This window comes from Geospiza fortis, unplaced genomic scaffold (genome assembly GCF_000277835.1).
Source record: "Geospiza fortis unplaced genomic scaffold, GeoFor_1.0 scaffold240, whole genome shotgun sequence".
Classification (NCBI taxonomy): domain Eukaryota; kingdom Metazoa; phylum Chordata; class Aves; order Passeriformes; family Thraupidae; genus Geospiza; species Geospiza fortis.
Window position 1 is genome coordinate 1,942,181 of NW_005054379.1, and position 72,089 is coordinate 2,014,269.

Below are 72,089 nucleotides of genomic sequence, written 5' to 3' on the forward strand. Positions count from 1 at the left end.
AACAATCTCACTGATATTTTTTCTGACCTGTCCTGTTGCTTCTGCCTTGACACCTCAAAATTAGACTCTCCCCTTTGTCAGTGGTCAGCCCCCTGCTCTTGCTGTCTTTAGCAAATGGGACACATACTTTCTTTTGAACCCAACCTGTTTCCCATTTGTGCAGTGCAATGCACAGTACCCCTGGCTCTGCCTGTGCAGCTCCTCAGATCCTTCCTTGGTAAAAGACACCTACACAACTTCCAGCCCCCTCACTCCAGTGCTGAGCAAGTCTTTACCAAAACACACACCTCCCTTTCAACACTCTGACTTCACACCTCTTTTCTTCCCTTTTGTGCAGCATTAAGTTTGATCAATACTTCCACTCTTCCCTATCTGCTGTGGGGGTTCCCTAAAAATATTGGGTTGTTTTTGCCTGACCCACTTATGGTACTTGTATTAGCTGCCTTTAATCACTCCATCTTACACAAATTAGTAACAACACTAAAGGCCAGTAGTAGTCACTAATTTCTGGTGCTTCCATTCCCTGGCATTCAAAATAAAACCTCCTAGCCTTTCTATATGCAGGGGGATGCCTCCAGACCCAAATCAGCACAGACATGTCTACAAACCATCACAGAACCACTAAGATTAGAAAAGACCTCCAAGATTGTTCAGTCCAACCTTTGACCAACACCACCTGTGCACTGAACCACACTGCAAAGTGCCATGAGCACTTCCAGGGATGGTGACTCTACCACTGCCCTGGGCAGCCTGTTCCAATGCTTAACCACTGTCACAGTGAAGAAATTCTTCCTAATATCCAGCCTGAACCTCCCTTGGTGCAATTTGAGGCCATTTCCCTTTGTCCTATTCCCAGCTGCCTGAGAGAAGGGGCTGACCCCCACCTTACCACAAACCCCTTAGGAAAACAAGACTCAGAGGCAAAGCTCACACAGCTCAGCCCAAGTGCTTGGATACCATACAGGGCCACTGGCAGCAGAACAGAAATTATTTTAAAGCAGAGGGAATAATAGGTTTTTGTCCTTTCCCACAGGGACTTGTAATCAGTGTGTAGAATGATGCAGTGTAATGTTCCCCAGCAGAGGAAAGGAAATAAAGAGGAATATTGTTACAGTAAAGTTTATTTCAACCATCAAGGTGAACATTTATTGCAGAGATAGCACTGGAGAAGGAAAGATTCCCTCTCCTGTAGCTTGCTTTTCTGCCTGGCCTTGCAGCAGCATTTCTTGTACTCTGCATATAAAAGATGATCTAGGCCTATTAAAGAATTAATGTTCAATTCTCCTTAACAGGATAATTCTGGTCATTTCAATGTCAAGGCTTAAGTTTTTTTGGCAGTGATTTGATCTGGAACATCCAGATAATGTTTATCTACTGCAAATGGATTTTTTTTTTTTGAAAGAATAAGTTTTCAACAGGCATATAAGTGAGAGGCCAATCAGCTTAAGTAGGTATCTCTGTATGTGTATTTAAATGCTCTTGTCCTTTTTTTGTCTGTTCTCTCTGTCAGGTGTGGGGACAGAAAGCTTTCTGCCTGAAGAAGAAATATATGTGAAAAAAGGGATCTGTGACGTTTGGAAAATCCTTTGGCAGCCAATGTCATTAGGCCTAAAAAAGGCCAGGTTTAGATGTATTTATAAAGATAAAATTGGCTGACATCAGCTCCATTGGCCTCACTTCAAGCTCTTCAGGCAAATTTCTCTTAGCATGAAGCCCCTTAGAGAGCCCTGGAATTTTGCTCAGTGACTTTTTTGATATCTCTATTTTCAGACTCTAAATGTTGTGATCTGTTTGGGTAGGGCTGGTCCATCAGGCAATCACTGCAGGGAACTCTTGTGATTTTTGTTGTGTTGAGAAGTTGCTGCTTCAGTTGGAAAACAGCATGTCCTCCACCAGCCTAGTAAGAAGCAGGGTGCAAATATCCCAGGTAATTCAAAGGCAGCTCAGGCATTTCCAGTGCTGTGCTGTTGTCTCTTCTATCACTTAGTGTGGACTTTCCCTTGCTGTTCCTGTGTTTAGTCAAGCCCATGCTGGGTATAGTGGAAAAATAAGAAACCTTATGTATCTAGAGGTACTGGCATGGTGAAAAGCTCATTTCTGATGCTAGAATTCCTAGAGAGCTTTCAAAAGCTTGAAGAATGTTTCATTTTTAGGGACTCAGAGTCTAAATCATTGCTGCTGTAAAAGTGATACATGTTTAAGCTCTACAGTGTTCATGCATTTTTAAATATTTCTATTTAATTATTTGCTTGCTTCCCTGGACCAATTTCTTTTCTCTTAATAAGAACAAAATGAAGTTAAAGTGTATGCATTATTAAATTTAATAGGAAGTTACAATTGAATTACAAAATAGTAGATATTTCTCTTATTTATTATGATGTACTGGTCTCTTTCACTCACAATGGCTCTTCTTTTTCTGCTTGTAAGATACGGGGGAAATGGCCTAATAAGCTGTCTTTTACAGCTGAGATTTTCAGAGCAAACTTCAGATGTCTGAATGCCCTCATCCCATTCAATTTAATGATGACTGAGAATCAAATCCCTTAAGTGACTACAAAAACTTCAGAAGGGAGGGAGGATATTCCAGCAGCCAGGCCCTTGTGTGCTGAGGCTGCCTGGTCCATGGGGAGCTCCCTCTGGGACTCCAGACTTCCCCTTCCAAAGTGACAATGCACTTGGTCACCTCTTGTAGGGACAGAAGGGCTGTGTGGGGATGGAGACATCACAGACAGTGAATATTTGGACTGCACAGAGGCAGGGGTGTGTACCTAACACACAAAACCACCATCTTTCAGAACTATTTCCCTGCATTGACACGGCAGCCCTGGCATTTCATAAATGACAACGTGATGGAACCTGCATTGTTTGATATGAGAAACCATCAACCTCCCTGAACAAGGGAGATGAAAACAATGATTCAGGTAGAAACAATGATAAGCAAAAGAAGCTGTTTGGGGTAAGAGATTATCCTCTCCAAATGACTGAAATAAAAAAAAAGTAAATTTTGGCCATGAAAACTTTAGGCTACAGAATAGCTAACAATGATATGGCAGCAGCTTTCACACAGTCTTACAAAAGGGGTGATGGAGAAAAAAACATAGGGCATGCCTATGATTTGGAGTCCAAGAAGTACAGAATCAAATTATTTTATATAAAAAAACAAGGTCTCTTTCAGTCCCATTGTACTGAAACTCCTTCTTTCAGAGTAAAGGACATTTTATAACCATAGTTACATCTCTTATGTAACTGCAATGTGATTGAGAGATGTGACGGGGAGTAAATGTGCATTGGTTTCCAAGGCATAGTGGAACTAACTGAGGGCAGAAAGAGAGAAAGAGAGAAAGAGAGAAAGAAAGAAAGAAAGAAAGAAAGAAAGAAAGAAAGAAAGAAAGAAAGAAAGAAAGAAAGAAAGAAAGAAAGAAAGAAAGAAAGAAAGAAAGAAAGAAAGAAAGAAAGAAAGAAAGAAAGAAAGAAAGAAAGAAAGAAAGAAAGAAAGAAAGAAAGAAAGAAAGAAAGAAAGAAAGAAAGAAAGAAAGAAAGAAAGAAAGAAAGAAAGAAAGAAAGAAAGAAAGAAAGAAAGAAAGAAAGAAAGAAAGAAAGAAAGAAAGAAAGAAAGAAAGAAAGAAAGAAAGAAAGAAAGAAAGAAAGAAAGAAAGAAAGAAAGAAAGAAAGAAAGAAAGAAAGAAAGAAAGAAAGAAAGAAAGAAAGAAAGAAAGAAAGAAAGAAAGAGAAAGAAAGAAAGAAAAAGAAAGAAAATCTAATTAATTATCCTTGCAAGTTAGGTATTTTAAGAATTCCTCTAATTTTCTAATTTCTAAGAATTGCTCCAATTTTTTTTATGTTTATCATCTCTAATTTTAGTGATATTTGATGGATTGTATTTTAAATGAAAGTTCAAATTACCAACGTGCTAATTTTTTTTTTCCAAAAGAAGAAATGTCCAGAAACATACAAAATAATCCAAAATGAGAAAAGATTGATTAAATGGCACCTAAAAACACCTGCTCAATTGTTTTTACTTGGTCAAATTGTAAATATTAATTAAAAATCAGTTTAAAGTTTGCTGTAATTCAAGAAAACACTCTTCTGTTTTAGTTTTTAACTTCATGATGTACTATGAAGTTCAGCTTCCAACTGGTTCAATTTCGGGGAAAAAGCAAGCATACTTTGATGCTTTTCCAGTGGTAATGAGAGTATATCCTCCATAATGTGAGTTCATAATTGTACCATTTGAAAAATGCCTTCCAGATATCGTGCTTATGTGATATTTTGCTTTGTATCAAAATGGCACATTAAGATCACCTGACACCTAAGAAAAGGGAGACCTGAGTAATCCCTGGCTTTTTTTCCCTTTTTATTATATTTTTTAAATTTCTGTAGGTTTTTTTTCTTTGAGGTTTTTTTTTGCTTTCAATGTAATGTAGATCTGTTTGAAATAAGTTACATATTTCCAAGCTTAATTGGAAACACACATCATAGCAGGAATTGTTGAACTTTCTGAGAAACTGTATAATAATTGTATACATGTATTTTTCATTATGGAAATCTTTTTTAAAGACTTGACTGCAAAACTACTGGATGGAAGAAATAATACTCAATTAAATATAGCGGAATGAGTTTAATTTTTTTAAGATTTATTTCCATTTTTGCTCAATTTTGATGAAAAATAACTTCTTGTTCCTGAAAGATCATGCACTAGATAAATGGAGAGCTAAAATTCAGAGTTGCACAGAGAAAGATCACTGTCTGCTACCTTGCCAATACCCAGCCAATTTAGGTCTTCATCCTGTGAGATCAGAGGGATAATTTAGTTCTTTGAAAAATGCAATTAAGGACTCAGAGGCTAAAATATATATTCTTCTGAACTATGTCTTTAAAGACTCATTTTAATGAAAGGATAGAATAAAAGTAGATTTAGTAGGAAATACCCTATTTCACTATGTTTACCAAGAAAGTGAAGTATATTAGAGGCTTGGTTTAGAAATAACTCAGTTCTAATGTCAGTACATACTCAGTTCACTACTAAAATGTGAGAGGCAAACACGGCTAGGATGATTTTTTTTCCTGGAAACCTCTCTTTGTCTCTGAGATGAGTAATGTGTATCACAGAGACTCATGACTCTTCATTCTTGTCTCCTGGAAATTTCTCCCAAAGACCTCTATGTGAAAAATTAAGAAATAATGGGGGAATGAAGGACTAAGATTCAAAATTTAGCTTAAAGATTTTGTAGATAAGGCTAGGAAACGCAGATTAAAAATGTAATGAAGTAAGCCTGGCTTTTCATTTGAGAATATGTAAATATCCTATAAATATGATTGACAATTAAGCTTCAGTTTCTGCTTTAAAAAGTGGCAGGGAATTTAAAATTATTAAAATTTTCTCACCACATTTTCAGAAGCAATCCCAAAGCAAGTGTCTTGTTATTTCTTGATGACTGCCAGTTTGACATTTTGTTAAACCCAGCATATGTCATGTAGTGGTTCTCTCTTAAGAAAACATTTCAGCACTGGTCATAAAAATTATGACTCCTGGAATGTAATAGGAAGAGTCTAACATAACAGCTTTGTGATATAAAAATATTTCTTTGTGCGCCACTGTAGTTTTTGAGGTGTCTGGAGTCTGATTGTATAAGCAGAAGCAATTTTGCCAGACAGTAGAGAGAACACCTTACAGTAACATTTCTTCCCACTGTCTCTTTCAGGGCAAACTATTCCTCCAATTCCTTTTTACTTCATTCCCACAGATGCAAATACACCTATCATATCTGATTGCTCTTTCTGACTTGAAAACATGTGAACAGTTCAGAAGGGCACAGATGCCGTGATGGACCAGAAAATGGGTCATGATTCCACAATTAATTGAGTCAAGAATTACTTCTGTATATGTTCTTATATAACATATCCTTCAATTTTTCTGTTTTAAAAAGATACCTTGAAAAGCTCAGTCTTTTAGAATACTAGACTGGTCTGAATTGGTAGGGAATCACAAAGGCCATGTAGTTGTGACCTCCCTCCTGTGGGCAGGGTCACCTTCCACTAATCCAAGTTGCTCAGAGCCCCTTCCAGCCTGGCCTTGAACACTTCCAGAGATGGGGCATTCACAACTTCTCTGGAAAATCTCTTGCAATGTCTTAAGGTAATTTTTTTTCCTTGTTTAAACCTCCCTTTTTTCTGTTTATAAAACCTGCATGGCTTTTAAAAAGTCCCTCTCCAGCTTTTCTGGAAGCCCTGTTTAGGTATGGGAAGATGCTATAAATTCTCCCTGGAGCCTTCACTTTTTGAGGCTGAATCAGTTTGTCTTCGTAGATGTGCTCCAGCCCCCAGGAAAGCACCCATAACATGGAGGTTAGTATTTGTTACTTCTTTCTTGTTTCAACTTAGTATATTCATCAACAGCTTTTAGCTCTTCTATCAATAATAATCTCTCTTTACTACTAGGACTCTTTGTCAATAGAAGAGTAATGCACAGAGACAACTTCTTTCTCCAAAATTAACTGACCACTGACCACCCAAGCCACTCACTGAACACTTAGCTATTTTCTATAAAGTAGAACAAATTTGAGAGAAAGTGGGATCTCAGTCCTCTCCTTCTCATTTCCCAGGGAAAGACGCAAGAAGACACTGATTAGAAATGGTGTAAATTAAGGGACTTGATTATCCTTTAATGTGTGCATGTTTGAAACTAGTATAATTTTTTATTTGAAAGAAGGTACTGAATTTATAATAGCGTAACTCTAGACCTGAAGTAACTGTAGTAAATCGCTATATCTACATTTGTTGTGATGGAATTACAATGATTTACTACCACTTGAACATCCATCTCTGAAAACTCTGGTACTAAAAGCATTTGACTGGCACTAAAGAAAATTTGTAAAGCTGAAATTCATGCATATATATACAGTGTTAATTTTATGCACATTGTTGATCAGAATGCCTAAGAGAGGACATGTAGAAGCTTAATATAAAAACCTTAAAATAAATAGCTGAAATACTAAAGCTGTGGTTTGAAATAAAGGATTTTTATCATGTGAATCAATCCCTGTTAGAGATAAAGCTGGAAAATTTTTGGGTAATTATAATTGATTATTTAGAAACCATCTGAGAGATACTTTTCAAATGAAAAGTATCTATAAAAGTCTATTTTACAGAATCACAGAATATGCTGAGTTGGAAGGGACCCACAAGCATCATGGAACCCAGCTCTTGGCATGGAACATTCCCAAGAGTCACACCAGGTGCCTGAGAGTATTGTTCAAAAGCTTCTCAAGCTCTGTCAGGCTCGGTGCTGTGACCACTTCCCTGGGGAGCATGTTCCAGGGCCCAAACACCCTCTGAGAGAGAAGAACCTTCTCCTGATATCCAACCCAAACCTCCTGTGACAAAAATTCAAGCTATTCCCTTGGGTCCTGTCGCTGGTCAGCAGAGAGAAGAGGTCAGTGCCTGCCCATCCTCTTCTCCTCATGAGGAAGTTGTAACTGCAATGAGGTCTATCCTCAGTCTCCTCTTCTCCAGGCTGAAAAGACCAAGTGACCTCAGCTGCTTCTCATACAGCTTCATCTCAAGGCCCATCAAAGCCCTATTTGTGTAGGCAGAGGAAAGATAGCATTGATACCTATGAGCAGGTTGAGTCTTCTTTAAAATAAAAGAGAGAGCTGTAAGAACTGCATAATTTGGGTGTTATAAACTTTAAACACTGGGTGCCTTCATGTAAAATATGAAGCTGAATAACATTGAATATGATGCTGAATAACATTTTGTGATAGGACAAGGCAGGGTCCAGAATGGAGCATGAAATGAAAACTGAATATTTGTCAGGAGTCTGTGTTCCTGAACAGTTAGTAGGCAAATACATGTATGAAATATTGTAAGATAATATTGTCCAGTATTTCAGGTCACCTAAGTAATTTTGTTCTTGTTCCATTACTTTAAGTAAGTACTGGAGAGTGACCATAATTCAATATGATTTTGTACAGCACCATGGAAAATTCTCTTCCCCAACCAGCAAAAGACATGCTTCCAACGGAGAAGTTGATGACCTTTGGCTTACCAGACATTTGAAGTAGATCCGTTATTGCCAGCTTGTGCATACCTTTCCTCTAACAAACATCGGTGCTGCCCTCTCTGCTAATGGGAGAGCTCTGGGACCAGGAAACAGATTCACTGAATCCATTTTGTCTCACTCTCCTTCAGGAGAAAGACTATATCCACTGAACACTTGCACTTCAACTTTGCCCTTGTATTTTAATTGACTTCCACAAAATTTATCTGTAATGTGATATTGTACATTTTAAAAAAACACAGAAGAGTGTGTTCATGCAAATTTAAAGGCTATTTTTGGCTTCTAGGGATTTGATTGAAAATATTGGAAGTAACATTTGATTTATGAAAGATAAAAGACTCTACTGTTCTGCAGAATATGATGTGGTTCTGTGTGGAGAACCACAATAAAATAAGTCATTGGATTTTCATTTATTTATGTTATAACATGAGAGATTAGTGGGCTTGAGAAAATTATATTAAAGTTGGTGAACTGAAATATTTAAAAGCAGCTCATTAGAGTAAAGTTCACTAAATACATTCTCTGGGTTTTGTTTCAGATCATAGTTTTGAAAGAAATTTCTTTTTTTTCCCTCAGTCTGTTAGTTGAGTTGATAAATGGTACATTGGCATTGGAACAACCCTAAAGAGAATAATGGTTTTTACTTCATAAACTTTTTTAAAAAGACTGAGGACACAGAATGGAAAGAAGATAATAATCTAATCTTGTAATTTCCATCGTTTATTTGTTCTAGGGTACACAAGAGAAGCAAAAAACATGATGGTAAGAAGTAAAAAATATTGTAAAGATTGTTCTTGTTATTCTAATTCTGTTGTCATTGATGTTAGCTGTGGCATAGACTTCAGGGAAAAAGATTAAAATAACATGAAAATATTTTGTAATCCTATTAATAAGATTTTTTTTTTCTGAAAGACACTTTTCATTAACTGGGGGTGAGGTTATATATGAGTAATCCTACCTGTGTGTTAACTAAAGAGTACAAAGATGTTATTTTTAAAGATTTTCTCTGTCCTATGGATTTGTATACCTAGATTTGACAGTATTGACTATTTTAAAAGCTCTCCACAACCAAGTAATTGTTTGAAAAGTTTAAAGTATACTAAAATAATTTATTCTCATTCAAATTTTTTCCTCTTGTAAAGTTCAGTGCCTCTACAGAAAATATTAAAAAAATTAAAGTCCATCTGCTGTTTCAGCTGAGGAAGAGGATCAAGTTAGAGAACACATGAGCATCTGGAGATTCACAAGCCCATGAGGGTGGACAAGTTGCTCTCCCAAGTGCTGAAGGACCTGGTTTTTGTCATTACCAGGCCACTCTGAATTGCCGGTGAAAGTTCATGGAGACAGGGGGAGGTGTCTCAAGATTGACAGACAGTAAAAGTCACCTCTATGTTTAAAAAGGTCAAGAAGCACTCGGGGAATTATAAATCCATAAGTTTGCATTGATACAATCCCACCTGGCTTCTAGAGTACAACACAACCACTCGTTCACTCCACAAGTCCCCATCAGTGGGATGGGGAAGAGAATAGGAAAAAGGTAACACTTTTGACTTGAGATAAAAAACAGTTTAATAATTTCAATTAAGTTGTAGTAGCTGTTGCTATTATTAATATTATTACTACTTTGAAAAGGAAAAGAAGGAAAGAAATAAAACTTGAGAGAAAAAGATGATGCATAATATAATATCTCACCATCCATTGACCAATGTCCTGGACAACTCCCTCCTGGATGTGACTTTCTGTGTTGTGGAATAACACTTTGGCCAGTTTGAGTCCATCCTCCTGGCTGTGCTCCCTCCTGGCTTTGCGTGCACCTGCTCACTGGCAGAGCATGGGGAACTGAAGAGTCATTGACTCAGAAGAAATATTCCTGAGCAACAGCCAAAACACCAGTGCATTACAAACATTGCTCTCATACTGAATCCATAACTGCTGTGAAGAAGAAAATTAACTCTATCCCAGCCAAAATCAGGACACAGCCTCACTTCAGCCATGGTGTGGGTAATGGAGAAAATAATTCTGGAAGCCACCTGCAAGCGCATGAAGGACATGAGGGTGATTGGAAATAGTCAACATGTATTTATGAAGATGAGAACATGCGTGATGGCTGTCTATGATGAGATACTGGTTTCATGGGCGAGCAGAACTATTATTCACCTTGTCTTTTCAAAGGTTTTGAGGCTGTATCCTGAAAATCCCCAAGGACACAGCACTGGAGTATGTGACATATAAGTGGACAGTAATGTGGCCTGGAAAGTGACAGAACTATCAGACACATTTTCAAATACTAATGGGCTGAAATGGTTGTGATGAGTGGCATGAACTTCATGCAGGCCATTCACCAGTACTGTGCCCCAGGGGTGGATACTGTCTCCACTATAATTTAAATATTTGTTAATGATCTGAATGCTGAGACAGAGTGCACCCTCAGCAAGTTTACATGTGACATTTACAAAATTGGAATGTTTTGTTGACATAACAGATTCTTTTCCTGCCATTCAGAGAAACTTCAAAGACTGAAGTAGAAATTGTCAGGAGGCTCATAGTACAGGGAAATACCAATTCCTGCCACAGGATTTGAAAGGTTCTAGGGACCTGGGGGTAATCAATGGGAAAGTAGGTCTGATACTTGGTAGATTTGGGTGTCCTATCTTTTCCTACTGAGCACAGTACTCTTACTGTAAAGAACAATGGCTCTTTGGTCTACAGAAGGATTCTTACCACCAAATTAAGGGATTCAGTCCTTCCCTATTCAGTTCTGATGAGACACATCTGGTATTCTGGGCCCAGTTCTGCACTCATCCTGGCAAGATAGACATGAACTTACAGAAGGGAGTTCAGTGAAGGGCCGTAAAGCTGGTGAAGTGACCTCTCTTATGAGGAAAGTCTGAGATCTGGCATTGCTCATCTTGAAGAAGAGAAGGCTCCAGGGGATTTTACCATTTATATAAATACCTTATAGGAGGGTGAAAAGAACATGGAGATAAGCTGCTCTCAGTTGTGCTCAGTGACAGGACAAGAAGTAATGAAATAGAAGAAATACCACTCAGGTGTTATTGTGAGGTGTTAGGCCACTTGAAGAGTTGGCCACTTGAAGAGGTTTTCCAGAGAGTATGTGAAGTCTTCCTCGTTCAAGATATTAAAAACCGACTAAGCACAGACTTGAGCAATCTAGTCTAAGAGCTCTATTCCCCCTCTTGGTTGACGATTGTAAAGCTTGATTAACTACAGAGGTGCTACAAGTGTCCCTTTCACCCTCATCAATTTTGTGATTTTATGAATAATTTATGGATTATTTAGGATTATTTTGAAATAAAGAAATTGAAGCTTCTGAGTTTTAGCTCTAAAAAGGTATTCTTAATATAATTCTTATATAATTCTTAATTGACAAAATATAGTCAAATCTTGCTGTGCATCTTTCCTCTAACTCACACATACTTCAAACATGGGCAGTATGATTACTACTAAGTACACCAGGTGGGAATTGTACTGAGGTAAGAACACAAGCTGGGAATTGCAGAAGGAACTGTCTGAACGCTTGCATAATTGATGCATTACAGATATAGGGGAGTTGTGATGATTGCAATTGGTTTTTATACACATTGACCAGCAAAATAGTATTAAATGCTGGAGACTGGGAAAGCTGGACAAACTTGGTCTCCTAAGGTTGCAGACAGCTTCCAAGTGATTCTCCACCCCCACTCCTGCAGGGAAACCTTCGGGGGTAGATCATGGATCCAAAGACAGGAACTCTTACTTTTGAATAGGTGAGTAAAAGCCCTAAGATCTGTTCACATATGGAGATAAAATCCTAAAGTAACTCCATAGGTGATTTACTGCTTCGTACTTGTGCATTCTACAAGGCCGAAGATTGTAAACTGGTAGGTTTCTAGACAAACCTCTTATACCATAACCCTTTAGACGTGTTTATATTGTACACCTCATTGATTGATTGATGGATATGTACTTCATCAATATTTGATATTATATTGTCAATAAGTCTAATCAGAGTTATATGCATAATCAATGTCATATTTCTCTCACCTGGCCAAAAGTCTTCTCTCTACTACTCTTCTGCACACAGTTTTGTTGCCTCACATGCTCTCCGTCAGTTAGAAGTGCATGGTAAATTAATTTAACACATATCTTGTCAAAACAAGATCTTGTTAAACCATACAGCAAGCTACTGGTATCATATTCATGCAACACATACCTCTTATATAATTTTCTTCAGGAATTCTGACCTAAGGTACAGGAAAAGGCTTCAAAAATCAGAATCCCAAGACTGGGTATACTGTAAGGCATCTTTTCCTTGAAGGAAACTCTTGTGAAAAAGTAAATTTAAGTGAAAAAGATTTATTTAAATAACATTTAAACCAATAGTTTGTCTTCAGTTTTTGTGCTTGTGTCTTGTCTGTAAGGCACAGCTATTTTCGTCTCATGAAGAATTGTACATATGTTAAGTACTGAACTGATAAGGTAAAAAGCACTTGGAAAATGGCGCATGTGATGCCGAAAGGTGTAGATTAGAATGGATGACTCAGCTCAGATCTCCCTGCTTTCTACTCTATATTGACAGAGTGCCTTTGGGGATTCAGTTTTTCTTCCATTGTTTTCAGATGACTAGAATACATAATATCTTCATTAGGTGTTCTTGAGTCTTTCCAAGTCTCTAGTTTTTTTGCATAAAAGAGTCCCACAGGACGCTTCATTTTGCATTATCTTCATTTGCATAACAGTCCTTTGCCTTGAATATGAGAATATGCTCCACATATGCTATAGGTTATCCCTGACTGTACACAGATTTTAAAATTCGTCCTTCAGTAGGGGGTTGACACAGACTCTAAATGTCTCTTGGATACACATAAATTGCCATTTTTCTGCTTCTACATAAGCCTCAATACTGAAGAAACCACAAATACCATGCAGAAAGTTCTCTATTCCCAAATCTTAGCTCATGTGTTTATGCCTGGCTCATATTCAGTCATATATTTTTTATACTGACAAATAGAACTGAAACATATTATGTTCCAATAGATATACGTGTTTCTACCTACTGCAAGTTATGTCACAAACCAAAAGATTCATATAGCGTTTCCTTTGGTATTGAAACATGGCTTGTATGTATACACAGACAGCAGAGCTTTAGAAATGTGCCAATTAAATGCTGTATTTGTGTCATGTGTTGACCAAGAGCTATCCTAAGAATGCAATGATTGACCTATAAAAGTAATAGGATTAAAACCTTTTAGATTTAATTAAGAATATTGAAGAGATTTAGAATAATGGGCTTGATAATTTTTTGGGTTTCTCAGGTGTTATGAAAATGCTTCAGATTTTCAACAATCAATACGTCATGTTCAGTACCACACATTCAATACCATTTCAACTAGACCATTTGATCTATTTTCAAGAGCTGACCGAGGCCACAAGCTCTTTCTTATTTTTTTTTTCTATCAATCATATCAATTCTCTAAATGTTTTTATTCCAATACAAACCTCTAACTAAGTCTCCTTGAAAGAAAATATTTACAAATACTGAATATAGCAATTACTAATTGAAGTTAAAAATTATGAAAACTGTACCAGACATGTAGTTCATTCAAAAAATGTGTTTGTGGGACAAACACAGCGAGGGGATGAACAATTCAGCCTCTCGTGAATCCTATCCTAATCACTGCATCGTTTGGACTATGCTACTAGCTCAATCCAGTGATCACTTTTAAACATCCCGGGATCATGGATAAAATTCTTTGCAGTCAGCTTCCGTGAGGGACCGCCGAATGGCAAAAAAAAAAACCATTGTCACAGATCTGGTTATAATAACACCTTTTCTCTTTGGTGTTCATTGTGTAAGCTCTACGGATAACTTCTGATTCAATTGTTCTTTTCAATGGGGTGCTACAGAGAACTTTCTCCTTCCACCTCCCTATATGTCTACTCATGCTTTTCCTCTTTTCCCAATATCATTATCTTAGATCCACAGTAAATTATCAGTTTGATTTCTATCAGAATTCTGACAGATTCAAGATAATTTGTGGGCTTTCTTACCTTGTCACTTTTTCAGTTTGTTCCTGTTCAGAAGGAACTGAAGTTATAAATAAAATCAGATCCCTCTTTGCTGGAAGTTCATTTCCTTATATTTTAACACTTTTCTACACATATTAAAAAAATCTAGATTTTTTTTTTTTAAACAAGCTTTTTCTGACAGCATTTTTTTGCTTGTGTTTTCTACTTTATGTTCTTTTTTTTTTAATACTTCATGCCAAATGAGTTGAGGTCTAAGAACTGAACTCAATAGTAGACCATTAACAGCTCTATCTTCCAGAGCATCCCGCTGTGATACAATTTCAAATAAAGAGTAGGAGCTCTGGTGGACTGGTACCTGACAGCATGACTAGTTCTCTGTATCTTTGCAAGTGTTACACTTGTTTTCTTTTTATACACATCAAGAAACTAACCTGAAAACCACCCATCCATTGCTGGGATTGTGTCACACATGCAGATCTAAGTCTTATGAGAGAGTTTCATACTAGTTTTCTGCTCAGCTCTCTCAGGAATTGTTTATGTGGATTGTATTAAAACATTCTTTTCTTTCCTGACTCCTTTATTTTTGTTTTGGTTTTTGTTGGTGTTTTTTTTTTTCTTGTTTTGTTTTGTTTTTTTTTTTAGTGTTTTTTAGATTGGTTCTCAGGTTTAAGCTCCAGAATTTTAAATCTCAGTAAGTTCTATTAGTCCTGAGTAATAATACTTGCACTATTTAAAAAGAAAAACCAAACCAAAGCTAAAATAAACTAAGCTAAAGATAAGCCTCCAAGCATTTCTCTCTAATAATCTTAAACATTATATAATATTAATTTACAATAATGATAGAAAAAATATATATTATTATAGCTTTAATTTCAGTTAAGAGTGTTATAGCTAACATTTCTCTTTTTATTTTCTTTCTCTTTAAGAGATGTCTTACTTTTTATGCATTGGCTTGAAATCTAGGTGCTATAAATTTCATTCCCAGCTCTGAAGCTGTATCCTTACTGACTTTTAAGAAAGCCATTGCCTTTATTAAGAAAACTTGTTTTTTTAATAATTTCAATTTAAAACAGTGTCTCAGCCTAAATGTGGAAACTCTGAAAGGTGTCCAGGTATATGATGCAGAATCTGAAGAACTGACAGATGACAAAAAGTTCAAGAATGAGTATATGTGTTTAGACGTATAAAATTTGGTACAGCTTGAAAGCTCTAATCAAGACGTGCCAGGAACGATACAAAACTGAATTAAGTACAATAGGTACAAGAGTAATATAATGCGTCAGCAAGATTCCAGACAGTCTTCAATATGTACTTCACTCTTACAAGAAGAAGGGAAATCTGCTGTGAATAATGATTGCTTTGTCTTTAAGAAAATAAACAGCCAGGGCTAAACTTTCTATTGTTTTTTTCATACATTAGGCCATTATAGTGCAACATTTATAGAGTTTTGTTTACAACTACCTCATATATGCATAAAAGATGCTTCAGTAGTTTTTTCTTTTTTACTTCACTTTTAGTCAAAATGAAGAAATTTATGATAACTTGAATTTAGAATGCTTTTTTTAAAAAAATTCTAAAAACCAACATAACATTTTTCTACAGTGCATGTTTTCTTATCTGTTTCTAGGTTTTATGTCTGTAAGAATTGTCAAGATGCTAATTGAAAGTAAACTCTTGTTCTGGACATAAAAGCTTTTACTTATTGTCTTATATCAAACTTCAGATTTTCAAAGAACAACTGAATTTATTTTTTAAAAAAATGTTAGGTTTATCAAAGTAGTCCACAATATTTATACATCTTTATACTCTAATACTTATTTGTCACTTCAAAATGTTAGAAATAACACTTGATTAGACCTAATCAGGACTACTTGTTCTGATATGACCTTTTTTCTCAAGATCATGTATCTGTTCAGAGATGAAGAGGAATTTAATTAAATCCTTTTGAACTGTTTCCACTCTTTTTAGATGAAAGTACCACAAAAAAAAAAAAAAAAGCTAATGCATACTACCTAAAATGAATCCCAAAAAGCCAACTAAACCCACACTAAATGTTACCATTTTCAAAGTACAGATAACCTAGTTTTAGCATATTGCTCTCATATTAAATATCTAAACTCCAGTTTTAACCCAGGCAAGTGATTTAAATTACTTTACTTTGACTTTAGTACCTGCTAGATAAAACCAAAAATACTTTATTTTTCAAAAGTTTTACTGTATCTTTGCTTGATAGCAATGCTTAAAAATAATCTCAGCTGTTTCATAGATTTAAATATTTAAATAATCTTTTGAAAACCCAAACATTTTCAAGAAGAACCAACTAAGATACCCTGTGAACATAACTAGCAAAATGAACTTCCTGTCCATATCACTGAAGTGCTCAGTCGTCACCACTTACAAACAGAACAGAATCTTTTCATCACTGTAAATTGTAGTAATTTTAAACGCTCATTTGACCCCTTCAAGAGAAGGCAAGTGCTTGTGCCATTCTCATGCCTGAGAATGACTTGTGGTCAATCTCTAATGCAGATTTTTTTGTGGAGTGTTCTCTTGAACTGCTAGAAATAAGGAAAGGGAGCACGGATAGTATCATTAAATTTCATCTGTCTAACACTAGTTAAGTTTAATACTGCTTAGTCAGAAAAGGACTTAATTGGCTGCTTTTTCAAAATGCTGTTTCTGGTCATAAAAGTGATGCACTGAAGAAGTGAAAGCCTATTTTTAAAGCAGGGAAAAGAAATATCTTCCTACACATTGAAATTATGAAATTAACTTGTGAAACTAATTCGTTTGCACTAGTGATCAGTGTGGCTGAGGGCTTACTGGGATCGAAATCAAAGACTGCAAATCCTTTTAGAGATGAAACCATCAACAGTTACATTAACTTGAATGGGTGAGGGAGATCAGAGAAATTCAGAACTGGTTTACTTGAGGGTGATGAACTCCTGCAGTGCTGAGGTATCCATGCAGCTGTAACCAGTAATCCCATAAGCACTGCCCTGTACTTCCTTCAATCCCATCCAAAACACTGTTTGCTGTCAGAGGTATGATACTGGTTTATATCTATCTTGAATATGATATGAAGCAGCAGTTTCTCTTTCACAAGTTCTGCCTTTGTAGTTATGCTAATTAATTGCTCGCTGTGTAAAACTTGCAGGATTTCAAACTACTAATTCAGCTCCATGTTTAAAAAATAACCCATACTCCTTGTTTTTTATAGGAAAGTGAAACATAACTCCTAGAATTTTCTTCCTGTCCTCAGCAATAACTGAAAATGTGAAAACCACATAGACCTTCACAGTAAGGAGAATGAAAACTGGGAGCTGCGTCCATAGATTGTCTCTGTGAAAATTGCGTTTTGAAAACCTTTCAGTCTTGTTTGCTCTGTTTAGCACAATTAACACATTGTAATTAGGTTTTTTTAGTTCAATAGGATTAGACTGATGGACTAACTCTAACATTTTCCCCCCTTTTATCCTCTTCTTTTGACGTGGTATTTACTTGAAATAGGAACCTACCTGTACTTTTTAAACCAATTTTTCATAGAAAGGATATTTGCTTATTGTGAAAAGCATTTTGAATTTCCTCGATTGCGATATCTATATTTGAAATGCAGTGTTTTTCATGGTTAATTTTTTTTCTGATTACAGCATACAGCTGAACTCTGTGTCTGAGTTTTTACAAGGACTTCACAAGCTAGCTTTATGACCTTGTGGCTCATTTAAACACCAGTACAAGAATACCGGATCCATGTTAAATTCTTTCAGATTTTCATTTGAATGACCCTGCAAAATATCTATGCTGGTTGCTTTTGTGCTAAGTTTCTAATCTTTAAAGTATTAATAGACATGATTTTATTAGCCCATGTGTGCTAAAATTTCCATACATTTATGCTGCACTACAAAGCATGAAGTCCTTAATTTTATCATAGCAAAGAGTATGACGCCAATTCAAGTAATAGTAACAGTAAACTGGAATATTCTAGCAAAAGAATGTATGCGTTAATTAGTTTAATATGGTAATTATGTGTTTACAAGTGTTAATACCTAAAATTTTAACTAACCATCTTGTTGTATAATAAAAATAATAGAAATATGAAGATGCATATTTCAAAGTTTTGGTTCTATATGTTGTATCTGTTGATTGAGAAAATATATTTTTAAGTAATTTCTAAAATTCTAGGGGAGAAAAATAGTAACATAGGTAATAGAAAGCATAATAACATGTTTTCTATTTTTTGTTTCTACTTTGGTAGAAAAAAAATAACTAGAAATCCAGCCTTGTTTAGAGTGAGTAACTTGTATTGAAAGGTAAGTATAAATTTAATTTCACCTTCAAATCAGGGATCAGACTAAATTTTTTCTTAGTGCTAAAACATTATAAGGCATGTGTTCATACCAGAAATATGGGGATTGACATAGCTGTCAAATATTTTTGGTAAATTTTTCCATCTTTCTTCTTTGAGTACCAATTGGTTTATATGGAAGTTTTTACACTCAGCTTTGTGATACTATTTTGTTAAACTACTTTTGTTAATATTTTTCTAATGTTAACTCTTCTAATTTGATCAGTCTCAAGTACTATCAAACATTTAGCAAAAAATATAACAACCTATAATGGCTAACTTTCTTACACTGAATAGTTCCTTTGGTTTTGCTATTCCAGTTTCAAACCAGCGAAGTACAGCACTGCTTGCAGGTTCCTTAACAGTAATTGTCTATCTACTTTTCCACCAAATCTTATTTTTCCTCTTATCTCCTCATCTATTTCACTGTTACATTCCATGCATTCTATTCTCTCTGGAGTTGTTGCCTGCCTGGAGCTGCACTGATGAATCCCTGTTTATGGTAAATATTTGCCTATTTCAGCTACTTCTTTACATTGACAGTACACACATATTTCCTGGAGAAAACAGTCTCACTCAAAGCAGTCAGGGTCCATATTACAGCCCTCACTTGGATTTGACAAGCTCCTACCACTGCTAAGGAAATCATTAACTTGCCTTCTCTAGGTGTGGCTCCAATGCTGGATGAAAAATTTTGAGTAATACATGTTCTTGTGATGTGTCAGAGATTCATATTGTCAATACCTTACTGAAAAATCATCATATTTCCACATATACTGATCCCTTTTTAAACTTGTCACTCCAAATGCCAAACACTTATGGTGTCACTGTTTTCTATTGAAAAATGCTTCTGTGTTCTTTCTAGTTCCAAACAGCAATTTAATGCCCTCTGAGATGGTGTAACAAGACATAGTGTCATCAGAAGAAAAGAATACAAGTGCACCAATATGAATAGATTTTTTTTTCAACACAAGTCCTCTAAATTATTACATTTTTACAATTCTCTAATTCTTTGATTTAAAATCATGCTTTTCTTCTGTAGTGAAAATCATCTCCCATTGCAGTGCATTGAAAACATTGTGACTCATCCGTGCTCACCAAATTATCCCTTAGGGATTTTTGCAGAGCCACGGGAAGACTCACATTTACAGCTTCTAAAAACCTAATAGATGAGTATAATATGTTGTTGTCCTGGCTATTTAAAAGTAAGCTACAACTGTAAATTGGGTAAAGTGTAAAAACCCTCTATCAAGGGGCTTTTTTCCTTTGTACCATCTTTCAGCAAGACAGTCTCACTCCAGAAAACTTGCAGAGTCTAACTTCTTCATTATTTGAATTTTCCCTAATAATAGTTGGGACGTTTAAATCTAGTCATCACTCTATGAAGAAAACTCAATTTTAATATCACCAAGCAAAGGCACTGCAGGTAAAGAGCATTTTATTTGTTCTGCTGCAGAGAAAAGTCCCTCTATACTGCTGGTTTTCAGAGTGTCACCATCTCCATCCACGTTCAGAGAACATTCTGTGCCGAGAAAAGCAATTTCACACAGAGCTGTCCTTTTTTCTTCCTGTGCCTTGTATGCCTTTTGCTAAACCTAATCTTCTAATTAGGCTTTGCATGACAATGAGATAACTTTTGTAGACTGTAACTGCTAATTTTTTATGTTGTCTCTAATACGGTCTTGTCTGGAATTCTCAGCTGTCAAAACTTTGGTATTAACCAGGAAGGTTAAATGTTTAAAATGTATTGCTATGGGATAGAGAAGTTAAAGGTCACTAAGGCTTCTTCTATATTTCTTCTCATTTTGAAACAGCATCTCTGAGACACTATAAATACAACATATGCAATCATCTACCTTTTCCTGTTTATCAAATGCATTTCTTTTTCCGATCATTCTGAACTCCAGAACACTTATTGAATTCTAAAATACTATGACATTTCCATCTGGTTCACTGAAAAATTCATGTCTCTCCTAATGATTTATGATTTAATATTATACAACATCGTGAAAGTTAACATGAAAAAAAACAGATGTATTTCAGAATTATAGCATAGTCCTTTCTACTTTCTCATTCTCATTTAGAATTATTTAAAGGAAAGAAACAATAAACACAGGTTTAGAAAGGTTTTTCTGGTCTTTTGTGTATTCTATATTGAAATGTTGGTTAATATAGACATATGGCTCAAAGCAAGCAAGCATTTTTGTATGTACACAAACTAGATAAAAACCCCCAAATCACTAACTATTCAAGGTTTTTCAGTTCAGGCTGCAACAGAATTGAGATAGGAAAGGAAAAGGAAAAAAAATGGAAGGGAAGGGGAAAAGCAGGGAATGGGGTAGCAGGGATGGGAGAGAAGGGCCTAGTAATATGTGAAGCATAACTTCTTTTTAAGGATTATAAGACTATTTTTGAACACGTCTTTTCAATAGTAGCTTAATATCAACTGATAAAATCATGTGTCGAACATCATAGTTTTTACAATAGGTATATTTGTGCTTAACATTCCTATGTTTCTACAATAATTAAGAAGGGTGCCAAAGCTCAAAGGAATCCAAAGAGATGTATTCTTTTTGCATCTTTTGCAAATAACTCTGGCATATGTAGGTCAGGAATGAGTGAGGAGTGAAGGAAAAAGGAAAAGAAAATGAAAGGAGGTTTTTTTCCCCTTTTAAATATAAGTGGAGTGCTGTTAAAGACTAAATAAATGTGTCACTGGAATTCTTAAGTAACATTAGCCATTTAGGCTACCTGCCTCCACAAGGTTTCAGCTATAATTCCATATTCTATTCATTTAACCATAAAAATCAAATCTTCCTAAAAGAGTTTGTGTAGGGATATCAATTGAATTTGTTGATTTTTTGCCTCTAAAGCTACTTGACAACTTCTGGAAGTCCCAGCCTAAATTCCAAATTTTTTTGTTTGGTTTGGGAGTTTTGTTTTGTTTTGTTGTTGTTTTGGGGGGGTTGGAATTTTTTTTTGTTTGGCTTTTGGGTTTTTTTTTGTTTTTTGGGGGTGTTGGTTGGTTGGTTGATTTTAGTTTGGTAACTTTTAGTATATTTTATTTATTGAAGCACATAAGAAGTGGACCCAGAGCCATCCTGTGGTCCGTAAGTAATTAAATGTCTGGTTGTTCACTTCAAGAACAGGCCAAAGAGGACACTTATTACAAAAGAAGACTCTAGCAAAAAGAAGAGTTCAGTATTGCAAGTTGTCCACACAGATATTATTGTACTGTAATCCTGGTCAAAATTGCCTTCAGGATGATGTGGGTTGCTCATTATTTCTATATTGCGCAAGTCAGAAAGGGTAGAAACAAAAAACATGGAATTGGATATAATGAACATAAATCAGTACTTTTTCTGACATAAATTTTGCCATAAAATGAAACATATCTCTATAATTCCTTAAAAAACCCCAGTCATTCAGATACATACAACTTGAATTTTGTTAAAAGGAGACAGTTAGGTTGAAGTTTGGCATAGCATTATTTTTTGAATATTGGACTGAAAGATAATAAGTGTCATGAACAGTATAACTGGGTGTTTTCTGACATCTACCAAATGAACAACAGATGAAAAAGGGAGTCAGTACAGAAAATAAAAGACACAAATTCTTATTATTATTGTTGTCATTATTGTTATTATTCTTTGATGATGATGATGATGATGATGATGATGATGATGATGATTAAAATCATGATGATGACGATGATGATGATGGTGATGCTATAAATTATGTTGGCATGTCTTCTGTTATTTGAAACCAAAAACTCCAGTGAGCTTCACTTACCATAGACAGAAGTCAAATTTGAATCATCCTGTCTGGTATGAAGTCTTTACAGCAAACAGCCTGTAGTTGAACATCTAAAAGAGTGTTCTAATGACGTCATTATTTGTGTGCAGATATTTTGAGAAGGAAAGTCTGGAAGTAAATCCTCATTTGGGAAAGATATTTATGAAAGATATTGCTTTAGAACTGCAAGATCTATAAAAGGACATAATTATGCAGGCAAATAAGGAGTAATTTTATTTTTCAGCTGTCTTATTATCCCATTTTCACAAAACATCAGAAAATCTAATAAACTGCAGGGAAAGTAGTAGTTTTGTTATTATTTCTATTAATGACAGTATTATTTACAACTCCAACAACAGCATTTGCCTGAGAAGCAGTTGTGTTTGCCTCAGAGTTAATAAGTAGTCCTCACACATTTGGTGAGGACAGATATATTTAATTTGCTGTATTTTAGGGAACCAACTCACCAAGATTCAAAAAGCTACTGCAATGTTTCACTAATATAAATATTTTTAAAGCAGCACAGTGTGCCAAGTTTTTCCTACTTTTCTGGTAAACACGTTATTAACTATGTCCTACATTTAATATTGCCAAAAAGATAGCTAATTCCAATAATGTATTATAAACAAAACTAAAAATTTCTGTTAAATCATATTTTTCTTGCACGAAGTATACCACCACCTTCTTTTTCATACTATTTCATTAATCTCTTATTGCTTCCATAACAAGCGTCTCTTTTCCTGCTCTAGAGAGTACAGTGATGAGTAAATTAGAAAATGTCAATGGTTTGTTACACAAAGATGGTTATTGTAACTAAGTTAAATAATATATTAAAAGTACAAAATATCTTCTGTGCTACAGACAAGTTTATGAAAATTCACTTAATTTAACCTAAAGCTGGCAAAGATTCTCCTATTTAAGTACAAAACCCTAACATTTAATGGTGTACTAATTAATTACAACTTGATTGAGTTTACTGAAACAAGTCTTTTTATTTCCTTTATGCCAGCGTTTACTTAGTTTAGCAGTATTTCACTGCAAAGGTTCTGTTACTTGTTAAATTCTAGTCTACTTTCAGTTTCATATTAACCTTCATATTCTACTGCATGGCCCCTGTAGCAGCAGCAAACCTGAAAATAAATACTTCCATGAGCAAATGTAGTTATCTACTCTCTTTCATACAGAAAGCTAACACGCAGAGACCACCCTAAGTTTGCATGTACGAGGTGTATGAAAGAGTTAAAATGGAGAAGTGCCTTAAGTCCAGAGCAAACTGAGCTACTTTGTGTTCAATGTATTGTCAGGAGCTAATTTTGTCCTAATTTACTAACTTTCTTTGCTTCCCGACTCTGATTGCTAAAGCTGAGGAACATCTGGAAACACACAGGTGTTTGTGAAGCCTCATTGCCCAAACTAGGTTTTGCCAAGGCTCAGCCAGTGGACAGGAAAAAAGGAGAAAAGCAACGTGTGAGGGATATTTTCAAGACTCCACCATGCTCTGGCACAGGCTGCTGCCACCTGGGGTTCTCTGCTAATTGGAGTTTTCTTCCAAAGTATCTGTACTAGCTGTACTAGCAGTTAGGCTCATTTCTTCTTGCCTCTGCCTGCTGGAACTGAGACAGGGGTGAGAACTTTCCATGCTTAGGGAATTCCCTGCTGACCCCCCTAAATACAATGTGTTGCTAGTTATATTCATAGCAGGGAACTTAGAAAGAGATTATTTTTTGTTATATTTTAATTTTTATCAGCAAGAAACTGATGAGTAAGAGGATTAAGAGGTTTAGGATTCAGTGGAAAGATGAATAGCTTACGCGTATAACTTTAGAAGTATGTTTGTTGTTAGAGACCTCATTAATTATCTCCTTGTGAAAGAAAACTTCTACATCGAAACCAGTGAAAGAGTATTAGAGGCTTTTATAGATGATAGAAGGGATCACATGGGTAATCTGGTCCAACCTCCCTGCTCAAGCAGGGTCAGCCCAGAGCACCTGGCACAGGATTTCATACAGAGTGTTCTTAAATACCTCCAGTGAGGGAGGTGCGACAATATGTTCCAGTATATGGTCACCTGTGCATTTAAAAGTTTTTCCTCATGTTCAGGTGGAGCTTCCTGTGCAGGCGTCTGCCAATTTCCTCTTGTCTTATTGAGTAGCACCAGTTGGCACTCCACTCTCTTGGCACTTCTCCTTCAGATACCTGTAGACATTGATAAGAACCCTTCTTGTGGGAACCCAGAGCACTGAGAATATTTCTCTCTCTGCTCTGGGGTGCCCCAATACCCAGGGGAGCACTGACTTTGACCCTTATTCATGAAGAAAGTTTCCTAGACTTCAAGATAGACTAGAATCCACAGAAGTGTGAAATAGGTTTTAGAGTGTAGCATAGTTGTATCACTTGTATCAATCTCTCACTCCGTGAGAAATTTAGGGTTTGGGATTTTTAGTATGTTGTAGTTGGAAGCAAGATGGAGGGCACAGGGTGTCATCCTGGGTTTCTTCTTCATGCTTCTTCTTCCTTCTTCTTCATGGGTTTGGGTGGCATTTTTTAATTGGGCAGAAAAGTCCACACTGAGGGTTCTGTGGGATCCATTATTGGGTTAAAGGGAAAATAATCTAGGTGTCATTTCTTTATTGGATAGTTTAGTCTTAAAAGACCTCATAACAAGAGATTGTTAGCCATTTTGTGCCTTCTAATGAAAAGCCGCTAAACTCATAGTAGTGAGATTGTTTTTCTGATAAGAAATAATAAACACTTGAGTTCAAACACGAACTGCCATCTCAAGTGCCTTCAATCCAGACCCGGAGAAACTGACAACTGGTACCCCAAGACCTTCTCAGTTGTCTCTTTTTGAATGAACCAATCCTGATACTTTGGTAATTTTTGGTCAACATTACCTAAAGGAAAATGAGTCTGGAATGAAGTCCCTGTTCTATACCTTTTACACTTTGCTGGAAGCCTGTAAAAATAGCTACTAATTCCAATTCTATGAAAATTCCCTTATGCTTCAGTAGCCTGTCTTTGTAAACAACTTGCTCTTTTATGTATGCATATATATTGTTTAAAGAATAATTATCTGTAAATGTGTTGAGGTATTTTTTTCCTCTGTTAGAACTACTGTTGCAGTATTTTCAGTGTAACTGTCTGCTTTCCCCTTTGTAGCAACATGTCTTTCTCTCTGTGCAATACAGGTCTAGTCTAGCACAGGCTTTCCAAAGTGAAAGTAAAAGGCCTTATTCATATGAAAAACATCAATAAACACTTTATATTTTTTTTCAATATTAGTTACCTTATTTTATCTGTTAGAATATGAGGATTTGTTTACCTTTTTAAAACTGATCCATGACCAGCTCAGAAGACCAGCTATTTCCTTTGTGTAATATTCTAATGTGTTGTTTTTCTGACAAAATTTATTTCTATGGAATTTTTTGTAAGGTCTGAACTCATCCTGCTTCACCAGTCTTTTTCAAAAAGATGACAGAAATAATATAATAAAACTTTACAGAGAGATGAACGTAGAATAAGATTATATTTAAAGGCAAAGCTAATTTCATAAAGATGTTTTTCTAATAGAAAGAGCTTCCTGGCAGATGGTTTCAAGTCTGATGTGGACTTTTTTATATGCTCTTGCATCATTATTTGGGATAATACATAACAATTAGATATTTTACTGTGAGTTGTAGTGTAAGTTTAGGTAAAATTAAGAGCAGTTATTCTGTGTTGTATTATGAGCTCCTGTGAAGTAGACTGGCTATGTTCTAAGATCTTCAGTTTCTAAGGCATATTCTTCTAATGAACTGCTCTATCAATTACACAGGTTGAGAAAGTAGGCAAATCGTATTCCTTCCATTTCTATTTCACAATAGTTTATCTTTTATATATTACATGTACAGGGAGGATTTTGCCTTTTCTGTGTATCTCAAGCTGGAAGTCTCCACTAGTTTTTCAGAGCCTCCTGAAATCGTGCAGTAAGGCTTGGAGTAAGGTTCCTTGTAAAAGATATGTTTCTGATACTGCAGTCCAGGGACAACTGCTGCTGTTAAACAGCTTTATAGTGTTAATTCCTTTTCTTTAAAAGAACACCTGAAGCTCTTCATATGGAAGAAACTGTATACTTTCAAAAGTAAGTATCTAAGTATCTGGGAAAGAGAGGAATAGTGTTTTCTACATATTTCCTAAATATCAATCAGTGATGCTTATAAAAGAACACCAAATAATGAACAAAGTTGCAAATAACTTACAGCTGATATCTGTAATACCTACAGAGAACAAAGATTAGGGCAAGAAGCTCTTCCTTACACCATTTTACGTATTTTATTGTTTTGAAACAAAAACCTTATGTTCAGAAAGTCTAATTTCATTGTTTTGTCTGAAGTCCTTTCTTATATACTTGTATACCTACCTACAATCTAACATTTTTACATTCCTGTGCTTGGAGTAATAGTGTGCAGAATAGTACCTCTGAGTGAATTCAGATGAAACATCTTTCTTTTCCTTTGTCCTGCTCTGAAGGGGTACTCCAGGATTGCAATTTTGCCTGGTAAAATTCAATCCTCACTTTTAAATATGCTGGCCTCTGAAACTTGCTGAAGTGCAGTAAACTTGATTATATTCACATAAGACTTCTTTGGCATAGTTGTCAAAGTCCTGTCTCAAAAATAAGAGGCCACCCTTACTCTTCCAACTTGTGTTCAAATCCTGCTTTGAAATTATGGACCTATTTCACAAGGAAACATTGTATCTGGTAAGGGAGATACTTCACATCCATGAAGAGTTTTACCAGGTTCAATCTCAACTGTAGGATTTTTGGAAAGAGGAAATATTTCAGTTTCTGGGAATTGTTGATCAAAGATATAAAATAGTACACTTGATACTTAAAGCTGTGTAAATTCTGAGTAACTTGTTCTATTTCCTTTTGAATGCACAAATATTTTGCATCCCAAACATACTCCAACAAAGAGATGCATGCATCTACTGCACATCAGATGTGAATAAACTTTTTGTCTTTATTTAGTCTTTAAGTTTGGGATTTTTCATGCATTAGTGCTACAGTAGTTTAAAAATTACCGTTTTTGCTTACAGGCTGTTATAACTGATTTCAGGCTATAACTGAGAGGCATTACCTGTTAAAGTTCTCCATTGTCGATATTGTTACAACAGAACATGCTTAGTTGCCAGTACAGCAAGTCAGTAGTAGCAACACAGGACTGATTAAGAAATGTTGGTAATGTGATTATTCTTTAATATCATCACTCTATCTGATTTTTAAATCACAAAATCCAAGTCTCTGACCACAGGAGTCTTGCTTATTTATATGAGCTACTTTTAGGATCATCCTGTTCATTTAGACAAAAGGACATGGTTTTTGTGGTATTTCGATAATTTTCCGAAATAAGAATATTCTTTGCAAGATAACTCCCTACTGCACTGCAATCAAAATAATACCCAACTTTAATCTGTATATCAACACAGCAGGCAAATATAATATTCAATCTTACTGGCACAGCAGCTTTAAGTAGATTGTACATTTAATAAGACCATTGTGTAAAAGATAAACTTGTATAAATCCTGCCATTTTATGGACATAGCGTAAATATGGTTTCTTAAATTATCATACTGGGATCTAAAATACACTTTCTTTTATGCTTTTCTCTGTTTGGTTGTTTTTTTTTGTTTTTTTTTTTTTGTCTATGAGAAGTGGACAAGAATGGTTTTTGCAGCTAAGAGGGGATTTCTGTTGAACTTTTGTAGCAATTTGCCCCCTGTGGGACAATGCGTTTTATTCTCACTATGGATCCTCCTCTTGAACCAAAGCCCTAGAGGAAAACTGGCAGGCAAGGAGTGAGATCAGAAACATTCCTGAGTGTAAATGATACATCTTTGTGAGCTCTCAATCTATTCACAACCATTATTCTCTTTTGCTTAGAAGGGCTGGCTGGAAAAAAAATTGCTGCGTGGTTCTTTGCTGAAGCTGCCTTTCTGACAGCATTCAGGGTCTCATTCTGGTTTCACTTAGAACTTTGGTAGCCATCAGCTTTGCTGAAACAGCTGTAAAAAAGGGCAATTATGGTTTCTTTTTACAGACTGATTTGTTTTGTTTAACTTTTCCTTTTAACTATTCCTTTTTGTAATCTCTAATAATGTTAGTCTATTTTTTTAAGATCCTTTCTTGTTACACCACAAAAATCTTCCAATTATTGCTTTCTTCACTGATTATTAGATGCAGCATCACCTGTACTTTCTGCCTTGCTTAATTAAACAGGGGAAGGAAATATATATATTTGCAAATGTTGTGAAAAGAGAAAAGATAAAATAAAGAAATAAAAGTGAGGAAAAAAATTCATATCAGAATGTCCCTTGCAGTGAAAATTTTATTAGATTTCCAAATGACTTTTCCTCTACAACTATTTAAAGGGATATCTTTAAGATCTCTTTAAGATTCAGAGGTTCAGTAACAACTTCTTTGTTGTTATCTAAATGCAGAATATTTTTAAGATTTTGTAAATGGTCACATAAAAATTAATTAAATATTGTGAATTTTTATTATTCACTATATATATTTTATATATACACACCTATTTTTACATTCTTATGTAATTAACACTTATTAGTGTTTGTAAATAAAGCCAGTAAAGGCAGCAGTGCAACTTAACTGTAAGTTCAGATCTACTAGTCAAACTGTTATTTAGTCCAAAATCTCTTCCATCATCAAATAACTGAAGATTTAAATGTGGAACTGAGTGCCATTTTATGACTATTAATTTCTCTCCAGTGCAGACAGGGGAGTATTTGGAGAGTATCTTAAAGACAGAAGGTACTTAACCACCAATACCACTGCTCTTAAAAATTCATAAGATTTATATCTACTATGCAGGACTGGTGGAGGGGAACACTTACCCTAGGATGTCTTGTTCAGGAGCACATTCAGTGCAGGCAGCTCAGGTGCAGCTTTGCTAGGAATTGCAGGTTCAGTTCTGGGTGGGAGCCCAAGGCAAGATGCCAGGAACTGCCAACCCTTGGCCCAAAAAAGTGACCTGGGACCTGTAACACCAGCCAGGGGACCAGACACTGAGGCACAGCACGAGCTGATGGCTCAGAAGGAGCAGAGATAGTTTTGCCCTTGGACTGTGAGAGTATAAAAGCCCAGGGATTCCTTTGTTGGGGGTCTCTCCTTGGAGGAACCAGCTCAAGATGTTTCTGTCTTACTGCACCCTGAATAAACTGCTTTATGGAACAAGACATCTGAGGCTCTCAAAAGGGAGACCTGGGGTTGAGCTAGTAAGGAAACCTTGTCTGGCCATGTGAGAGTGGGGTGTGTGGGGAGTCAAGGGAGATAACCTTTGGTTCATTGGAGCTGCCTGCTGTGAAGGGGTGTCCCAGCTGTGGCAGCCTCTGGTGGTAGGACTATGGTATGGCTGCTAGGAAGTCCTGTGCGTGTGGTCAAACTGGGAACTTTCCTTAACAGCCTCCTTTGAGGACCATGCTCTGTACCAAGTCCCATGGTTGAAATATATGAAGCATAGCAACAACTGAATTATCTTGGAATCCTTTTCCCTTCAAAGATATTTAAGGGTAATTAGGGACTTTACTTCTGAGATCTATAATAGAATGCTTACTGTATATATTCCTTTCAAATTCTCTACTGAATTATCCTGTTGTTCTTGAGAGCATAAAATGTTTGCTTTCCTATTGCCATCAATACCTCACACAGACCACATGGACGAAGTACTTCAAGTCAACCTCACTACTTTTTCTTTCTCTATTCACTTTCACTCATACATCTCAAGACCAAGCACTTTTTGTAAACATGAAGTAGTAATAATTATAACAAAAACAACAATAATAATAGTGCCTGTAGGTCGGTCTTGGACTTTTTTCCAATGTTTCTCTACAAGCATAGTTGAAGCATAGTACAAAAAACTCCAAAAAAGCCATAGCTACTATTATTTATGGATTCAGCCTAAATATTTTGCTGCTCCTACTCACTTTTTTGTTATACTCCTATAAAAGTCAATTGTGTCATCTGAATACCTCCTTCTGTAGGACCCTTCATATATGTGCTCTCAGAGTTCAGCTTTGGGTGCTTTACACATTTCAACTTCAACTATTTAGATAGGTCATTTTCAGTAAACTTTTTACCCCACAATAGCTTATTTATTTGAATAAGGGACATCTATATACATTATTTAAAATACTTCTATATTTCACTTATAAAATTGTCATCACAACACAAGATAAAGGGAAAAAATTTTGCATGTCATTCTATCTCCTGGATTTGTCTCTATGTAATTTTGCAATTACATGCCCCAGATTAATGTCATAAAAGTTTAGTTGTTTCAGTAGTATTTATAAGCTATTTTACATTTATCTAACTTTAGTTTTAATATTGCAAAGCTTATCTAATTGAAAACAAAGTTATCCTCTGAGAGTTAAAAATTGTCTATCAATTCTACCAGTTGCTATGCTATCAGGCTCACACTATGAATTAGAAATCATTGCCATTAATGCACTTTTAATTGCGGTATATTCTGAAAATAGGCTGGATATTAAATAAGAATCATGACAAATGTTTTCTGTAAGTATTCTTTACTGAAAAAGAGTTCTTAGGGTTTTTGTTTAGGTATAATTTCCTGTCAAGATTTTTTTTTGCTAACTACTCAGCAATAGTGGGAAGTAAAAAAGAATTGGAATCTTGCTACTCAGAGATGGATCATTGGATCTGCTCAAGACAGTTACTTTTCAAGTCCCTTTTCAGAGATTTAAAATCATATATTCCTTTCTGAGACAGAATGATTTTGTAATGTGTGTTGATGATACAAAGCAACAGATGCAAAATCATTGGACTTCTGGCTTTTTTAGGTCATTGTAAGAACAAGGAAGAGAAAGTTTTGATACTGTTAATTTTACTCATTGTTTTACTGTCTTTTTTGTTGTTATTGTTGTTTACTTGACAGTTTCAACCACTTGTAAAATAATTTCTTTGGTTTTTTACCGTAATAAATAATTTCTTTTTTTTTTTTTTTTTTAATATTCAGAGCAATATTTTCAGAAAATATTGTTACAGAGATCTGCAATAGGTTTGTAGTGAAAATGTCTGAAACTGTTTTATGGTTTTTCTAAATATTGGAGGAAAGGCAGCCCATCTACAGTGCTGGCCTGAATTTGAAGAGGGGAAGAGAGTTATACAAAAATTTTCTATCTTTTCCCTTATCACAGACAGATCTATATTTGGATTTCATTACTCACACATAGCCAGCTAAACCTAAGGTTGAAAACTTCAGTGATCACTGTTGAATCACATTTAGAGTAGCACACATCACTAAAAGTGAATGATAAAGGTACAAACCTGTGCTCCTCATCAGTTCCCAGAATCATGCTGGAATTTATTTTACAATATCAACAAATAAAAACATGCTGAAATGTATCTAAAAAATGTGGGAAAAAAAGTGACAAGTAACACAGTATTGCAAATAACACATTGCAGAAGATGAGTCTGATTTTTTATTCTGTGACAAAATAATATATTTCATGGACAGAGGAAGAGCAGGAGATGTTCTATCTTCACTTACGCCAGGGTTTTACCAGTTTCAGATTTTATATTTTGACAGATCACCTTAGAGAATACAGTACAAAAAACATAATGGATTACACTGGCTAGAACCTGTTTGCAGAGACTAATTATCAGTGGCTCATAATCAAAACAGAAGTGTGTAATGAGTACTGATATTCAATATTTTTCATTAGTACTCTGAAAGATAAAATGCACGCTGTTCATTATTTTCACAGATCAAACTACACTGTGAATATACACCATGGAAGATAACCAGCCCAGGCAAAGTTTCAGGCTCTGTAATCAATTACAAAGTGTTGCTTACTTAAGGGAACACAGACATGGGAGGGGGAACCAGTCAGTAATAGCAGCCATTTTACAGAGGATAGCTAAGGCATTTGAGCAAAATGTAACACCAACATGAATCAGAGGTGATATGCTGTTGCAGACTACCTGGCTGCACTTAGAAATTAATATATACTGTCTCTAAAACAGAGCAAGTTATTTTTTCACCTTTTACTTTGATGTGGTACAAGCTGAAGTACTATGTGAAGTTTCAGGTTTTCAATTCAAGAAGGATGATAAATGAAGGTAGCGGATCTGAAGGAGATACTGAAAGTTAGTTAAACACTAAGGAAGTCTGGTCATAAAACAACAATATTGTCAAAAAATATTATGGATGGCTGCAATAAAGCAGATCGTGGTAATTTGGGATCTCAGTTGAAAAAGTGAAAGCACCTTTTTACCACCTTACCTGGATGATGCAAGAACTAAAGTACTAAGGAAGATTTAAACCTTTATCTAACTTATTCACTGAAAAGGAAGAACCACCTTGTTATACATGAGTTATTTTAGAACTATGTAGCTTTTTTCTTTGGAAGAGAAATAGATATTGTTAAATTAAATAACATTAAATTGTATTGTATTTTTTTATAGTTTTATAAAAGAAAAGAGAACTGTGAATGATTTTTTTTTTTTTTTTGTTATTTTGGTTAATGGAAGCTCTCCTCTGACTTTTACTTTGGGAGCATTGAAGGGAGCACAGACTATGTTTGGTTTCACAGAAATACAGTATATTTTTATAGCCGTTTGTGCTGTTATCTGTGTGCAGTTTGGATTCATAGCCCTTTTCTAGCAGGAAAAGGGTATATTGTAGCCATTCTGAATGACAAGCATCCTAATGTATGTGAATGAAATAAAACTGTGTGATGGAAATTATAATCCCCAATGTGACATGGAATAAGTATATGTGGCCCTTTGGGGGACATCATACAGACTGAAAATGTGAAGAACAGTTGAAGATTATGGTTACATGTGAGAAGAAAATAATCTGCCTAAAACTTGCCACCATTTTTTTGCCATTGCCACTACTTCCTTAAGAGACAAAACTATGTCTCTTACAACAATCTGTAACAAGCTCCTTCATAATTTGCGTGATTTAGTTTTAGACATAGTTCACCAGTGATTGGATAAGGAAGTGCAAATAAGTGGCAGGGAGAAGGCTTTTATATTCTAGCTCTTATTTTTTGTGTGGAAATTTCAGCTGAACTCAGACTGCAATCTACTATAAATTTTATAAGTATAAAAAAAATTCCTGCAGTAGATATATCATCTGTTTTTGAAGTTTTATATTTTTCCTACTAACCATAAAGAAAATAATTTGATTTGTGATAAGAATATGAGGGTATTTTAAATAAATAAATAAATATACAGACACACTGTGAAATCAAACAGTTCTTTTTGGTTCTCATTTTGTTTCATGTTCTATTTAGACATGGCTTTGGTTTTCTACATTGATTAAATAAGTCAATAGAGGCATCTTCATTGCCATACCAAATTCCACTGTCTGTACCATTGATGAAGACTTTAAACAATACTGGTCTCAATACATACCCTTGAGGGACACCAATCATCACTGAACTCCATGTACACTTCAAACCACTTGATCAATGCTATCTGGATGAGACCATCCCAACAATTCCACACCATCAAATACTCTGATCACCAAATCCATCCCCCTACAATTTAGAGAGACAGATGTTGTGGGGGATCATGTCAAAGGCCATCTTACAGATGTTGAGATAGATGACATTCCTTCCTAGCCCACTGATGGTGCCACCCCTTTACAGAAGGCTGCTGAGTTGGTCAAGCAGGACATGCCCTTGGCGAAGCCCTGTTCACTGTATCAAATTGCCTACCTGTAGTGATTTTGGTTCGCCAATCTGAGCTTCCTGGCCAATGTACCAATTTTATGTAGTAGGTCTAATGCTGTCCAAATGCGAGTGCACCAACTAGATTTACTCATTTTCTGCTGCAAGACAAGATTTAGGAGAAGAGCAGAGCAGGCTCAAAACTTTAAAGGGTATAAAGAAAACTTTATTAACAAAATTAAAAGAAAAATAATAAGAATCAGAATAAAATCTTCAGAACATTTCTCCTCCACCCAGAACCTTCTTTCCTTTTCCACTGACAATGTACAGAGACAAAACCTGGGACTTTCAGTCAGTTTTCCCCCTCTAAAACAGTCTTTCATCAGTTCTCTTAGGGAGAGGAGTCTCTCTTGCCATGCCATGGAGACTTCTCCACAATAAAGCGTTCTCTCATGGCCTCAGTGTCACAGTGAATCAGTTGCCTGGGAAGAGAAAATCTGTTTCACAGTGTTTAAACACCTCCCCCTGACTTACAGCTTCCCCATAACTGTTTTCAAGGGCTCAGTCTTTGGTCAGTGGGGTACACTTTTAAGGATGAGCTGTTCAGAAGCAAAAGTTCCCTTAATGTATTGCTATGATCGTCTTCAGCTCCGGGAAAGGAGGTCTTCCTCCCTGGGGGCAAAGGGTCTTCATCACTCTTGTCTTTCTCTGTTCAAGGTTATAATTTGGATCACAGCTACTTCAACATCTGCTTGCTTCAGCATGGTTGTCTTTGCTCATATCTATGCTTTGAACGCTTTATCTGCCCATGCTTTTTTAATGAATTACTGGGATAATCTAGTGTATCATAGTCCACCATCATGGCCTCACAAAAGAATTTCAGCCGAAGACTCGGCATATCATCATTCTCCTCCCATGTGAGATTTGACTCCTTCTTTACTGACCTTGCTGTCTTCATGTGTCTGCTCCCCTTCCTTTTCTCTCACTCGAGAGAGGATTGGCACCTGCAAGTTTCATCTGTGAAGAACAAGGGTTAATATCTTGCCTGGGCCTGCAGATGTCGGGCAGATGATCTCTGCCAGGCAGCATCAGAGCACTCACGATAATGTGTTTCAGGCTGTGCTGAGGGGGCTGTGCCAAGATCTTGGGGGACCAGGCCAGGATGGTAGCAGCTGTTCTGGCTGCATGGCTAGTTTCCAGCCCCTTGTGCATTCAATTCCAGCCACATGGGCTGCTTTCTGCACAGGCTGCAAACCCACCTCTAGTTTTGGATGCATGATCTCCCGTGGTACTGGAACAGCCCCTTCGACAAGATGACTGAGAATCTTGCAGCTGAAGCTCCTTACAGTGGAGAATTCTTTGGCAGCTGCACTAGGGGGAGCAGCCAGGATTTCAGCAGCCAGGTTAGGACTCAGCTGTGTTCCCCTTCCCCTGCCCAGCAGCCGCTGGGGCCCAACCCAGCCAGTGCAGCAGCAGAGCAGGGCCCAGACCTGCTGGCATGGGGCCCAGTGGGTTCCCCTGGAAGGGGCCTGGCCTAGCAGCAGAGCCCACCCAGCCCAGCCCGGCCTGGCCTGGCCTGGCCAGCTGTGCGGTGGGCCAGGCTGGCCTGTTACCTGTTCTTAGGCCGGAATAAAGAGAGTGATTCCCAGGGTTTGTTAGTTTTTGACATGTGTGTTCATAGAGGTGTGTTCATCTTTTTCAGTGGCTTTAAAATGTCCCAATTCTCAGAACTAGTCAGCTATATTTTTTTTGCCAGCCACAGAGGAAGCTCCCAGCAGCTCCTTTCAGAAAATCAATTCTGTGGCTCACCTCTTCCCTCCTCACCAAAAATCAATTAATGCAAAACCAGCACACTCCCTTTCCCCCACATGCCTAAACAGAGCTTCTAGGTTCTCTTCAATGGTCTTCGCAGACACAGTGGCAAGGTTGACAGGTTGGTAGTTCCCAGGGTCCTTCTTTCTACCCGTTTCAAAAATGGAAAATGGAGACAATTTTTTCCCTTTTTTCCAGTTATCTGGGACTTGATCTGACAGCCATGACTGATCAAATCTCAGGGAAAGTGGCTTGACAATTACATTAGCCAAATCCTCCAGACTTGGGGATGCATCTCATTGAGTCCCACAGATTTGTGTAAATTCAGGTTCCTCAGGGGTTCTCAGTCCTGATCTTTACACTAGAATGGACTTTGCTCCTCCAGTCCATCCACTCAGGAGGTGTGGGAAAAGAAAAAGAGATTGACAGACTGAGAAAAAACATTGTTGAGTACTTCAGCCTTTTCCTCATTTGTTGCCAGTCCAGTTCATCAGGGAAGGAATATGATTTCTTTGACCTCTTTCTGGATGACATACCTAAAGAATCCCATCTTACTGTGTCTCTTGCCAAGTCCCTTTCCAGCCAGATGACATCCCATCGATCGGGCAGTTTTCCTATACTCTTGCCTGGACACCTGTCCACCAGGTTATTGGAGCGCTATAGTTATTAGATATAGAGTGCTATTGGAGCCCTGTATGTCTTGGGGAGTAAAGAGAAGCAAAATCCGCTTCTTTCCCCATATCCACTGAGCAAGAGATCTCATCTTGAAATTATATCAGCTTCTTCAGGTACAATTTTCTCTTTATAAATTCATAATGTGTGTTCTGTAACACTGCCTAGTCCTTAAGAAGCCTAGATGTAGATTCCAAGAGGATTTCCTCAGTGGTCATCCCAGGTGCTGAGACAAAATTGACTGGCCAGTAGTTCCCCAGTTATGCTTTCTTGAAGATGAATGTTACATTTGCTGCTTTCTGGTCACTGATGGGATCATCTTCCAGGTCCCATTCTATTAAAAATTATAGTTTGGCCTTGCAATGTTATCAGTTGTTTCCTTTGGTATTTTTTCAGCCTCATTGCTTGTGCATGTCCAATTTAATTGTGTTATTGCAATGTCAGCCTTTCTGCAACCTGGATAATTCTTTCCTACCTGTCAAAATTGTGATATATTCTGAAACAGTGAACTTTGAGAAGTGGCAGACAGTCAAGGGTGAGGAGAATGATAAGCAATGAATGTCTGTAATGTAGATTTTGATGTCTCCAAGCAAAAGCCTTGCTAGTTACAACAGCATAAAGTGCTGGTAATTTTGACAACTGGACTAAGCAAAAGTGGCACATCCAGATTAAGAGATGTGAGACAGAGCTGTAGTTGGGAGATTGACCATGAGCTGTACTTCAGCACAATGAGTATTTAGATTGAGAAGCTCAGGGGCTGCAAGTAAGACTGGAAAGAGAAAGTAGTCTTAGAAAGAGGGAGTCCCAGGCAGAGGTGGGTAAATTCCCTCTCTGGAGTAAAGATGTTGGCAGGGTGATGTTCCCAGGAAAAGTGCACTTCATGAGGACAAACTCCAGGGATGTCCAGGGACAGTGAACATTTACACTCGAATTGATGCCTGTGAGCAGCTATACAGTACAAGCCTCATGTTTTTCTGCCAAGCCTCCTTGTGCCAGCAGTGATTTCTATGAGCGAATGGGCGCTAAGGATCTTGTTGATGAAAAAATGATTTTTGCTTTTATACTTTCTTCATATATATTTGTAGCTCTGTAGACTAGTACTGTATAAGTTATACAGTTTCCTAACTCCAGCACTGTTAGGAATTGAGCAAGTGTTAGACAAGCCTTGTCTTAGGTTCAGACTTTTAGCAGCAGCTTAAATTCAAAAGATCTGCACCCAAACCACCCTGGCCCACAAGTCCTTAAAAATGGCAAATCCTGTTTATTATAAAATTAGTTATTTACTGAATAGACAGAAGATTAACAGACAAAAGGTCTTAAACAGTGTTACTTACTACACAGGTTAAAACAAAGAACTACTAGTTGGTTTGCATAAAACAGTGCATGATATAGAGGTACCAACATTATAGCTAAAAAAATAGTATAGACTAGGATTCAATGTAACTTACCATTGAATTGATGATGGGGTATGCACAGAGTCCTTTCACTCAACCTCCAGAAGAATAAGTACAAGTAGAAGTCCCACCTTCAGGGAAAAGCTCTATACAATTGCAGGGAATGTGCGGAGGACTTCTTGTGAAAGTTTTGTGCAGCTTTTAGAGTCTGTAAAGTGAAATGTCTGTCAGTCAGAAATTCAAGGCTTATATTCAATTTGTTCTCAAGGCAAAATATTTATTGTCAGCTGGGAATGCCACCTCCTTGGTGCCAGAGATAACACACTACTGGACAGCTGTCTGGCTTGGGTTATTTCACTGATTTATATGAGGGCGGAGATGCCCTGATTTATCACACCAGCTGATGGGACAGATAAGTTCTTCTGGGACAGAAGGGAACATTCTACCACAAGTGCTTTTCCTATTGGACAAACAAAATTCCTGAAGGCCTGTTCTAATCTTGCTTTTTGTGGGAATCAAGGACAAGACACCTTTCCAAGACACCTCCCTACAACACATAAACTAATAGCAAGGAGGGGGTCTTCACAAGGGGTTGAACCAAGTGGAGGAATTTCTTCATTACCTGTGTTTCTAATTAGGTATTCTTATCATTTATGCTAATTTTTTAAACTTATAAAACTGAATGCACCCTACGTCATGAGTACATCTTTGGCGCATTTTCAGCGTGCATATCAGCATGTTGTGCACCCTTCATTAAATGGTAGCTCCATTTTATCACCTAGTCTTGTTTGGCTCTTGATCTTAGGGCTCAAAAAGCAACAGTGTGGCTAAGTAAGGCTGGTGGAGACAGGGAGCAAGTGGAAAACTGGCTGGTGAGTGCAAGCTTTATTCTTGCTGCATTTAAATGGTCCCAAATCCATGGTCCCTACAGGCTGGGCTGTGCTCAGTCTCCTCTGTGACACTACCACTGGCTGCAGGGACCTGGGCATTCTTGGGTCAGTCTTCTACAAAAGAAACTGGAGTACAACCACAAGTTATTTTAGAATTTCCCAGGTTGGTCACAGTTTCCTGTCCTACTAAACAGTGTTTTCCATTTAATTTACTTTGGACCTTCTTTTGCAGCTAGTGTATTTATATACGTCCTTGTCTTTGCCCTTCACATCCCTCACTAGTTTCAACTCCAGCTGTGCTTTGGCTTTCCTAATTCCAGCCTTGAAAACAGAAATAATGTGTGTTCTCCTGGGTCAGCTCTTTGTTTGCACCTCTTTGTAAATCTTCTTGAAATACAGTTCATCTATGACAGTTACCTGCTGTGAATGCTCATCTTTCCAGATCTGTGGTTTGAGGAGCCTCTCTGAGAAGATGACCAGCTATCCTGTGCCTTTTTGTCATCCAGAGCCATCTTCTGCAAGAAAACGTAAACTGCATTGCTCAGCAAGAAAAAATATCTTCTGACATTCTCAACAGGGATTTTACTGAGTGCTTTGTTCATTTCCTGTGGAATCTTATACTCTGTTTCTCATGGTCACTACTGCCAAGGCTACCCTACATATTCGCCTCCTTAATCACTTTTTCCTTTGCTGGGAAGGAGCAAGCCAGTTGGCCTTTTGATCACTTATGTCAATTATTTTTCTTCAACACATCCACAAATTTCTGGACTGCTGGCAGCTATCCCTCTGCCCTCCCACGACATTTCAAGAGGTCGAAATTCCCATAACTACCAGGGAAGACATGAGACTGGGGTTTCTCTCAACTAACTAGAGAATGACTAGTTTCTTTCCCTTTGGGATGAACTGATCTGTAACAAATACCTATCATGTGACCTTTTTCTATTACTCTTGACTCGCTTGCCACACCCATCAAGACAAAGCTTCATGAGGTCAAGTCTCTCCTTTCTTTCCTTGTCTTTCTTCTAAAAAGTCTTTGTGCATAATTGGCAGGACTTCAGTCATCTTAATATCCCTGAATCTCTTAAATTCCAATGAGACTGTACCAGTGCAAATGCATCTGCAAACATTCTTCCAATGTGTTTTCTATGTTATGTGGCCTCATGAAGAAGTAGTTGAGGTGAATTCCCTCACCATATTGTGTTACTACCACATTCACAAAAAAAGTACAAGAGATTTCTCAGTCTGGTTGCTTCCTCAATATCCTCAGTGCTTCCATTTTTCCTCTGTATTGGGCTGCTGTCTCTTGAGAAACCAATTTGAAGGCCTCAGCAGGTTGGTAATATTGTTCTTGCCCTCCTTTAGTATATGGATTAAAGAATGAATGCTTACAATTATTCAGATGAACTAATCTGAAGTAACTGTCCATGCTGAAAACTAATTTGCTTTCAAAGAAGTTTTAAAACACAAATTAATGCATGAGATCAGAATTTGGTAGCATACATGTCAATGAACCTGATGTAGAAATGGATAGCTGAAGTTCTGTAGTTGGACAGACTAATAGTATGTGGTTAAAATATCTCTCTTAATATCTACATACTTGCTTACTAGGATTGCATAGAAAGCTTGGTGCTCTTGTATCTGAGAAATTTTACATGAAAACAGATATGTTTTCTGAAAACTTGTAGTATATCCATAATCTGTACTTCATGGAATTAACTTGAATTCTTTTCATCACATCAGTATTGGAATCTTTAGCAGGACAGTGACAGGCACTGTAGGAAAAAAAATCAACAATTTACGTGTGAAAATATTTTTCCTACATTTTTTCTGTAGGTGTTTACAGTGCAATCTCTTTGGAGCATCTGTATTTTAGATCTCAAATATTCAGGTGGAATTGCATTTGATTTGTTGCAAAAAAGACTTTTCTAGCCACCAGATATTGTGCTGAATTTATTTTGTTCAGGAAGATATAAACTGGACTTTAATATAATGTTTTGTGTCTTGCTGGACAAAATAAGGAGAGCAAAGAGCTTTTATTTAGTATTTCATGATATCATGAGTCATGTCCTGTTACAGTCAGTATTTAGAATGCATAGTTCTAAGGGAAGAATAAGGGCACTCTAAATATGCTAAAAAAATTTCAATTACCTTGAGACAACTGTATGTAATTATATTAGCAAACTCTCTGAATAGTACAATGCTGTTAGTTAACTTAGTTAACCTAGTTAACTTATGATATGAAAGATAAGGGCTTTTTTAAAGTTTTCTTATTCAAACAAAAATAACTTATTTCAGAATCAGGAAACTGTGAATTGAGTATAGTTTTAATACATTTTAGTACATACTACACATTTTTTTATCATCCCAAAAGAGTTTTCCGGTGATTTCAAATGGAACTTCAAACATAAATATGACAAATTAAGAACCTCAAAATATCTGTTTCATATTTTACAGCACACCAAGTTTTTGTACATAAGTCCGTGCCTGTGTATGTTTAAAAATGAGAAGGTAAGGGATAATTTTTTTATTACAGTGGTATGTTCCACTCACTTAAACTTCTTTTTACTTGTTTTCCAGATTGCTTTTTGTAAGTAGCTTAATAGTTTCTTTTTCTATTTTTCAAAACTTTTATGAGTACTTTCAATTGAAATTATTTGAAGTCTCTCCCTAGTGCTAACTAATATGAAGTCAGAACAAGAAATCAGAGAACTGTGAAGGAGAAATTATGTCTCTTGAAAGGAAATTCCTCTTAAGAAGGTTTTTGTAATATAAAAGCACTATCAAATATCTACAATATATTTAGAAAAGGCTTACAGACGTGGGAGATGTTCTATTGTAACTGCTGTTTTGAACCAATTTGTAGCAGAACTGATAACAGATATCACAGCTCATATTTTCAAAAGTCAGTGTATCATCCTTCATGTAAAATGTCAACATTTTGCTCTAGATTAATATTGTGTTAGGTTAAAATACGTTAATACAGTAGTTCATGATTGCATAATGTAGTGTGTAATACTGAGGACATTCTTGAATGCCATTTTGAGTCTTATGGGTATGTGCATTTTACTAACACTTTTACCAATTTCTGATGAAAATGTACTGTAGCAGGAATAATGGTCAGTGTCTCAGCAAGATGTACCCAGAGAGAATGCACATATCAGATTCTGTGTGAAAAGATACTCTAGAATGGAAAAAAACCCAGAGTGCCAGGGAAAAAAGTACTTTTCTTTAGTTAACAATTTTTAGAAATCTTTGCCTTGATAAAGCTATTCTGTGCGATGTGGTCATGCGAATTTTTTTTAAAAGAATGTGTTACACCAATGTATCTCTGTTATAGCCTATAACAATTCTCTTTGTCTCTAACATCTGATATTTTGTTTGATTTTTTTTACCAAATAAACTAAGTTTTTCAGTTGAATATAATTATATTAAGATAATAATTGACTAAAAAAAAAAGGTATTTTCATAGTTTGAATTTTACTTTTCCCCTTCCTGCTCTACCAATGGTGCTTTGCCTTAGTCAGGCAATTCGAGAGCCAAAGACAGAGAAACTGGATTATCCCTGGGACACAAGGAGAGGTTGTCTATTCAGTAAACTCACTATTTTCTTTGTATTACACTTATTGTGTAATTACTCAGTGGATACTCAAATGTGAGCTCACAATTATTTTTTGCCTTTGGAAAGCAAGTCTACAGTCCACATTTTCAAATACTGTCCCATATAAAAGATGAACTTGAACTGCAGTCTGTTTTCTAAAGGAGTGTCTGTTTTTTTTCTGACTTCTACATGTTACTAGAAACAGAAGTGAGAAAGAATAAAATGACAGGCAAACGTTATGTATTTTCCAACAAGGAAAATTACAGTGTCAAGACTCTATATGCACTGTTATTCCCAGGTTCCTTTCAGAACATCTTTGCAGAAATTATTTCTGTAGATAATTTTTATCTAAGCCACTTGCTTCTACTGGAAATTACAGTGGTATTTTGCCTTTTTCCCTGTTAATTCGATTTGCTAGTGGTTAAATTAGATTTTGAAGACAAACCACTAACTCGAAAAAAATATGTTGAATTTAGCAACACGTCTCTGTAAATGTTCCCTCACATCCCAGTTTGGTACACTGGGCTTTTGATCAGGTTCATAACCTGTCAGACAAACAATTATGTGCAAATACTGTTAACTGGGAATAATTCTAACTATAGAACTTATAATTGGTAGTGACAACCATAGTTAGGTAAGTTAGAAGCCCTATTCTAATATATTCCAATCAACATCATAATACCTATGGGGAAACTGACCACATATTAAAGCATAATTATCTTTTAAAGTCTTTGTTAGAGATGTACATTGTGTTCCTTCACATTCATTTGGCTTTGTAATTTTCCTTTTGTGTTTGTCTCACGCTATTTTTACATGCATATTTAGCACATTCTAAAGAGGAACAAAAACCACTTTCCATACTCTAGTCATAATGATTACAAGTTCAAACAAAAACTTTACAAAGATTAAAAAATGGGACTCACATAAACTCGTCTGAGTGAATAAGGAGGCCTGGGGTATGTTTTCAAACATGTGCTGCTCACATTTCATTATAAAATAAATTTTAAAAAAGAGAAACTTTATCGTAATCCAGATTCTAAAGTGTGTTTAAATCAAGAAACTCCTTCAAATGTATTACTCACTAAGATATTATTTTGCTATCACTGTCAAATTTTCTTGAAAATAGAAATATTTTCTTCACAATGACTTCAAAGCAATCTTGTCAGTTACTTTTCTATTTGCTATTTTTAATCTTGCTGTAATTTTAAGATATTATTGGGACATTTATGTGCTAAAGGTTCTGTATGAATGCTAAAGGTTCTGAATATGAACTGTAGGTTCATGTTCAGGTGACTCAAAATTTGCAACCACAAAAAATTACACATTTCTGTGTCATGAACTTTTCTGAAGTCTGAACTTTTCTCTTCATGGAGTAGCTACTTTATTCTTTAACAAATTTAGGTAAACATTCCTCCCCACTCTCCCTCTCCTCCAAGAACTGAGGCTTTTCAACTGTTAGTAGCTGTATTTCTCTTTTTCCATTTTCAATACCATCCATAGTCTCATTTTTCAAAGCTCGTTACTGATTTTCTATCAGTAAATTCATATTTTCTGTTTCATTCTTTCAGAGGCTGCTAGAGAGGTCTTGTATGTGCACAGAAAACACAAACATCTTTCTGAAAGGTTCAAATCATATTGTTCTATTTTATTTAAGAAAGTTCACTCTAAGTTTCCAGTGAGATTAGTTTTGAATGATAAAAGAACTAAAGTTTCATTTTGAAATGACTTATGTTTAAATCATTATGCTGAGAGTTAGCTGAAGGGACCTATAGAGCAAATTGAAGTTTCTGTCAGAAAGGTCCAGGAAACAGCAGGGGAGAGCAACAAAAAACCCAAACATGGTAAAGAGTACAAATGTAATTAAGCTTCATACTGAAAGATTTGTTCAGTGCAATCCTTTGCTCACGTATAACCTTCTCCATAGCAGTAAAACCCTTTTATATGGAGACTGTGCAAAGTTTTAAAAAAACGGAAGAAATGTAAACAATATTTTTAACTTGGAGACCAGAAGGGAAATACTAGATAATTAAGGACTTATGTATAAATTCTAATCTAAATTATGATTCCTATATGTGTTAGGAAAAGAAAAGAAAAAACAAAACCAAAGCAACCCAGACACTAGATGATGTGGCTAGTCCTTTAGAAAGTAATATTGACTTTATTTTAACCTTTTTTAGCTATGAGTTTATTATTATTTTGTAGTAATTCTGTGGTAGTTCTATCTTCTGAAGATTTGAAAGTGATTTCCGTCTTTGTGATATTCTAAACAGAGCTAAGAATTCTGGTCTTTGATGTGGTACCCTTTATATTACAATCCTTAACGTTGATGTTATATTAATATATGCATAATTTTAAAAAAAAACAACTGATTTCATGATTGAGTATCAGGAACTGGATAATTTAGTATCACTTTCTAAAAATTAGGAGTTTTTAATTGTTAGATTTTTACACCAGCTGTCTACAAAAGGTTAATAGATATGAGGCAGAATTCTGGGGGAAAAATTAACATACATGCAGAACAAATTAATCATAGAAATATTGGATAAAAACAACTCTGGAGGTCATTTGTCATAGCTCTCCAATTCAAGCTGCTATTATTCTAAGTCAGTCACGAATTCATACAACAAACAGGTAATATTTTTCAAGGGGATCATATCCTCTTTGGCAACGTCATTGCACCATAATGCAATGCATTCAGGATCATAGAATGGCTGGGGTTGGTGGGAGCTTCTGGAGATTATTAAGTCCAACTCCCTTGATAAAGCGGACTCACATAGAACAGGCTGTACAGGATCACATCCACAGGGGTTTTGGATATCTTCAGAGAAAGAAACCCAACAACATCTAGCAGCAGCCTTTCCCAGGGTTTGCTTAGGGCTCATAGTCAGGTGGACCATGTTTTACTTGTTCCCATTGTCCCTTGTACTGTCACTGGGCACCAATGAAAGGAACCTTACTCAAACACCTTGACACTTATCCTTAAGTTATTTTTAGACATTTATAAGATCCCCTCTCATTTCTCTCTTCTCAGGCTAAGCAGGCCCTGCTCATTCAGCCTTATCTCATAGGAGAAATGCTCTAGTATTCTTCTCTTCTTCATATCCTTCTACTGTACCTTCTTTGAACTTCTTTGTCTTTTATGTACTGAGGAGCCCAGACCTGGACCCAGTGCTCCAAATGCAGCCCCATCAGGAATGAGTAAAAGGACAGGATCACTTTCCTTTACTTCCTGTCCCCATTCTTAATGCATCCCAAGACACCATTTGTCTTCTTGGCCTTAAGGACACACTGCTGGCTCATGGACTACTCATTGGCCACCAGGACCCCCAGGCCCTTCTCTGTAGAGCTGTTTTCCAGCAGGTTAGCATGAGAGACTGGAATGGTAATGGTTAATGACTCAAACAGTTGGCCATGTGTGAAAGTAGTGGGTGCTTTGCTGAGGTCAGGTTTGCATCCCTCAGCCAAAGGGGAGGAGCAGAGGTTTTGGGCATGCGATGGTGAAGCCTCTGATCTGTGTAAGAAAATTTCAGGTGCAGGGGGAGTGTGCAGCCACTGCTGGAGGATGACCATGCAAACTAATCTTTGCTTTAGATACAACCTGGAGTTTGAGCCAAATAAAGGAAAAGGGTCATAAGAAGCATAACCTGAAAGCTGGGATAATGCTTTTTATCATGCCAATTTACTCAATTTACTCATCTGAGCTACTGTAATGTAAAAATCTTTCAGACACACAGACATACAAATCACACACACACCCCCCACTCTCCCCAAAGTCATCAAGTGCATGGGGTTATTCTTTCTTAGGTGTAGCATCCTATGTTTGCCTGTGTTGAACTTATGTTCCTCCCTGTACAGCTCTTCAGCGTCTCCAAGTCTCACCAAATGGCAGCACATGGAATTATCTTTTCTGACATTCAGCCTGAGCTTCCTCAGATGTGTTTTTTTGGTATTGCTTCATGTCGCACTGTCCGGAACTAGCAAGAATATTTTACCTCTATTGTCTTCGTAGCTGGTTTACAGACACAGTTTTGTAGTCAAGAACTGTGGAGATGAGCCTGTGTACCTAGCTGTATTGCAGACAGTCTCTAACTTGGGACTAAGCAGGCCTGAGGACAATACCCTGAAGGGGAGCTCAAATTTGGATTCTCAAGCTACTGTCACTTACAAAAGGTGAAATATTGTGTTCAGGTAACATATACTTTATTTCATTATCTACTTAAACAACAAAAGAACAAAAGAAATGTACTCTCACCTTAAGACTATTTTCACTGTTATCCTTAAAACACTTGCTAAAGAAATGTTATTGCAGAAGTCTTAATTGTACATGACAAACTTACCTCAGACTCTACATCAAATCACTATGAAAGAAGAACCACTGAAGTAAACAAAGCTTGAGAGTATTGTGTGAATTGCACTTTTTTCCAACAACCTAACATTTTTAGCATTGAGTGATTATTCTCTTGTTGAGGCAGACAAAATTGTTTAACCTTCTTGGGATCCCAGGCTAAAAGTGATGAAAACTTTCACCTAATATTACTCTTCCTTAGTTTCCCATTCATTTCCTTCAATTGAGTATTTCTGGGTATTCTATGTTCTGTTAAAAAAAGTGTTAGTCTCAATGCAATTATAAAAGCCATGCAGAGCAAGCATGGTTTAACACTCAGCTTACTTTGAGTTAACTTAGTTTCCTTGACCATTTTGTCTCACTTGTGGGTCATCATGCCTGATGGCTTTTAAAGCCTATGTAGATGTGGCACTTAGGAACATGGTTTGATGGTGGACTTGTCTGTGCTGGCTAAGGAGTGGAACTCAATTATTTTGTTGTTCTATTATTCAGTAAATAAAATACTCAGTGAAGGTCAAAAAGATTGTATCTTGAAGCATGAACAAGCAACTGTGAGAGAAAGGATGGCAGTACCTCATGATGGATCAGTGATTTTAGAAAATCATGCATTCATTTCAATCTGTTTTATTTGTCACAAACATGTGCCTAGAAGGGGTAAAGTTTAAGAATAGCACTGAATATAGTATCTGAACTTGTTTTCTCCTACCTCTCAGAAGTTAAAAGTATATTCATAAGAACTTTCAAAAAAAACCCCAACAGGTGTGACTTTTGTGAAGAATTTTGACTCATTCCTGTTCTCATGGCAAGGAATTTATCTGAGAGTTTTATAAATGCAATCTGCAAAAAAAAAAAAAAAAAAAATAGTAATTCTTAAATATTTTATATATGGATGTGTTTATATTTCAAGAAAATTGAAAATACAGTTAAGTAATTTCTGTTTTTATTTATGGTTTTGATGAGTTTATTAAAATATCTTTAAAATATTTCATGTTTTAATGACCTCTCACTTCCCTTTCTAACATATTTGGTTTCACAATTGATGTTTTTCTATACCCTCCATTGTTGTGTTGTGTTTGTACAAGTTGGACTGTTCCATTTCCCTTTTTTATGTAATGGTTCTGCCCTGGTTCTCTCCTCCCTCCCTTGTGCTGCCAGTTATCCCAACTCCTCCCCAGTTGCCATGGAGACTAATGTATCCTTTCTCAAATCCCTCCCCAGTGCCCTGTCCATCACTTGGCGCTCCCACCCTTCCCTCTAGAACCTTCCATCTAGCGCATCGAGTGATTGGTTCAGAGGCCGGGGCCCCACCCTCAAGTTATCCCCATTGGTGTTCTCCCTAAGTCAATCTTTTGTATCCCGCTCCCCTCTAAAACTCTATTTGCCAGAGGACCGACTCCTCCCCTGTCTCCCTCCCTCTTTATAAGCTGTTGCAACCTGCCTGATTCCCCCTTTGGCTGTTGGTTCTTTTGGGTGGCGGGTGCTCTCTTTTTCTGCTGACTGTCAAGCCACAAGCCAAGCCGCGTCCTACGACAAGGTGGTGCTGCTGTCATAGCACAGAGCGTTTGCCTTAGGCGCTGTCCCGAACCATGGAGATCGGGATAGTGCTCCCCTACTGCTAGCAGTGCTGGATAGCTAGCCGGGACATCCAAGAAGGACAAGCTTTCTCCAGCTTCACCGCTTCCCTCCATGTCTGTGTTTCTAGTAGGTCTTTATATGAAAACAAAACAAATAGAAAATAAATTAATTGAAATGTGTCACAGATATTTACTTGCTAAATTGCTTTCTGTTAATTTATCTCTGATTCTCAAAAGAGGCTCCATGCAGAAGAGCTAAAGCTTTGGTTGTGCCCACCACCACATTTTTTTCTGTTTTACAGTTGCTTATCTAAGGGAGCATAGACACTTTGTTCCTATAGGAACCAGACAACTATATTTTCCCAGGGAAAAAAATTCAGCAAAAGCTGCTATTTTCCAAAGCAGATAAATAGTTCTTCTACGCATAAAAAGAGTATGATAATATAAGAGTTTCCACACCTCTTGGGCTTTGGTAGGTATTCTGGGCTTTTTGAGAAACGTGCTCGCAAATCTTTGAAATACCTGCCTTTGTAAAGCCAAATGAGAAAACTAGAACAAGGGTCCATGCCTCATGCATCAAATATTACTGGATACATTTCTTTAAATCTAGGGTTACAACAGAAACAAAATTGTTAAATATTTGCCTGATGTATGCTCTTTTTTACTTCTGCAAGTCATGACTGTTTATGTGAACAGGCTGTTCTTAAGATCAGGAAAGATTTGGAAACTGTTTAGAGCAATACAAGAAGTGCTTGCTTGAACATCCTAGAACAGAAAGAACAATTTCCACCTCAGATAAAATAAAATAGGGTAAAAATGCATGTTGCTTTTAGGTAATAATTTGCAGGTAAACTCTAAAGAAATTTGACAGATTGTATTTAATCATTAAATATTCATAAAGGAAATAATCTCTGACTTCTGATTTCACTTTAATTACACAACTGATATCTCTGCTTTCCATTGTGTTCTATTACCGGATATTTTGTCATCATCCATATGAATGTGACTTGAACTTTTAACAGTTCTACTGTTTTTCATGTTCAGCTTCAGTAAGATTATCCTTTTGATAATCCTTAACTGATGCTCTGAACATTAATCTTTCTCTCTGATAGCACTGTAAAAAGAAAATTATACTCATCAACACCACATAAATGTAAGGAGCAATGATTCAGTTTTTTAGTGTAATTTTGTTGCTATAATCTGTTTATCTCAGTGACAGAAATCAGTGTAATCGTCCCTATAGAGATAACAGGTTTTCTGTTTGGTTTAACAGTTCAGGCAGAAACCAAAAGCAAAAAATACTCCTGCAGAAAGATGCCTGGAAAGGTTAACAGAAAAGGCCTCCTTTTGTCAGGAGTGTCCGCAGAAGGGGACCATCAGTGATCTGGGATACACCAGGATTATTACTCCTGTGAAAAAGTCTAAGAGTGTAAGTGTAAGTCATGCTGAATGAGATCAAATGCTCTATTTCTGCTAGTGGATTGCAGTGAATATTTAAAGAAAAAATATACAAGCTGGGGGGTGTATAGAGTGATTTTGCTTTTGCCATTCCCTGCCAATTTTTGGAGACATAAGGTTTACTGACTCACTCTTTCTAACTCCCTCCAGATTCTTTTGCCTAATTATTCTATCTTCCATGAACTTTTCTAATCTCTTTTCTGAAGTCCTTATATACATTTTTGGTTTCCATGGCATTGCATGAAAAATAGTTTTGGAGTGTATTTATACAGTATGGGAAAACATACTCCCCTCAGTGTTTTCTCTAACTGATAGTTTCACAGACTGTCTCCTATTACTTCTTTTGATTTCTGATGAGGAGGAGTACAAACAATTTTTAACAGGCTGGTAGTCATCAACAAATAAAATAAACTAGTAAGGGCATTATTTATATCCTAATTCCACAGTGTCCAAAAACAGAGCACACAAACCACTGATACTGGAAAAGTGGTGTGGCAGAAGTGATGTGGGAGTTTGTCATGGCATGGGTTTTTAAAACCTTTCATTCTCAACATTCTTCACTCTAAGTAAACCCTGTGTAAGTTGCCATGCAGCATTCAGTTAATAAGGCTGAAAGCATGAATATGAAATATCTCTCAATGGAGTTCAACACTTTTACCTCTTTTAACTCACTGAGTATATAAAAACACCATCCAAAAATACTTGGTGCATAGCTATGTGTTTGCCTTTGCTGTAAAGTAGTTGATTGTGTGATCAAGGAGGGATCTCGCCCCACCCATATGCATTATCTCCAGATAAACCTACCCATTTCTGATGTCTGTGGGCATTCTGGCAGGAGAACCAACATTGCATCTTCAACCACTCTAAGAAGACCAGTTATTTCACTATAGAAAATTACCTGATGCCTAATAAATTGTCAGCTAAAAATGAAGTTTGGTCTACTCAGACTACTTTTTTTAAATGGGTGCCAGAGTTAAAAACAGCACACTTATCTTCAGGCAAAGTAGAAAGCCTATGTTTTTGTTAACACAACTCATAAATATGGAAGAATATTTAGCACAACTTGACATGCAGTACTTATGATTCATGAGAAAATAATTGTTGAGCTAATCTTAGGCCATTTCAACTGAAATTCAGGGTTTAGTGAGGTTTGCCTGTTTGGGTTTTTTTCTCATTAATTGGTATTGGTCAAGCATCATAACAAACTGGTTTTACTGGCCAGATTGCTATTAGGTAGAAGAAGCACTGACACATATGTCCTTTTTTTAATCTCTATTTCCATCTACATAGATATTTAATTTCACAGGGCATGACAAAAAAATTGCCAGACCTATGAAATCAGTTATTGAAATTAATCAGTGGAGTTTCCTCTTTTTTTTTTTTTTAAATTTATACATACTTGTTCGTGTGTTCTTCTGTTCTACAAAAAATAAAGTAAATATCTGTTTTATTTTCAAATCTTTGGTTCCAGCTACTCACAAGTTATTGAGTTGCATAAAATAGCTTGTTCAAGGAGGTTTCCTATCTACAAACATTTGAAAGGAAAGCTTGTTAAAATTAGACTGCCAAAAGAAAAAAGATGAACATTTTAATTTGGAATAAATAATTAAAAAATCACTGAAAGCCAAAAATTACAGACAGTGTTATTTCAATTAAGATGTGATCTATCTGTTTTGCTCTATTTCTTAGACAAAACAATCAGGAGTTGTCTCAGCAACAACCATCATACACAGAGCAGTGCAGAACCAAGTTATCATAAAAATCAGAACTCAATAATTAAAGAGGAAAGAGCCTATTTACTTTTTTTTATAAATTACAGCTTCTATTTTTTCCTTATTTCTTCTTGGATTCTCAGCTTCTTCTAGAATTGAGGGAATAGGAAATACCTGTAGGTTCTACTGAATTTTTAATTTGAAAATAAATTTTAAAGTTATCTTTTACAATTTATGCAATTTATTAATGACTAAATCATTACAGCATAGTGACTGATAGTTGTTATAAAAAAATATAAGCAACCTCAAACAATACGTTTTTATCAATAATTGTGAAAACTGCGCAAAAAGATATTTGAAGTGTACTTAGTCATCCATTTAGCAGGGCCAGCCTTTGCTTTCCTTTAATCCTCAAGACTTCGTAAAGGAACATAGAAATCAATTCCATCTGTGGCTTTGTGGGAAGTAAACAAAATGTTTATTTTCATCTATCTGAACATGACCTGTGTTTCTTGTCAGACAGGAAAGAAGCCTTTATAGGCGTGAATTGGACAGTAGGAAGTTATTGGGGAATGTATGGTGAGTGCCAATTTGTTTCCACTTGCGGTAATTTGAAGTGATGCCTTGGTAACTGCAGTGTGAATTGGCAGCAGTTGGGAAGGAGAGGGAATGGAAATTAAACCTATTTTCTTCCATGGGAATTGAAACAATACGTGTTGTAAACAGCTGCTAGTTTCAAATGTATCTTCTAACGTACTTATGTAATTAGAAACACTAAATCATTGTTACTTGAAAAAATTAGGTAATAAGGGATCATGTGCCTGTTGCTTTAAACAAATGTATATGATTTGAAAGTGGAAAAAAAATTCAGAGGTTTCAGACTGGGTTTTGACACTCTATCATGTTTCTCAGATTTATCTTGTTGTATGACTACTCACAGCTTCCAGCTGTATGACTACTCACAGAAGAGGCTGTGGTTGTAAATTAATTTAAAAACCTCCTCTTTCTTCATTTACTCTTACATTTAATTATACAACATTTCACTTAGTTACTTATGTACTACTGTTTGCTTTTTCCTAATATACAGAAATTTTCTGGATGTCACATGCTACTTATTTTGCTAGTATCGTTTTTGATTAAAACTGCAATTAATTAGAGAAATATTTATTATAATTTTTGACACTGTTTCACTGCGCTGTGTTTCATTTACTTTGGATGGTGAAGCTGTGTGCAACATTATCATGAACTCTCAAAACACTGATGCTCAAGAACTTTATTCAAAAAGCCTTACACACATCTGCCAGCACAAAACTTAATGTGTGTCCACATAAGACTGGTATACACATTGCTATGAGGTCCTTATGAAATTTGGGAACAGAGTTTTACAATGAATAAATGGAATCATTACTTTCTCAGCAGTATAATCTAATTTTTCTTTGACTATTAAAAAAAATCTTACATTTTAAATTTGATTTCTTGGCACTACTATTTTCAAATTTTAACAAAAATATGTGCTAATTTTCATGAATTAAGGTGTTATTTCAATGTCACTATGTTTTACAGTTGCAGAACAGTGTCTGAGAAGGCAAACTGTGCAGATTTGCATAGATTGTGCTCAACAAAAAGCAGCAAGTACCACTCAGAATATTAGATTTGCCATCTATTTGTTTAAGTAGGTAATTTAAATTGGTTTGTTTAATAGGTCATTTTAAATACCAAAGAGTGGTAATGAGAGTGCTGAGGAAAGAAACAGCAACTAGTGAAAAAACTAAGAAAAAAACACCCATAACCAATTTTTATAGGAAAAAAAGTTTATATTTGAATAATGAAGAATTTAAATGTACATTTCACTGTGCCTTTCACTGTACATTAAATATCATAAATTTCTCATAGACCAGCCAAAAGAGAAATATTAAAGCTTCTTTTTGTCACAGGTCTTATAATTACAAAACACTTCGCAATGGTTTTCTCTGAGTGAATGTTCAATATAGACTTTTAAACCTTGTTACAAATTAAGTCACTGTTGTCTCTGCACTAAACTATTGTTGGTGGTCCCTATTCCAAAGAATTTAACCAGGTCTTATAGAAGATGGTAAGTAGTAGAACAGAAGATGGAATGTGTTTTGTACATACTTTGGTCCTTGAAGATTTTAATCTTCCATAGTATTATCAAATAGGAAGACTTAAGTCTTCTGGGGGAAAAGCAAATAAATGGGGCTTAGAGCAGAAATACAGGATTGATAACTTCCAACTTGGAGTTGGAATTAAATCAAAGTCAATAACTATATTAAATTAAAGACATTTTTCATGAAAAGCAACATTTGAGTAAACAGTGGTTTTCCTATAGTTATATAATTAGCTATTTTTTTTCTTTTATTTCTCTGCATAAAATTCCTTCCAAGAATAAATAATGTGCCTTAATTAATCCAGTCAAAGTCACTTGGTTTTCAGCATGTGATATAAGTAATATCTTTTATATTGTGCCAAAATACACTGGGAATGGATGAAATATTTAATGACAGTTGACAGCAAAATCTACAATTGTGTCCAGATATACAAACTGGAAGATCACATTCTTTTTACTTACAGTTATAGAATCTGATCATGTCGCTTATCACCATTGCAGCCTACTTTAGATATTTATGTGACTCCTGAATGTGGCATTTAAGATCTGTCACTGAGTACTCCACACAAAGACAAAATAATTTGTATCTTAAATTTATAAAAAATGCAGATGCAGTCTCTGTTCTGCTGAGGTACCCACCTGAAAACTGCCAACTTCTAAGCATTAGCTAAAAAATCAGGTTGGATCAGGAATGTTTTTCTGAGTCTCTTGATCATCCCACCTACTCTTGTGTGGGCCATGGCATGGAGTGATGCTGGTGTGTAGATGCTGGAGGAGTTAGTTTTATTCACTCCTATTGCTGTTGAACGTTCAATACAGAAGACCACTAGTGAAGCTTGAAGTCTGCCGTATTACTTGTAGCAGTCTGAATTGCTGCTAGCATAGACCAGGGTAAGGAAGAAAAAATGACCTTTGCATAATATCTATAGATGTTTTATTCAGCCGCATGGTGAGGTGTTTAAGTCCCAGCACACACAGAGGTTCTTTCTCTCTACAGGGACCTGGGGACTGACCCTGGTCTTGGGGGCACTACAAAGATAAGGGCCAATCAGGGAATAGGGAAGGAGTGGCTCAGGACCGTAGGAGCAGACATAGGAACAGGGGAAGGAGCCAATGGGGTCTAACAGCTTTTTGAGGAAAGCTTCTTGTGTCTCTCTAGACTAGGGAATGCCCCCAACCCCCACCAACCAGGATCTCCACAATTGCTTACAAATGTAAAATCAGCCTTGGTTTGGCTTTTTCATTTGTTTTCGAATAAAGTACAATGTGTGTTAAAGAGTGAATCTGTGGCTCTATTGGAACTCTTTGTTAAGAACTTAAAAACAATCATATGCTAAAGGCACCATGATTAATGTCTCCATCCTGAGGGAAAACTAGGAGTTATACAGTTATTCCTCATTAAGCTTTCTCTCTTTTTCACTTTATGTCCTTGTTTGTACAACTTAAATTTTAATTCAGAACCATACTAAATAGAACTTAATCTCAGTGCGAGAGTTTTATACTTGGGAAACAGTAAAACCTCATTTTTTTTCCTTCTTTTACTTCCTTCCCCTTCCGCCTACCCCATTCTTCATACTTAGTTACTTAATCAGTGAAAAAAGCCAATGGCTTATTTAAAATTAAAGTATTTTTAAAGAACTTTGTAAAACACATGAACCAAACCCGGCCATCACATCCTGGAAATGAATGCTTGATATATTTTGATGCATAAAGTTAATTTGTATAGTGGAGGATTTTCTCCATTTGGAAAACACTGATGGAAGTTGGCTAGAGTGTGAAAGGTATGAAAGAATATGTTACGCATTAACGTACCAGTATGGTCATTAACATTATGCTCACTCAATAATATCTTACATAGAAATCATAGAAATAAACAATTAAGATTGAAATGCAATCTTTCTGGGCTTTATCTAAGGAGTAAGGAATGTTCTAAAAAGGCAAACATCAAAAATGCAAACAACATATTTAAAGCCAAAAAAAAGTAACTGTGGGAATGTTTCAAAGATGCTGATAAATCTTAACAGTTAAGGGATCTGGAATATGAGACAAGATGGTTAATAACACTGAATATGTTACTGAACTACTAATCACAATTGTTTGTCTTTTCTCACTCCTTAGCTATTGACTTCCAATATCAATGGGACACTTTTCTAAGAATTCAGAATTTTTGGAAACTGGTATTCCTGAGTTTTCTCCTTTGCATTAGTGTCAAGGGCTTATCTGATCCATACTTCAGTATCTTTTTGTTTATTGTGAGATCCAGTTCATATCTGTGCAACATTTCAATCATTTCTGAGCTAGGAATAAAGACTGCCTATATAGGACCAGAAAATAGTATATAAATGGTTTTAGAGAATGACATCCTAAGTATATGTGGTTTTGCTATCTAGAAAACTCCAGGTACACCAAAATTACAGTCAGTGAATTGCCAAGCAATTTAGCTTGGCAGTCAGTGAATTGCCAAGCTAATATTTAGTCTGTTTCCTGTCAAAACAGGAATAACATTTTAATGCATTTATCATGTTTCTGTAAAAGTACTCTTGGTTTGCATAATTTATATGCCTCTGTGGTAACTGCTATTATATTATCCCTTATTTATGGTATGTGTCGCAACTGGCATTGTCTTATATTCTAAATAATAATATTTCATTTTGCTTTGATGTTTTCAAATCTAAGTGAGAATTCTGCACTCTCATGAGTGTCACTCAGTTGCCAATAAAGAATTTCACAGCTAGTGGTAGTGTTAATTTGAGCCAATTATGCGATCATTGACCTGCCTCAGCACTAATTTACCTCACATAATTTCAATCATGAAAATCTAGCTCTACTGAACATCTAATTTAGGAATGTCATTCCTGAATAAATCTTCATGCAGTAGTGAATCAGTTTTGATGATCTATCAGGAAGCATGAGGAAAGAAGACTTTTTCCAATCAATCTTTTAAAATAATCTCATTAGGCTACTTTGTTTTATTTTCTGAGAAAAAACCAACCAAACAACAAAAAACCCTAAATGCAACATCAAGAACATTTAATTTTGAAAGCAGAAAATTATAAATGAAAATTTTAAGAAGTGAGATTGTCAACCCTTGTACCTGTTTTGATAGAACAAGAACTCTCTGCTGCCTGTATGCATGACTGTCAAATGTAGCAAAATAAAATAGAAAGGAAAGACCAGAAGAAGATGGGAGCAGTAAGGTCAGGCAGATCAAAGACTTTGGTTTTACTGTTCCTATAACAAATATTTGGGAGCGGAGGGATTATTGTCAGAAAAGATAAAAAACCCTTAATGCATAAATCATTGCTGTCCTCTTTATGCCCATTTAATAGGAACCTGCAAACATATGAATCAGTTTTAAGACCTTGGAAGACCTGATGGTCAGAATAACTTGATTTGAATTGCATAAACTACTAGTCATTCTTCAGACCAGGGTGTATATTTACTGTTTACTTACTCAAGAGCTTGTATTCCATATATAATTTTTTTTCCTGAAGGATGCTACATAGAACCATCTTTCTATGATCTTGTAAGAAATACTGTCCTGAAGAGATAGTGAAATTAAGATTTTTTTAAACAACATTTGGTTTTATTGAGTGTAAAAAAGTATGTAACATATATCACAATTAAATGTTAAGATTATTTTAAGAACATGAATAGAAGAGGTTTGTTTAGATTTAATGGAAGGATTTTAAGGAGATCTTATGCTGAAGGATAGTATTCTTCATAGAATAGCTTGAAATTTCAGACTGTGAAATATTTCCGTTTACTTAAAGCACATGCTTCAGATTTGTTTGGATATGAGTTAATTTCTTTTAACAGGTTTGTGGTCTTTTTCTTTCCGCAGTTGAAGTGTCCCTGTTCACAAGGCATTTATTTCTTTGACTTCTTTTTCTGTGTTTTCCCTGGGAATATGAAATCCTGCAGTTTTCAACATAAGTTTACTTTTACTTCAAACTCTGCGCATAGATATAAAGAGTTCTTCAGTCCAGTTTTAAAAAACAAACAGCTAATGACAGTATATATTTAAAAAGAGCATTTATATGACTGAGTTCTATGCTGCAGATTGCAAAACATACAAAACCTTTCTATGTGGTTAAATGACAAAATGGCTCTAGAGAATATTGTAGAGAAAAAATTGTGCCACAGTGTATTCCATTAAGGATTCATGCTCAGGTATGCTTCCAGTGGGAAACACAGAAACTCAAAGCATTACTGAAATATTCTGTCCGTGAATTTTGCACTGTTTTTCCTGGGATTTAACAGCAAAGAGTTCTTCTTACTCAGATCTCACAATTCTGACAGGACAGAAGACAGAAAATGCTTTCTGAATTTTAAAGACTATCTCCTTCATCTCTAGTGCTGGAACTGTGGTTCTTTGAAAAATCTGGTGAAAAAACAGATGAAAACCCTTTTAAATTATAACTGTCCATTCTGTTTTAAAATTTTTATGAATTCAGGTGACTATTACATTTATTTCTCAACTGATTTATGAAACAAAAGATAAAGATGTAAACAAATACTCTGTTAAAATTAAGAAAAAAAACCCAACTTCATTGTCTCAACTATATCAAGGGAATGACCTGCACTGTGTATTAAGTATGGAAGTATGGAAAGCAAGGTAGAGGAACACCAATATATTTTTTTTATTAAAAAAACAACCAAAAAACATAGAGCTAGGTTAGTGTTCTAATTAGAAAAATGCATGTTTCCTTACCTTTCAGAGTCAGAAAAGATTTTCCAGAACTGCACTGAGCATATCTTTGAAGTGTAAAACCTAACATTCACTGTTATGATGAAGGGAGACTTAGTTGTTATTCTGCCTCTAAAAATGGTTCACAGCCTATGAAAAATCTGAAAGAGTAACTAGTGTTGTGAATAAGGAAAACTTGAATATGGGTGCACAAGTAAGGTGCAGAGTCTGGATATGAAGGGCAGCAATATTTAAGTACACCCATAACATTGGCAAAGCGAAGGAAAACATGGATTAGCTGCTGAATATTTTGGGGGCGCCCTGAAGAAGGACACAGAAGAATCCTTGACTGGTCTATCCTGGTAAGGCCATTCCTCAGGAATCCCCAGTGCCTGAAACCAGAGGGGAAATCTGGAGTGAAAAAAGCTTATCTTTGGTGAAGGAGATCAAACTGTTAACATTTGACTGAAGAGGCAAAACCAGATCCATCTGGACCCATGAGTGCTAGCCAATTTAATTTCAAGGCCGCTCTCAACTATTTTTGTAGCTGCTGGGGAGAGTTCTTGAAGACTGGAAGAACTGAGTTCCCCTAGAGTCTTCAAGAAAGACAAGAAGACAGGATCCCCGGCATGAAAGATAGATCAGGTTTACTTAATTCACATGAATTTTGAATAATTATCTAAACCATTTCAGCTCCTGCAATTGTTTATTAGGAAAGTGGAAGGACAAAGGGAAGGTGAGATTAAGTCCCAAGACTTCAGAAGTTCAACAGAATAAGAGATCCAACAGATTTTAGAAAATAATATTTGAATGATCATTAATTGTGTATTTGTTACATAATTAATAGAGAACTTGCAATAGCATACTAAGTTGTTATGCTGATTTTATTAAGTGATTTTGTTTATCAGTAAATAATAAAAAACCAGAAACTCCCCTTTCAATTGTCTTTCTTTCTGAAATCTCTTATTTATTTGGCCTCTCACACTGCCATTAAAATGAATTTTGTCTCTTTTCAAATTTTCTGGCTACTACTTGCTATTTCTGAGTTTTTCATTATTTCAGAAGTCCCAAATCTACTGGTCCATAACCCCTGAAATAAGCAAGGGGATTTTCTAAGATGAGGCCATTCGCTCAAAATACACATTGACTTTATATCATTAGATTTTCAAACAAACATGTATGTTTTTCCTGGGAAAAGCATAATTTAATACCAAGAAAAAGTTAACCTCACTTCAAATGCTCACTAATAATCAGTTTGGGTTGATGAGCTATATTCCAATTTTACTGGAGTGTTGACAGAAAATAATTATCCTGTGCACTTGAATTGTGTTCTAGAGGAAGGTGTAGTCAGCCCAGAATAGGACATTCTGCATTTGGTGAATATACAATCAATTCCTTCTGTATGTCTGAGAGCAGCTAAAATGCTGTCTCTGCTTTGTTTGCTTCCTTTGCCACCCTGAACAAACCTAAGATATTTCCTCCAATTTTTTAAAGTACATACAATTTTTACTCCTCTACTTTATAGCACTCCACAAATTAAAACTTTCTTTTTAAATATATCAGCATTTTTTCCATCTTGCTACCCAGCCTATAATGATTTCTCATGTCCTCATTTGACTTAATTATTTTAAACTTGTTTCTTCCACATTTCTTTCCTCTGCCTTAAAATATTTGTTCATAATGTTGGCCTTAGGATGATCTTTTCCTCCTCCTCTTTTCGCTTCATTCATATGATGAATCAAACATTTGTTTCTTGATTTACAGCATCAAACTGCTTATTTTGATCTCAGAGCTTTACATGTTTTCTATGACACTTATCACAGATCTTGTTTTATCTCCCTTTCCTTCATTCTCATTTTTCACATGCTTTTATCTAGCTTTCCTCATCTGTTTGTTTTGTATTTTCTGTTTTCAGCTTGACTGGTGTGCATTATTTTTGCCTTTGAATATTGTCTGTATCTAGAGTTGTTTTGTTTGCAATAATTTTATTTTCCATTTCAAAATAAGTTTTTTCGATAATCTCTGAAAGTAGTTTATTCATTCTTTGCATTTGAGGTGTCTGCAGTCTAAGGGCATAGGGAGTGAATTAAACTGAGGTGTCTAAAAAGATATAAATTTACCACGCAATGGTAAACCAAGTATATGTTCCTTTGATGAGCCTGCTTTCAAAAATACAGTATTAACATTTCCCCTTTACAGGTCCTCCCAGGTAGTTTTGGGCTTATTTGTGAAAAATGAATATTTACCATTTTAATGTTTGCTACATAAATGGCTGCTGCCATTTTAGGCATACTTGAATTTTATTTTGGTCGTTAATAACCCACAAAACCCATCAATTTCCTTTTATGGATGGATGACCTAAGCTAGTATTTTACCTTTGAAATAGTTCTTAGAAACAAGAGAATCTTTTAAATATGTGGAAATGTAATTTTGTTTCAGACAGCAACATTTTTCTATTATCCAAAAATACATCAGAAAGCTTTTTGCAAACAGAAAGGTGGAATAAAAATTGATGTAAAAGGTTCCATGAAATCAGACAAAGATTCTATAGTTAAAACATTACAAAAAAGTGGAAGAATTGCTTTTAAAACTTGGGGGTTCATCATGACTTGCTGCCAAACAAAATCACACTATGTAGCATCAGTGGTAACATCAAGAGATCTTGCTGAGCATAAATAGTTGGTCTGCCAACAAGAATCTTTGATGGTGACATCTTTTTAATATCTGAATGAAATATTAATTTCTTCTCAGAGGCCTTTGGATTTTTAGAAAATATTTTAATTCCAAATAGGAAGAGAAATTCAAAGCCTGTTTTATTTGTGGGGAAAGCTGGAAAAGAAATACTCTACAAGTGATAATGTTTAAGCAAAATTATGCCTCAGAGCTTAAAGTATTCTCACTGCTTGCACCTTTTTTTGTTCCACTTACAGATCTCTTAAGAAGCCATACTGAATTTCAGAGCCCACATTTTCTCCTTTGAGCAGTGTTTCTAAAGTACTGTAATATTTTTAAGATGTGTATCCTTCTTTCGTATGAATCAGCTGAAATTCTAGTTGAATATTTTTCTTTCTCAGATCTTTATTTCTTTTACTCTGCTTTATGTGTCTGTATCATATAATTCATGTGATTTAATATGTAGCCATCGACATCATTGAGACAAATGGCAATCTTTACTGTAAATGAGAAATCTTTCTCATTGTAACAGAATTGGATGAGTTTATGTTTGCACATTATATAAACTGTATATTATATATGCTCGTTCATGCATCTTTGTACAGAACCTATGTTCAGCTAATATTATTTAGATGTTTTGTTATCTTATGTATTTCTATCAAGACCATAAATCATCTGTCAGTGTCTGGGAAATGAGGAGACTAGATTTTCCATCTTGAGGCCAAAAAAACTTTCCTATGCAATATCTTTCATAGTGACAATGGTGCAGCAAAACCAGCTTCCTTTGAGACATATAGTGTGTTACCTTTTGTCTAAATTTCTTCCCAGGACTTCTATTATACATCTGTTGACAAGAGAGCCTGTTAAGCATGATTTCAGAGCTGGAGAAATATAATAGTTTAGAGAAAGTATTTAGTAGTCCCATTATTTCTGAAGATTTATCTTCTGCAGGGTCCTGGAGAATATCTGAATATAGCAGAAGGCCAGTCCAAGCTTCCTGACTGTTAGTATGAAATTCAAACCCACATTATAGCTGTGCATCTCTTTAAAAAGATGAGAAGTCTTCAACAAGGGCTTAGTTTGTAAATACAAGTATGCAAATTTGACACTTCATACAGATTTGGCATTTAGTATCATTCATGATACTAAATACTTCTAAAGTTTGAAAGAAAGAAAGACTTTTCAGTTTTTCCATAAGTTCATGATTTCTGCAGGCTTATACATAATTGTACCTTCTCCTTCAGAATCAAAAGGCATAATTTTTGAAGATGAAAGAGAAAAAATTATTTCATAAACTAGCTCTTATATTTAAAGTTCTTCATAGTATTTTTTAAAAAGTCCAGGAGTTCAGTATGTTTTGTGCAGGATCTTGAAATCTGTGACCATAACTGGTTTAAAATTTTAGGGATTTTTTTTTTTGATGACACACTTTGATCATGGACAGGCTTGCAGAATGGCAAGACTCCAGAATTATTCCAGATTTTTGCATAGTCATCCAGCCCTTCCTCCTGCCCAAAGCAGCATCACCTATGAATTCACACCAGGTTACCCAGTCTGGTACTCACTGATTGCTCACTTTATGTTTTCATCTATGTTCTCTGAACCCGCTTCAACAGACATTCTCTAGGTGTAACATTTGTTTAGTTTGAGTGATTTTTGTGTTGCCATGAAGATAATCTTCTCACATAAGAAGCCATACGTACTTCCAAACCTTTTACATTTCTGAGTTACTGCCTGATTCTTTGAAACAAATTTTGTATTAATAATAAAAATATTTCTGTTAAATATTTTGGGGAGAGGGGTTGTGGTTTTTTTGGGTTTTTTTAAGTTTTAAAAAGAGTCTTAGTACTGAACACTGAACTTACTGGCCTCAAGTCCCAAATGAAGACAAAGGAAATAATAGCTGATAAGCAGTTAAATAAAGGGATTAAGAAGTAAGGACCAGATTGTGAGAAGTGATGAAGGTGAGGATGTAGATGAGGGCAAACAGGTGTTTTAATGTCAATACTGACAACAGTGTGTGTGGGAACAGGGATAAAAGAAATTATTTTAGCTACAACTTCTGTGGTTTCCTGAAGGAAGAAGGTAAGAATGGCACATGGAGTGGGATAAAAAAGAGATTATTGATAAAACTTTGTTTAAAACAAGTTTGATGTGTATAGCTGTAAATATTGGGGTACCGTGCATTGTTGTTAGTTGGTGTTGACATGTGAAGATGAGAAGTACTGAAAATTTAAATGGCAACTTACTCCTGCCATACATTTTTAAGAAGTTATACATGAAAGAAAACTAGGTGAGAAGTGAGAAGATGAAATCAGGTGAGAAGTGCTAGAATAAGGTAGAAAGGGACAAGAATGGTGGTTGAAAGAGTCTGGTTACTGAGGAACAGCTTAGGTTACAGTTATGTTATGTTATGTTATATTACTATATTATATTGATAACTTGGAGGTAAGTATTAGTAAATTAAAGACTTCCAAAGCTGAAATTGCTAGTGTATTTACAGAAAAAAATGACCAAAGTTTTTTTCCATAGCCTGGAGTAAATGGAGATTTGATGTTTCCAAATAAATAATAGGAAATAATATTTAAGTATCTTTGGATACTTAGGTGTGGCCAGTATATAAAAGGCACAACCAAAGGACTATTTCAGGCAGTTGAACTCTTGGGCATTTCAGTGTGATGTGTTTCTATACAGTCATATCTTGCATAATGATCTTTGAAATTTTGAACACCTTTTCTGCCACCCCGATGGGCCTTGCCAATGCTGTGTATTGATGTGATAAATTAGCTATTTTATAAAGTAATTTCATGAGATGTGCACCTTCCTTTAGTTTGGCTGCACATTTTTTTAATGACATCTGCATTTATTATCTCCTGTTTTCTGCTAGGGTGTTTCATTAGGTGTATGACCTAAACCACATAACACTGTGAAACAAAAAACTGGCATAATGGAATGTTTTTGAAAAAACAATTAAACGGGTGTATCTTTAAAATTATTTATTTTGTCTCAAATAATATTAATATTATTTAAGAGAAAATAATAATAAATATTAATATTTATGAACATATAACACAATTATATAGTAAACATTAATTAATATTTATAATTTATTGTATATGATTATACAATAAATTATAATTAATATTTATAATTTATGTAAACTATAGCTCAAAGTATAACTTTTTATAGTTGCAATTTATAATATTATTAATATTATTTGGCAATATTAAACTTGCCAAAGACTCCTTTGAACCCCTAGCAAAGAGGGTTTTTTTCTTTTTCTCATGACAATCTTAGTGACACCATATTTAATGTTCTTATAAAAATTTAAATGCAGTATTCTTACTTTGCTATTTATAGGAAATTGAAAAAAATACTTTCCAGCTAGCTGGGTTATCTTAGATACAAATTAAATTTGGACAGCTGACAAAGTATCCTTGGAGAGCTCAGACACTTGCCAATAGGATTAAAGAAAATCTGCTTTCCTCAGAAACATAGTGAAGAAGATAGTGGGAAACTAAAAGTCTGAAAATCAAAACTAGACTCTTGTGAAAAAAAAAGTCTGTTAGCTTCCATTATTTCACCCACATATTAAATTAATAGTGACTTATTTCAAGAAAGTCTTTAACCAAATATTTTAACATTGCAGAAGACATGAGCCATTAAAATGTCATGGGTCTAAGTGAAAAAGGCTCAGATTACATTTCATAACCTAACCATCTTCATCTAAAGACAGTTTGCTTTGAAGTCTAGATCCTCCCGGCTACTCATATATTGATTTATCAAACGATGACTATTTTCCCTTCTGTCTGTGATATGTGAAATAAGCTGTACATATTTTTCCTTTTCTTAGAATTAATTGCTAGTGTTAATAGGGAAATTATTCAACTTGAATAATATTATTTCTGAATTGTTACCATAATTAGGTAGATTAACCTTAATAATATTATTGTTTCCAGCATTACTTGAGAATCAGAAGCAATGACAGCCATCTCAGTCACATATTGTGAATAGACAGATCTGTTTCTGTGTCTGTGAAGAACATTGTCTTCTGTTTTCACTTTGTTATGTTACTGTTAGGAGCACCATATGCTTGAAAGCCTAAGTGAAATATCAAAAGAACAAAAATCTGCTGTATAGGACCATCCTCTGTTTTCTCTCCATTCATTGGATCTTCCTGAGGACAAGTGATAAATCCACTTTGTTGGTGGACGCATACAATGGATGATTCAAAGAACACAATGAAACAAGGGGAACTTGAGTGCTGTAGGAGACCAGATTGATTTCTTCAGGTTTTGGAGATTGCACAGTGAGCGCTTTAAAATGTAGCTGGAAAAACATGTTTTTACTTTATAGAGAATGAAGAAAAAGATGAATCCTCCCTTCATCATTCTGCCCTGATGATTGCCTGTAAACAGAGAGCTGCATACCTTTTTCTCCAGAAAAGTGACTATTAACTCAGAACACACAATGCAGTTTAAGGTATATGTAGGATTAAGAGAAATGCCACATCATTAATAGGTGTAAATAGTCTTGTCTTTTCTTGTCAAGAAGTTGGGAAATGTTATTTTTGTTTCATGAAGTCATATCAGTGATCACTATAATAACTTTTTTTCATATTAACTCTTGAGAAATTGGCAAATGTTTTATTCAGATAAATGTTTTTGAATTACTGGTGAGCTTAAAGTCAGTGTGACATAAACTTCTTTTAAGTGCTGTTTTTAATAATGGAAAGGAACATGTACAAGGAAAAGGTATAAAAACAAGTTTGATATTTTCCCCAGTGACATTCTAATTAAAAATTTAGTCATCAAATAAAATTCTGGAACAATTTAAACCATACTGGCCTCAGTGAATACTTTTTCTTTACAGAGGAAACTGATGTGTACAAAACTTTATTTCACGATTTATAGCTTCATTTTCAACTATGTAAAGTTAAAATAACGTTCTAAAGGATAAGAAAATGTGTAAGATGAATAGGAGTCCAAAATTAACTTCATATGCATCTAGTTTATCACTTCCACAGATAATTGCTTACAAGTCAGAAGTTCAAAAAAGTAATATTGGAACTGTTAAATATTATAAATAATTTTAGCATAATTGTTTTCTGTCTAGTCAGTGTTCAATATGAGAGGAGTTTTTCTATCTGATTCCTTTGACTTGGGACAGTGGCAATGGCTTCATTCATATATTGAGTGAAAGCCACAGGGAATAGCTACAACAAACAGAAAGAAATCACAAACTTCATTAATAAAAGGATTTTCATTGCTGCTTAAAGATAGATTACAGTGAGGGTATGGGACAGATTTTTCCATACAAAGTATGGAAGAATAGGTATTCAAGGGCAGGAAACCTAATATCCTCTGTCCGTAAATGTACATGATGAAAAGTGTAAGATCAAGAAAATATGTCAAATACTTCCTCACAGTGCCCTCCAAGCTGTAATGACATGTTCTCAAGGGTTTTCTTAGCAAAACCACTTCCTGTAGAGATTTTTGCTCCAGTGTCCCAAACTTAGTGAGAATGAGTTCCACAGATTAAAATATTGCTAATATTATTGTATTCTTAATTTTTTTCCAGGCATTTCATCTCCAGATTTTACAAGATGCATGTCTACTTCTCACATGGAAATCCTTTCCTGACTATTTTCTGAATACTTTGCTCTGTTTGTAGACCAATATATTATTGTGTGATCATTTTTTCAAGGCTGAAGAGATTTAGACTGTTTAAATATTTCCTTGCCTGGACGTTCTTCCATACTTCTTTCTACTTTACTTCTATTCTTTTCCCAAATGCATTTTGTAATTTGCAAATGTGATAGTTAAGACGTAATTATGTGAATCAGTTTCAATTATTTCATACTGCATTTCATCTGTTTTTTACTGAACCTTCATGACTTTCAAAAATTCTTCCTTTATTCTTCAGAACACATCTCAGTGTTCATTTATCTGAATACTATGATGAACTCAGCAAATGTGTACCTTTACATTCTTGCCCTCTTTTCTATGTAATTTATTAATTAGTCCAATACTTGGGGTCCAATCCATGCACAGATTTCTATGAGATTTAGCTCTTCTTTGATACCTTTTCTAAACTGTACAAGGGTAAACAACCAGGAACGGCAAGTAAGAATTTTTTTTTTTAAAGGAGAATGCAGGTAGTCATAGGTACAGTATTGCCTCAGAATGTGACAAATGTACATAGTGAATTTTACTGATGGATGTAAGAATGGATAAAATAATAGGCTTAGGCTTTTATAAAACATTTAACTTATTAGAGTAGAATATTATGTTTATAAATACTAATATTTTACAAGGTAAATGTATTAAAGCAGAAAATATACTTCAGTATAGTACTTCAGTACAGTGCAATTACTGTAGGGATAAATGCTTAATCTTGGTTTATTTTAGTTTCCTTATCAGTAGTCTAAGAGTAAATGTGAGTCTAAAAATATTTACATGATGCAAAATTTGATGAATAATAAATATTTTTCTTAACCACATAATTCAGTCTATATAGCAAAAGAAAAATAATGTCCTGTTTTCATCTGGGAGAGAGTTAATTTTCCTCTCAGTAGCAGGTACAGCTCTGTGTTTTGGGTTTAACATGAGAATAATGTTGATAAGACACTGATGATTTTCCTGTTACTGAGCAGTGTTTACCTGGAATCAAGAACTGTCCGGGTCTCATACTTTGCCAGTGAGTGGGTGCAAGAGCATCTGCTAAGGAGCACAGCCAAGACCTCTGATACAAGCTTGTCAAAGGGAGATTCCACACCATGGAACACCATGCGCAGCACATAAACCAGGGAGACTTGGCCAGGACAGGTCGATCACTGCTAGGGGATGGTCTGGGCACCAGCCAGCAGGGTCATGACCACCACTTATCTTTTTTGGGCTTGAACTCTTTCTCACTCTTTACTATTACTATTGGTATTAGTAGTAGTAATGGTAGTACCTATAGTAGCAGTGGGAGTATTACTATTGCTATTATTATTACTATTATTGTCTTTAACATTAACTTCTCTTAACTAATAAACTGTTTTTGGCTAGACCCAAGAGTTTTACTTTTTTTTTTCTTTACTCTTCTCCCCTTCCCAGCAGGCATGAGAGAAGAGAACAAGTGGCTGTGTGGTACTTAGTTGCCAACTGGAGTTAAGCTACAACAGAGGACCAAGAAGTCCTTAGTAAGTCTGACTAGAGGTACTGGAAATATGGAGGAAGCTGTAACTGTCTAGCAGGATAAAGAGTGCTCACCTCTGGCACCTACTGCTTGAGAAGTGCATTGGAAAATTAGGGTGGCTCTAATTAAATGTAGAAAAATTACTTGAAAGCTAGAAAAACTATAATTTAAAGCAACATGCTTGATGTTTATCTGCAGTGTGTCTCTGTCCCCACTTTAGAAAGACAGATTTATTTGTTTAGTTAGTATTCCAAATGCAGTAACAGGTGGTCTGATTTTTAGCAAAGATAATAAGCACCACTGAGTAAAACAAAATGTAGCCTAGCCCTGTGTCACATTAATGCAACCATATATTTGTGGGTGTTAAATTTCATTGCCCTATCTTTTATTTATATTACTAAAAATAGTTAGCAAAAGAGTAGCTTAGAAATCAGATGTTCTGAACATGTTTCAAGGTGTGTGTCCAGCATTCTGTTTGCTTTTTGAAGTCTTGCTGTAAAAGTTGATAGCCAGTCTACAAATAGGTAGCTGATGAGAACTTAATGGAAAATGTTTTAGTTTAAATGTGATGGTGAATGTTTGCTGAAGACTTGCATAGAAAGAATGAGATATCACCTTTCTGAAGAATCCTATTTTTTAGGATGAGTCAGCTGGTGAAGTACATAGTAACAACAGTAATAGTAGTGACAAACACTGTAAACTCTGGGGCAGAGCACTTGAAGGAGCTAGGCAGGGAGTTTCTGGAGTCACGGATGCCCAGGAGAGACCTGGCAAGATTCAGCAGCTCTAATGAGCAAGGCTGACATGATGACAGTCTTGCCAGAGCAGCTGTAGATCATAGTACAAGAAGATTTCCTGGGCTGATTCAGCTGTCTGATTATCACCCAGGCAGGTCAGCAGAGATGAGGTTGAGGAAAGAAATTCCAGGGCATTTAAAAAGGACTCAGAATACTAGAAGGATTTGTTGAAGGGGGGAGCACAGGTTTTGTTTTCTTCAACCCTTTCGTAGAAGGGAAGAATGCTGAAAGGAACAGGACAACCCACTTGATCAACACATGGTTTAAAGACTGATGTCATAACTGAAATAATGTTTTTTCATTTATGGGGTGATTTATACAGTACCAGACCTGCTGGAAACAGATCGGGTTTGCCTGTCTAAAAGGGGTAAAAGGATTTCAGCTGTGAGTAGGCAGAGCTGGTTGAAAGTGCTTTAAAATGGGTTAGAAGGGGGAAGAGGATAAGGACAGGCTCAATAGAGATGAGTCTGGGGGTGACATGCCAGATTTGGGGGTGTCATGGACAGCCCAGCTAAAGTGTGCCTACACCAATGCTCATGGATAACAAACAGGAGGAGCCAGAAACCATTGTGCAGCAGGAAAACTACAATGTATTTGTCATCACAGAAACATGGTGGGATGACTTCTGTGGTTGGAGTGCTGCAATGATGGTCATGAGCTCTTCAGAAGGGACAGTGGGCAAGCAGAGGTAGTGAAGTGGCTTTGTACATGAGGGAGAGTTTTGACTGTACAGAGCTCAAGGGCAATGATGATAAGGTTGGGTGCCTGTGGGTATGGGTCAGGGGAAGGCCAACGGAAGCAGACATGCCAGAGGGAGCCTGTTACAGACCACCCAGACAGAATAAAGGGGCAGCTTCTCTCTAAGAGCTTGGCTGACATTTCACTATTTCTAGTCCTTGCTCTTTTGGGAGGCTTTCACTTTGCAGGGTGTCTGCTGGAAACTCAAAAATGCAGATGCTCTGTCCCTGGAGTTTGTGGACTTTCCTGACATGGCAGGTAGGACCAGTGTCCTTCTACATCTGCTGTTTATAAACAGAGAAGGGCTGGTGGGAGATGTGGCAGTCAGAAGACATCTTGGGCACCGTGACAATGAAATGATAGAGCTTTCAATCCTTGGTGAAGCAAGGAAGGGGATAAACCAAACCGTATCTAGGATTTCCAGAGGGCAGACTTCGGCATGTTCAGGAGACTGGTTCGAACAATCTCTTGGGAAAGAGGCCTATTCAGGAAAGCTAAGTAGGAAATTTAAAGGGTGCAGGACCAGGCTGTCCCTATGTGCTGAAAGGCAAACCATGGAAGACCACCCCGACTGACCAGGGAGCTTTCACTGAGAGTTCACAATCCTTGGAAGAAGGGTATGCAACTCAGGGAGAGTACAAAGATATCATTAGGCAATGTAGATAGAAAATTAGAATGGCAAAAGCTCAGCTAAAAATCAAAATTGTTTTTATAAATACAATAAGAACAAAAGGCAGTCCAAAGAAACCACTTCATCCTTTATTAGATTTGGAGGGAAATATTATCAAGGATGCAAAAAATGCTGAGGTACTAAATGCCTTCTTTGCCTCAGTCTTTAACAGAAAGACCAGTTATCCTTAGAGCAACCACACCCTGAGCTGGTACACAGGGACAGGGAGCAGCACTGACCTCCTGTAATCCAGGAGGAAGTAGTCAGTGACCTGTTTGTGAGCCATTAGACCTAAATCCGTAGAACCAGATGGGATTCACCCACGGGCACTGAGTGAGCTGGTGGAAGTATTCAAAAAGCAACTCTCCATCATTTTTCATCAGTCCTGGATAGCCAGGAAGGTCTGGGATGACTGAAGGTTGGCCAATATGGTGCCCATCCACAAGAAGGGTCAGAAGGGGATCCTGGGAACCTGTCAGCCTCACCTTGGTCCATGGAAAGGTTATGGAAAAAATCAGCTTGAGTGAGCAGCATGTACAAGACAGCAAGGGAATCCAGTCCAGCCAGCATGCATTTAAGGAAAACCGGTCCCGCCAAACCAACATGGTATCCCTTCACGACCAGGCAACTGGTTTAGTGGATGGATTAAGGAAGAATGCAGGATGTAGTCTACCTGGACCTCATCAAAGACTTCAACACTGCCTCTCATGGAACTCTCCGGGAAAAGCTGACAGCTCATGGCCTGGATGTGTGCCCTTAACCTGGGTTAAACGCTGCCTGAACCAGGCCCAGAGAGTGGAGGCGAATGGTGCTGTATCCAGCTGGGGGCTAGTCACTAGTGGTGTCCCCAAGGGATCAGTGCTGGAGTTGGTCCTGTTCAATGTCTTTATTGGTGATATGGACAATTGGATAAAGTGCACCCTCAATAGTTTCACAGATGACACTAAATTTAATGGATGTGCTGATCTGCTGGAGGGGGGGAAGGCTCTGCAGAGAGATCTGGACAGGCTGGATCAATGGGCCAAGGGCAAAGATGTGAGGTTCAATAAGGCCAAGTATCCAATCCTGCCCCTGAGTCACAACAACCTTGTGCAGTGCTACAGACTGGGGGAAGAGGGGCAGGGGAGAAGCCAGGCAGGAAAGGACCTAGGTGTGCTGGTTAACAAGGGCTGAACATGAGCCAGAAGTGGGGGTGGCCAGAAGGCAAATGAGATCCTGGCCTGTATCAGCAATAGTGTGACCAGCAGGATCAGGGCAGTGATTGTCCCCTCTGTACTCTGCACACTGCTCTGAGGCCACACCTTGAGTCCAGTGATCAATTTGGAACCCTGACTGCAAGAAGGACATCGATGAGCTGCAGCATGTCCAGAGAACAATAACAGAGTTGATAATGGGTATAGAGAAAAAGTCATACAAAGAGCAGATGAGAGATCTGGAATGAATGTTTGTTCTGGAGAAAAGGAGTCTCAGAGACCTTATCACCCTCTGTAATTCCCTGAAAGAAGGTTCTAGCCAGGTGCTTATCAGGCTCTTCTCCTAGGCAACTACTGACAATAAAAGAGGATATGGCCTCAAGTTGTGCCATAGGAGACTAAGGTTGAACACCAAGAGGAATTTCTTTACTGAAGGGGTGGTTAAGCCTAGGAATGAACTGCCCAGGGAAGTGGTGGAGCCACCATCCCTGGAGGTGTTTGGTCACGGTACTTTGTGCTATGGTTTAGTTAGCATGGTCGTCATAAGTCAATGTTGACTCCATGATTTTGGAGGACTTTTCCACCCTTAGTGATTCTGTTACTTTATGATCAAGACCCAATTCTGCCAGCTTCAGATAGA